Below are 72,089 nucleotides of genomic sequence, written 5' to 3' on the forward strand. Positions count from 1 at the left end.
CATATAGAGGCAAGTACAGTCAGAGACTGACGCATGTCCACACACAAGCAGTTCAACACACACACACACACACACACACACACACACACACACACACACTCACACTCACACACATTCACAGGCACAAGCACACACACACATGGACACAGGCAAACAAATGGGGAAAGAAAGGCAGGAAGGCCCACAGAGGCAGGGATGCAGAAAGCCAGACAGAAATAATAACAAACACAGACCGATGCAGGAAAACTCATCGACAAATACATGTCAGACTGGGGATAGAAACAGGGACACGGATGGACAGATGCATGTGATCACTTCAGTGAACACCTCTCAGCTGTATTCACTGTGGTGAAGGATGTTGTGGTTGGAGAATCCAGGGAAGGGGAAACTAGAATTCTGTTTCAAATTACTGCCACAAAGGTGGAAGTGCTGGATGTTCTTGAGGGATTAAAGGTGGATACATATCCGAGGCTTTATTAGATATACCCCAGGCAGCTATGGGAGGCATAGGAGGAGATTGCCAGGGTCTGACAGAAAAGCTCAGGCCATCTCTGAAAAAGTGCCAGATGACTGGATGACATCAGATGTAGCGCCTTTTCTCAAGAAGGGCAGCAGGAACAAACCAGGTCATTACAGGCTGCTGAATTTTACATCAATGGTAGGAAAGGAATTGGACAGCTTTTGATGGGCAATCTACACTTGTGCAGACAGCAATTCTTCGGGATATACTGCGTGTTTTGATCAAGTGAACCCAGTCCGAATAATTTGTTTAATTTTTGAGGAGTTAATCAGCAGTGTTAATGAGGGCAGTGCAGTTCCTCTACTCTGAAAGTACTTCATTGAGGCCTTGGATGAGCTCTCACATGGGAAAATGGTTTATAAAATAAAGAGGGGGCATGGGATTCATGGCAATTTGTCAAATTTCTTCAAAAAGAGGCGTGGTGAATGTTGGCAGAAAGTGAGGGTGAGGGTGAGGGTCGTGTCGTGTGTGGAAGTGTGTGGTCCATGCTTTAACACGGGAATCTGTGCTGGGCCCTTGATGCCTGTGACACAGTTATGACCTGGATTTCAATCTGGCATGAATGATTCAGTTCTCAGATGGCATGAAAGTTGATGGTGGTGCTGGTGACGAGGGCAAAGTTGTTTAATACTCAATAAAATAAAAGAGCTGGATTGTCAGAGGCAGGAGGCAGGAACATGGACAGGTAGGGGGAAAAGAATACACAGGGAAGGAGGCAGAGACACTCGGAGACAAGTTGAGATGCAGTTTCTCCGTCGCAGGAGCAACAACAGTGAGACAGACACATAATAGGCACACTATGCTCAGAGATTTGGGTAAGGGCACTTACAGGTAAGGTCAGGACTACAAATATACGAGACCAGTGCACACGTATACAGAGAGTTGTGGGTGAATAGAGAAAGAGACAGGCACACTGTCAAGCTGGTGTGCACACAGTGTAGTGGGGAAACATAGAGAGCTGGGCACGGTGACAGAAAGAAAGAGAAGCGGTGGCAGAAGCACACAGACAGAGGCAGTTACAGTCACAGAAAGAGTGTGGAATTTCCTCAGAGACAGAGCCAGGCAGTGCTGGTTACCCTTCCAAATAACACACACACATCTGCACATGGACACACTCAGGGACAGTGGCATGCACACTGATAGACTGAGGGAGGAAACTGAATGGACAGGGTCAGTTGCACTCAAATTTTACGGCAGGTTAGCACCGTTAGAGAGACTGATACAGAACCATAACACAGTCAGAGAGAAGAGAGAGGCTTGCACACTCACAGGCAGATGCAGGAATTCACAAATAGGGTGACTGGTGCACACAGTGACTGGGCAAATTACACACTGACAGACAGGCACACACATGGAGGCGGAAGCTAGTACGTGGTCAAAAAGAGTTGGGCATAAACAGAGAAATAGAGACATTCACAGAGAGGAGCAGGTGTCCTCAAGTGAAGTGGGAGGTTACTGCACCTGCAGAGATTGGCACATGATCGGAAATGGACAGATATGCAAGACCAAGAGAGTGAAAGAGAGGGAATGTGTGAGAGGAAGAGAGAGATATGCAGGAACAGATGGAAAAGGGGACAAGTGCACTCAAAGACAGGACAGTCATGCGCAGGAACAGAGGCAGGTACACACTCACACAGACAACATAACAAGCATGGGTAGGCACACGGAAAGAGAGATGCAAGCACAAACATTTTCAGAGGCAGGAGCCCTCACTGTTTGCAACTGTGACACTTATCAGCATGGTCAGACAGGGAGGACATGCATGGCAACTCTCAGACAACTGCAGTGCACACACTGCCAGAGGCAGGAAGAAATAGATATCAACAGGCACACTGGCAGATCGATTCAGGGACCTTCATACACTGTGCAACAACACTCTGTGAGAAGCAGCTGACACACGTGCAGATACTGACGTACTGACAGACACAGACAGTCACACTGACAGATAGGTGGGAACAATCATAAAAAAAGAGGCAAGAACAGTTTCAACCAGAATCAGGCTTACTACGTGTTGGTTTATTCAAATACGGAAGCAGTCACACTCAGTGAAAGGTACACGCACAGGGGTCGGTGAATGCACACACAAAGTACACGTATAGACAGGAGCAAGGGCACTAATTAACTGAAGCATATACCCTCACACAGATTGAGCCAGGAGGAATGCAAACGCAACAATGCACACACAAAGGGAGAGGCAGACACAAATAATCCATAGGCAGCTGCACTCCGTGTCAGAGGCTGTCACACTTCAAGACAGGGTGAGGGAAATCAGAAACACATGCAGATACTCACTGAAAGGCAGCACAGGACTTGTATGTTGAGCCTATGATCATTGGTCCCCCACAGACCAACAATGCACTGGGAATTGTAGTTCAAATCACGGTGGATTTAGAAGCGACAGGCGACACTGTGAGACTGGAGGTAAGAATGGCTCAGCTTTCACAAACTCACCCATCCCAAAGCGACCCACAACCAATGAAAGAATCGTTACCTGCAGCCACGAGAGAGGGAGTTGCAGCAGGCAGTTATGAAACCCTTGGAATTAACAATGTGATTAAAGTTGTCTGCAGATGTCTCTGATTTGAACTTCTTTACAAACATTATTTAAAATGGTTTATTCATTGTTGTCAGGGCGGGCCAGCTTTCTGCACACCATTTAATTTAACTGTTTGTTTCGCCTGCATGTTTTCTTTCAGTCACTGACACATTGACACCCAGCTCCCTTTGTACGTCAACATTTCGCAATCTATCACTGATCAAATAACATGCTGCCTTCCTGATTTCCCTTCCACTGTGGTAGCTTTACATCTATCTGTGTTATACTCTGGCTGTCATGTATCTGTCCGTTCACCTGCATTGTTGAATTGCCTTGGAGCCTCTTTGCATCCTCCTCATAACCCACAATCCCACTCAGATTCGTGTCGTCGGCAGAAGTCGCCCAGTCAAATGTAATCTTTCCGCAAAGAAACTCTGTGCATGCGGGTGGAGTCGGGTGCAGAAGACGTTGCTGAGGTTACTTGTTGTGTGTTGGCGGGGAAGAGGGGACATTTGCCACAGTAATACTGCGCCAACTACTTCAACGTGCTCCTCTACTGATTTCGGGTCAGTGAGAGAAGGTTCACCAGGGTCAGGTGCAGTGCTGATGTCTGAGGGCCACACTTTGAGGTGACGTCACAGCGGAGTCCTTCCTTTTCCCCGCCCTCTCCTGGGGCAGCGCGGCCTCTCTCTGCATTGGCGGAGCAGTTTCTCTGCCGCGGTGCATCATGGGCAACCGCAGATGCTATTAGGCAGGATTATTTACTCTGGATTTTCTCCACTTCAACGAAATCACTCCGCTATTCAACCAATTACCACTCTTAAATCTTTCCAGACCGCTTTTTCCTGTCAACCCCAATGCTTAAATGCAATCCCTTTCCCCGATGCTCCTACTTTTTCCATCCTTCTCTATCACATGACCCTTGTCCTTTCCCTTCAGTACCCACTCGCTGAAATACTTCCCCACTGTTGAACCTGTTCCCCGCCACTGACAGCGAGAGCCCTCCTAATAAACCTTTCTGCCGTAACCCCTTGAACACAGTATCTCCCGTGCATCACTGACAGATTTTGCACTCGTCAGCCGAACCTATTTGATTCCTGATACAATTCGCCTCTTGATCTGCCACATACCGCGAACTTCCAAACCAAAATTCCTTCCCGTCGTGAGTCCTTTGTTAACCGCATCCTCTCTTCAGCACCTTGTTCCCACAACATCTTAAGGAGATCACGGACACAGAAAGAGAGATATATCTCTCTCCGTCTCCACTCATTCTCCCCTCCCCTCTTCCCACACTCTCCCTCTCTGTCGCTCAATCCCTCTTCACTGTCACTCACTCTCCCTCCCCTCTCTCTCCCAGTACACCCTCTCAGTCTCTCAACCTTCTCTCTTTCTCTCTCTCCCACTTTCATCCCTCTCTCTCGCTTTCCCTCCGCTCACTCTCCTCTTCCACCCTCTCCACTTTCTCTCGCACTTCTTGCTCTCGCCATTTCTACGCCGCCTCTCTGCCACTCCCCTCTCATGCAGTAAGGTACGGCAGACGGGGGCAGCGTTCAGCTAACACCATGGCAGCGCCAGCGACACGGGTTCAATTCCCGCCGCTGTCTGTAAGGAGTTTGTACGTTCTCGGCGTGGCTCCGTGGGTTTGCTCCGGGTGCTCCGGTTTCCACTCACATTGCAAAGACCAACGGGTTAGGAAGTGGTGGGCTTGATATGTTGGCGCAGAAAACGTGGCGGCACTTGCGGTCTGCCCCCAGTACACTCCACGTAAGATGCATTTCCCTGTGTGTTTCGATGAACATGTGACCAGTAAAGAAATATTATCTTATCACTCCGTTTTCTCTCCCCAACTGTCTCGCTCCCCTCCTCTCATTCTTTCCCTCTATCCAAACGCCCTCTCTTCCTCTCTCTTTCCTCTCTACGCTCTCTCTCCCCTCTCACCATACTCTCACTCTCTCTCTCGCATCCCCTCTATCACCCCCTCCTCACACAGCTCTCTCTCTCTCACACATCCTATCTCTCTTTCTCATCCTCTGTCTCTCTCACCCCTCACAAAATCCCCTCTCACTCTCTCCGGCAACTCGCTGTCCCCCGCAAGACCTTCTCCCGACCCGTAATGGGGTCCCTTTGGTAGCGTTTGGGCAGTGTCGGTGAAATACTTGGCATGAGAACGTAGGAGATTAATTTGGGACAATAGAATGTTGATGACCGTGTTCGGGGAGGTTGAGATGAGACCGACGCAGGGGGTGATCCTGCGGGACATGTGGAACAGGCACAAGAATCCCACGGGACGAGACGGTTGATGACTCGAACAACCTATCGTTTCCCTTCTCTTCTTCTCCTCACCCCAAAAATCCCCTTCCAGCACTAATTTCCACCACGTCCACATCCTCAATCCCCATCCTCATTTCCCTCTCGCCCTCCCCTCCCCACAGAGTCTGCTCAACTGCAGTGTCCCTCTAGCAGCGTACGTGTTGCTGGAAAATTCTGAAGTGATTTCAGAGGTGAGTGGGGACAGTGAGGGAGGGAGGTGGGGCGAGTAGGTCGAACCTGGCAGTGGGATGGAGAGTGTGTGATAGAAATGAGTGGGAATGAGGTGGGTGTGAGGGAGTCAGTGGGAGGGCAGGAGAGAGTGTGACGGAGAGTTCTAGGAGTCGGTGGGTTCTGGGAGGGAGGAGGAGGGATGGACAGGGGAGAGGGGCAGTTAGGAGGAGGTGGAGGGAATTGGTTGTATGGAGGAAGGAGTGGAGTGAGGAGGGAGGAGTGAGAAAGAGTTGCTGGGGAAGGAGGTGGTTAGAGGGTTTTTGGGGGTTTCGACACCTCGTCCCTCTTATTCTCCTCCTCTCCGCATCTTTACTTTCTCGAACACTCTCCACTTTCTCACCGCCTGAATCTCTGTCCCTCTCTCTCTATTATATATTTTACTCCCCTCTGTTTCTCTCCTTTCTCCCAATTTCGCTCCTTTTGATTCCTTCTGCCGTATTCCTCTCTACCTCTCCCATCCACCCTCATCGGCTTCGGCCCTCCCACTTTCTCCCTCTCCCACTCCCAGGTGAGGGATGCCGCAGAGACCTGCAAGGATGGGAAGCAGACAGAATGAGCGGTATGGGCAGGGTGGGAGGAAGGGAAGGGTGAGTAATAGAGGAGGGAAAGATGGTGGAGAGTATGGATGGAATGAAGAGAAGGGAGGGGAATAAGTGAGGGTGGGGAGAGGAAGGATGGAGAGATAGAAGGAGGAGAAGGAAGGAAAGATGGAGGGAGAGAGGGGGGAGATGGAGGGAGGGGGGATGGAGGGAAGGTGAGAAGAAGGATGTGGGAGGAAAGTGAGGGCAGGGTAGAGAGAGGAGTAAGAGGGAAGAGAAGAGGAGGGAGAGAGAGAAGGTGAATGGGGAGCGAGAGGAGTTGGGAGATTAGTGGAAAGGGGAGGGAAGTATTGACAGAGGGGAGGGGAGAGGGAGGAAGTGGAGGGTACAAAGGGTAGAAGAAGGAAGCGTGAGGGAGAAAGAGGAAAAAAGAGAGAAAAGTCGCAGTTGACTTGTTGCAGAATGCACATGTCTGCACAGGCGCAATGAAAATCTCACTTGCAGTCGCATCACAAGCACATCGCATCTGACACAACACTCACCAGAAAAAAAAAACTCACTTAAACATAATTCAGACACATATTATCGAATAAAGAACACAATTCCAACAAAGAAGCGGAAAGTTAATTTTCGTGCAAAGCGGTCGTTGTGTTGTGTACTGAGGTTGCGATTGTCATTGTGCCGGTTAGTTCAAGAAGCGAATTGTTGAAGTTCAGCAGCTGGGAGGGAAAGATGTGCAGAGTGCGCGCATTCCAACCCCTGTCAATAACTCGCTGTCAGGAAGGTATTTAAAATTTAACCACCACTGCTCAGAGGGCGCAATGATTGGGGGAGAGGTGGGGAGAGTCCACTGTCAGTGACCACTGGGGAATTGCACCCATCGCCGCTGATCAACACCATCGCCACCCTGGACAGCGAGATAAGTCGAGACCCAAGGGTGCAGAGACACGCTGTGTCCGTGCAGAGCATCCAGAGTAAGTACGGAGAACGCACTGTCAGAGAATGTGTGGGGGTGTGGGAGGGAGAAGGACGGAGTGGATGAGATCGCGAGTGCGCAGGGAAGCAGAGGAGTTTAGGATAGGGGAGAGGGAGGTAGGGAATGAGGGAGGGAGGGCGGAAGGAGGGCAAGACATAGCGAGGCGGAGTAGGTAGGGGAGTGAGTTGATGGGGTGGATGAAGAGGTGGGATTTGTTGGGAGGGAGGGTTGGGATGGTGTTGGTAGGGAGGGAGGAGGTGTGGGAGTTAGTGTGGCGGTAGGACGGAAGGGAGTTCGTGAGGAGTGAGAGCGTTGGTCAGAGATTCAGTCTCTCGTCCCTCTTACTCCTCTCCCCCAATGCTTCATCACCCCCTCTACTTCCCTCTTTCTCTGCCCTCTCTCCCGATTTCTTTCTCTGGCCCTCCCTCTGCTCCTTTACACCATATGTTTATTTCCCCTTCTCCCTTGCTCTCTCGTCCTCGCCGGCTCTCCCACTTCCTCCCTCTCTATTTCAGGTGAGTGACACCGCAGAGACCTGGAAGGAGGGGCAGCAGAGGGAGGGAGTGAGGGGATGAAGGGGAAGGGAGAGGGCGTGTGTCGGGGAGGATTGAGTAAAGGAGATGGGGAGGATGGTGGGAAGGGAAGGAAAGTTGGAGGGAAGGGAGTGGAAGGAGAGGTAGGGAGGGGAAGGGGAAGGAGGGAGGGGAGGTAGAGAAAGGAAGGAGAGAAGGGAGTGGAAGAAGGAGGGAGAGATGGAGGGAGAATGAGTGGGTAGAAGGGGAAGGGAGGGAGTGAGAGAAGAAGCGTGAGAAACGGAGCTACAGAGAGATGGAGGGAGAGGGAGCGAGGGAGGGAGAAAAGGAAGGAGAGAGGAAGAGGTATGGGTAGGGAGGTGAGGAAGGGAGAGCGGGAAGGGACTGGAGGGAAGAGGGAGAGGGAAGAAGGAAGAGGAAGGGAGAGAAAAGAGATAGAATTTGCAGTCTAGTTTATTGTCATCTGCACATGTGTCCACCGGTGCAATGAAACACTCACTTGCAGTCGCATCACAGGCGCAGAGGCTTTGCAGCGTGAGTGCGGAGGTCGAACTGCCGGAGAATATGTGGGGAGGAGAGGAGAGAGAGTAAGAGGGAGAAGGAGGTGGAGGAGGGGAGTGGGTGTGTGAAAGGACATGTAGTGGGTAGTGGATGAGTGAGGGGAGGCAGTTGGTGGGGAGGCAGCTGGGGAGGGAGTTGATAGCGATGGAGGAGGAGGAGGGAGGTAGTGGCGAGGGTGAAAGGGGAGGGAGCTGCTGGGCAGCGAGGAGATAGAGAGAATTAGTGGGGAAATTCCACCCCTCGTCCCTCATATTCACCCTCCACCACCTCTACTTTCTCCACCTCTCTACTTTCTCCGCCCTCACTCTCTGTTCCTCTCCCATTTTCCTTCTTTTACTTCCCTCGTTCTCTCCCTTCCCTCGCTATTTCTTTCTCTCTCCCTCTATCTGCTCCCTTTCGCAATATTTCTATCTCCATTCTCACTCTTTCCCTCTCCTCCGCTCCTGCTCTTCCACTCTCTCCCTCTCTGTCCCAGGTCAGGGACGCAGCAGAGACCTGGAAGAAGCGGAAGCTGAGGGAAGGAGGTCAAGGAGGGAAGGGAGAGATGGGGAGGGGATGGAAGGAGTGATTGAAGCAGAGAGGTTGGGTGAGAGGGAGGAAAGGGAGGAGGACGACGGAGCGAGGGGACGGAGAAAGGGAGAAAGTGAGGGAGGGGACATGAGGTCGAAAGGGAGGGAGGGAGGGAGAATATGACGGAAAGGATGGAAGGGGAATGAGAAGCGGAGAGAGGGGGAAGAGGAGAGAAGGAAGCTCGGAGAGAGGGTGAGGAGAGGTAGGAAGGGTAAGTGGAGGGAAGGGAAGGGGAGGGAGAGGAAAAATGAAAGAAAAATCGCAGTGCAATTTAAAAATTACAGTCATATCACAGGCATCGGAGACACAACATACCCCAGTAAAAAAAAAATCAATATAAACATAAATTGGACACTTTTTTTTTACAAGAAAACACAATTAAAACAAAAAAAGTCAATTTTACTGCAAAATGGTCATTGAGTTGCTCTCCTGAGGCAGTGATTTAGGTTGTCCCGGTTGGTTCAGGAAACAAATGGTTGAAGGGAGGCAGTAGTTCTTGAATCTGGCGGTGTGGGACTTCAGGCTTCTGTACCTCTTGCCCATTGGTAGCTGTGAGAAGATCGCATGGCAAGTATGGTGGGGATCTTTGATGATAGATGTCACCTTCTGGAGGGAGCGCCTCCTGTAGGTGCTACCGATGGGGGGAGGGATGTGCCCGTGATGCATTGCGCCGTCCACCGCTCTCTGCAGGTTACTACTTGTCCACGCATTGGAATTACTGCATCAGACCGTGATGCAATCAGTCAGTATTGTTCCAATACGGAGGAGAAGGGGAAGGGGAAGATGTACAAAGTATCCATATTCCAACCCCTGTCAATGACCTGGTATTATGGAGATTGAGGCGACCAGTTTAATATTTAGCCACCACTGCCCAGCCGGCACAGTGATTGGGGAAGCAATGAGGAGGGTCTACAGTCAGTGACTACTGGGTCAGTGGCTCCATACCGGTTGATCTATACGATCCCCACACGGGACAGAGAAAAGACACTGTACCCAGGGGTGCAGAGACACTCTGCCCGCGCAGCACTTCGAGAGTGAGTACGGAGACAACTGCCGATGTAAACTGCCAGAAAATGTGCAGGGGAGTGGAAGGGAGGAGGAAGGACGTTTGGAGGGGGAGAATGGTTGTGGATGAGAGGGAGAGGGAGGAGCGAGGAATTTGGGGCTGGTGGGAGAGGAGGAAGGGAGGGTGGGGGAAGGGAGGGAGGAAGAGAGCGAGGGGGTAGCGAGGTTTGGAGGGAGAGGGATTGAGTGGGTCGGGAGGGAGGAGTATTGAGGCGAGAGAGAGTGAGGAAGATAGGGTTGGGCAATCGGGGATGGAGAAAGTGAGGGAGTAAAATTGGGAGAGATAGAGAAAGGATAATACGGAGAGAATGGGAGAGAGAGGAGGAAAAGAGAGGGGATCGAGAGCGCGGCTCGAAATAGAAGGGAGTGAGAGAGACTGGAGGGAGAGAGTGAGGGGAAAGGGAGGTCAAGAGAGTGTGGAGAGAGATGTGGAGGTAGAGGGAGATGCAGTTTCATCACTGGTATCTACTGCTGATGAAAATGACTTATCAGCATCAGGTTATTTGAGCGCAGGATGGAAGCATACAATGGCTTTCAGTTTCTCAAATGCTTCTTGACAAGAATCTGTCGAAACAAACTTTACTCCCTTTTTCAGAATATTAGTTAGGGGAAGAGCAACATCAGCACATTTTTTTTTTACAAGATCTTCGATAATATCCAACTATTCCCAGAAATCTTCTAACAGTTCTCGTACCTGTGGGAAGAGGGAACTCACACATTGCTTGAACTTTTGCCTGAAGAAGAGCTGACTTACCTTGACCGAAAATATAACCAAGATACGTCACAGTGGCATGGCCAAATTCGCTTTTAGCCAAGTTAATGTAAGGTTAGCTTCATAAAGTCTTTCAAACAAACTTTCTAAAGCAGAGATGTGATCCTCCCATGTATCATTCCCTGTCACTAATTCGTCAATGTAGGCATCTGTATGTTTTAACCCATGAATCACCGAATTGATCATTCGTTGAAATGTTGCCGGAGCATTTTTCATTCCAAATGGCAAAACATTATATTCATACAATCCAGAAGGGGTTACAAAGGCAGAAATTTCCCTTCCTCTATCTGTTAATAGAACACACCACTACCCTTTTAATAAGTTAATCTTTGTAAGAAATTTTGCCTTTCTCACTCTGTCTATGCAATCATCCACCCTAGGAATAGGGTAAGCATCTGACTTCGTTACAGCATTCGCTTTCCTGTAAACTGTGAAAAATAGAACAGTTCCATCAGGTTTAGGTACAATAACATAGGGTGAACTCCAGTTTGAAGTAGAATGTCTAATAATATCATGTTCTATCATGTACTCAATCTCCTGGTCAACAAGTTTACTTTTTTTCACACTCATTCGATATGGGTGTTGTTTGATTGGTTTTGCATCCCCAACATCAACATCATGAGTAATTATCGACGTTCGCCCTGGAACATCTTGGAACAGATTTTTAAATTTTAAAATTAATTCTCTCATCTGTTGTTTTTATGGAACTTGTAAATGGTCGAACTTCCTTTCAAGGATCTCCAGGATTTTTTTTTAGTTTCGATGAAACAATATTTGGTCTAAATTGGCCTTCCTCAATATCAACATCAGGCATTCTAGAAACAACCTTCATATCATCCACCATGGCCACAACTGGATCTGTCTCATAATAAGGCTTCAGCATGTTTACATGACAGAGTTGTGTTTTCTTGCGACTATCTGGTATGTTGATTATATATGTCAAATCAGTTACTCGGGATTCAATAATATATGGTCCAGAAAAACGAGATTGTAATGGATTATTTTGGCTAGGGAAATTGACTAACACCTTTTGTCCCACTGCAAATGTCCTCGGCCGAGCACGTCTGTCAAAACACGTCTTCATTCTTATCTGGCTGGTTTTCATATTCTTTCTCGCCAGCTGGCAGACTCTTTCCAACCGAGTTTTAAATTTTTGGACATAGTCCAACAGACTCAAATGCACACAAATGCAGACTCAAATTAACCCATTGTTCTCCTAACAATTCTAAAGGTCCTCTCACCCGATGTCCAAATACAATCTCAAACGGACTAAATCCTAATGACTCCTGTATTGATTATCTAATGGCAACAAAAGTGAATGAACTCCCTCGCCCTAATCATTCGTGCTTTCAAAGCAATCAGTCTTCAGCATATTTTTGAGAGTAGAATGAAATCTCTCCAGAGCTCCTGGAGATTCTCGGTGATATGCAGATGATACAATCTGCTTTGCTCCCAGCTCATAGACTAGTTGTTGGAATAAATTAGATACAAAATTATTGCCTTGATCAGATTGGATTTCTTTTGGCAAACCAGCCAAAGTAAAAAAAAAAGAGCCTTTGACACAGTCTTCGCCTTAATATTTCTAAGGGGTATTGCCTCTGGAAATCTAGAAGTTGCACACATGATAATTAACAAATACTGATTTCCAGCCTTAGACTTTGGCAATAGGCCAAGACAGTCCACAATCACCTTCGAAAGACGTTCACCAAAAGCAGGAATTGGCTTCAACGGAGCCACAGGGGTTTTTTGATTTGGTTTACCTACCATCTGACATGTGTGACAGGTTCGACAAAACATCACCTCATCTTTTCTCAAACCAGGCCAACAGAATAGTATCAAGATCTTCCCTACAGTTTTATTTACATCAAAATGACCACTGAAAGGCATACTGTGGGCCACATTTAAAATGTCATTCCTATAAACTTTTGGAACCACAACATGATGAATAACTTCCTATTCCTCATTATCAGGGACATGAGGAGGTCTCCATTTCCTCATTAACACTCCATTTTTGACATAATATCCAATTGGCACTTTTTCAATCTCATCACCTTATAGTGCTTTTTCTCTTAATTCTGTAAGCTCAGGGTCCTTCGTCTGTTCCACCATAATTTTTTTTCCTCGACAAAGGCAAATCTTTAAATTCACGCTCACTACAAGGATGTTGATCCTCCAGTGAAGAGAGAAAAGTCTCAGACAAGGCATCATAATTTTCTTCCTGTTTAGGGCTGTCACAGGGACCCACATCAGGCTGCACAGGACTGTCGGCCTTGGCTAATTCTTTAGCTCAAGCTCGAGTCACAGCACTGGATGGGTAAACATCTGGATCATTCTCAGACTCATCAACCCTTGGTTTGGTCGTTAACCGTACCACAGGGACAAATTCTCCATCCGCAAGTCCCCAATAACAAAGAAACCCCTTCCACTGGTAAACTAGGTCGTATCCCTATCTCGCCAGGTCCTTCTACGAACTTTGACTTTAAAATCACCTTGTGGAAAGGGACAGACATGGTATCACCTGTAACGCCTCGCACTAGATTTACATCACCAGTGTCAGTTTCTTCACCAAAATTTAAAACACTGTCCAGCAAGAGAGATTGGAAAGCCCCAGTATCTCTAAGGATTTTCACTGGCACCTGGAGTGACCCATCATTCACTGAAAGAAACACTCTTATACATAAGAATGGAATTCCTTTCTCAGCTCCTCCAACTTTTCAGCTTTCACCTTTGGCAAGGACTGATCTTTAACAACATCTCCTAAATATTTTTGATTTTTAATTACCTGAAAGCAAACAGTGGGCACGGCTCCCTTCCTTTTCTTCAAAAGGGCACAATTAGCGATTACATGGCCAGGTTTCTTACAGTAATAACAATTACGCTCAACAGGTTTCTCCAGCACTGGCTTCTTTTCATCCTTCCCTTTTTTATTACCTCCCAATTTAATCTCCCGGTTTACTTGGATTGTCCCTATAACTCTTTTGAAAGGTTTTAGGTGGTCCCCATTTCAATTTATGGTTTAAAACATAATCATCTGCCAACCTAGCAGTTTCTTGTAAAGTTTTCACCTCCTTTTCATTTAAATATTTTGTTATTTCAGCTGGGACACATCTTTTAAAGTCTTCCACTAACATCAATTCTTTCAATTTCTCATAATCCCCATCTACATTTAGCCATGCACCATCGTTCAAAACATATTCTCTTTCCATTGGCAAATTCCATGTACGTCTGATCTGCAGATTTCTTCAAGTCTCTAACTTTTTGTCTGTAAGCTTCAAGTACCAATTCATAGGCCTTTAGCACAGCTTGATTTACCTATGTATAATCAGCTGCATCCTCAATGGACAAAGCAGAATAAGCTTTTTGAGCTTTACCTTTAATTACACTCTGTAACATAAGAGCCTTCCTTTGGCCAGTTTGAACTCACAGCAACCTTTCAAAATGTTGGAAATACTGATCAACCTGATCTTCCTCAAAAGGAGGGAGTAATCGAACCTTCCTGCTGGCTAAAAGATCATCATAAAAATCTGATTTCAAACTCTTTCGCTTCATTTTTAACTCATGCTCCCGCTGTTTTTCCTTCTCCTCTCTATCCAGCTCCATCCTCCTCAATTCCATCTCAGCTTTCCTTTCCTCTGCCTCAGCCTCAAAATTCAACCGAATTAGTTCCCGTTCCTGTTCAGCCTCTAAATCTACGTTCGTTCGTTCGGCCTCTATCTTTGCCAGCTGCACCTGTGCCTCAGAAATCGCTGGTTCACTGCCAGGAAACTGTTTTAACACCTCCTCCTCAAACGCCTTCTTCTCCACATAATGGCCAGCTATCAGTCTATGAATACCTGCTTTTTTCATAGACCGCGTTACTGCCTCAAGATGTAGCTCTGCAGCAATCTTTACCAATCAGGCTTTCTAATCCCCTGCAATCCTCCAGGGTTTTTTTTTTCAAAAATATATCCATTGTTGCTGGTTTCCACACACACAAGTCAATCAAAAAAAAATTATCAGACCGACCACAATCAGTCGTCCACTAAGACCCCAATTTGTTCAGACTCAGATCTCCCTCGTCAATCTTTGGATTGGATCCTGGACGATCCCCCAATTTTGTCACGAACCAGCAACAAAAGAAACACACTGAGTCATGATTCAGTGTTAAAACTACTTTATTAATAACTACTTACGATAATAAGAAAAATAAAAGTAAAAATTTCAGTATGTTGGAAGTAAAAATGTTAAACATTGAACATTAACCCCAAAACTAAACTCTTCGCGTGTGTGTGGCAAAGTCCCAAACAGCCAAGTCCAGGAATGGTTCTTAAAGTTCAATTCAGCAAGCCGTAAGGTGAAACATGAGGAAAGGCTTCTTCAACAACCACCGTTGTCTGAAGATAAGACGTAGATGTAGAGAACATAGAGAGTAATTACTAAATCTAGATGTTCCACGATGGAACCAAAATAACACCTCAGTGTTTACTCGGTAATGACTTCCTCACCCCGAAAAGCATCTGACTCGTGGTCGTCCACACAAATACCTGTTTCCTTCTACAGGTCAGAAACAAAGTGAACTCCACCAGATTACTTACAATTTCCATACGTGGATTGCAGTGACAGACACAGTTATTGTTTCTCATCCATCGATAGAGAAACTAGCAGGCTGGTGTCTCTCTCTTTCTCCTCTGACTGACTTCGACTGACCGCTTCAACAACGTCTTTACGTACTTAATCTTTTGTTGGCGTAAGCACGCCACACACACACACACACACACACACACACACACACACACACACACACACACACTCACACACACACACACACACACACACACACACACACACACACACACACACACTACTAACTCTATCTTAAAAGGACATTCACCGAGTCCGTAACAATGGGATAGAATTGTGTATCCTCTCCTCCCGTCTCTGACAGTCACATTGCCTCTCCCACCACCTCATCCGTTGCCTTCCTTTCTCTCTCCTCCCTCCCCGTCTCCTTTCCAGGCGGCATCTTCCTCCCTCTCTCCGGCTCCTCCGCCTGCACCCACCACGTCACCCCGTCTCCTTCAAATTCAGACACACCTGGGTTACCAGGCAGTTTCTAGGTTGTATTCCATTCTACAGCAATGGAAGTTAGTGCTCGAGGGTAGAGCGGCGGAATCAGATCAGCGGGACCGCGCTGCAGACAGCCGGCAATGGGGAGAATGGACTCCTTCAGTACTGTTTACTCACGGAGGCCTTGACTCTCCTCTTTCTTGTAATATGCCAAGAATCCTGAGTTAAACTATCTTACAGTGTGTTTCATTTTATAAATACATCTAGTGGCCAACTAGAGATCAGGAAACCATAGACACGTAGCTCCTCTCTTCACCCTTTGAGCAGTGATGTGTGCAGTCACCAGCAGAAATCCAATCATGATCACCAGCGCCTTCATCGTGTTGCACCGAGCTCCTCAGAGTCAGGATCAGGAGGCTGTAGCAGAAATGTTCTGTGAGTCACACGGGGAAGGACAGTGAATTAACCCTCCGGAAAGGCGTCTCCTCCTTGTGTGATGTGATCATTTGGCTGGTTTCGGCGCAGGAGGAAGGTCTGTGAACCACGGATCAGGCTTGTGTGGTTCAGCCACATCTCGGGACGCAACACAGCAGGTCATCAATAATCATGTGTCAGGTACTCACCGCCAACTCCCACCGAGCTGCCCAGCAACACCACCGAGGCAACTTTTGCCAATCAACAAGTTTGCTGTGGTTCAGGACACGGCAATCGCAATCTCATTGATATTGTCAGGTTTTCACAGGAGGGGCAATTCGGCCATCGGCTGGCTGCCGTCTCGTCCTCCATTTTACTGGAATTTGAGTGCAGAGCAGCCCTCTCTGCATTAACGCCGGGACTATTGGTGGGTTTTGTTGTTCTTGAAGCCAGAGCCATACAAAGGCACAGTTTAACAAATCGAGCGCTGGGTCTCGAGTGAATCTAAATGTTGGCATCAAATGTGAGAGCTGGCTGATGGTGATCTGGTGAATCAGTACAGAGCTGAAAAGCAATTTCTGGAATTCTGCTTATCTTGCCATGAAACGCATCACATCAGCAAACTAATTCCAGCGTTTTCTCTGCTCGTGTTCAGATTTGCAGCATCTGCCGCACTTTGAGTGCTGGTCAGATGGGTGTTGTTTGATTTTAACCTCTTCAAAGGCTACACTTTAATGACCTTGCAAAACCCGATTTTGCGCAACATTTGCACCTATTGAAAATACCGAAGAAATGTTGCTCAGACCCTCGCGCTTTGCCTCAATTGGCCCAATTGAGACATGTGCCTTTTCGGTCACTTACTGGGACCTTTCCATTCCCCGCGAACCCTCTCCTTTGCCGAACAGTTATTTCCTTTCGATCTGCAAATACTCCACCGTTCTGGTGAAAATATGCACGTTGAAAATGCTGTCATTGTTCAGCGGGCCAGGGGGTGGCATTCATCGACTTTTCAAAGGGAACAATAATGTAAAGGTGGACTGAATGCAGAACTTCAGCTCCTTCCTTCCACTGACGCTGCTTGACCTACTGAGTGTTTCCAGAATATTCTTTTTTTTTTCTTTCAGATTTCCAGGATCCGCAGAGTTTTCAATAAGAAGATTTTTTTTTACACTTATGCAAAACATCAACATTTCATTGCTGAACTTTGCCAAAGATGAGAAATAACTGAGCATCTGCCAGTGTCCACTGACGGAAAGAAGTACTGAGCGAACTTGCCGCAGACACTGTTGTGACAAAACTGACACAGCGATTGTGACCCTGACGTGATTCGGACACGCAGCCTTCTGATCTGGAGTCAGACGCGCTACCATTGCTCCACGAGGTCTGACGGAAATCTTTATGTCATGTAAGAAATGTCGATGATCCGTCGTGGGAGAGACGCTCCAGCCAGAGAGCACTGATAATTGCACAGCATTCCCGCTCTGTCACGCAGCTGCTGCCGGCGGAGCGCTGCCAATCCCTGCCTGAGCCGTGCCCAGCAGCCGCTTTCCCTTCATTGACCCAGTTCAACCCCATATGGCGGGCACACAGTCTCCTGACAGCTTGTCTCATGTTTTGGCATCGTAGATTCTTTGAGAGGAATTTAAATCAACCCTCCCTTGCCTCCGCTCCACCCTCTCAGTGCTTTATTTACACTGATGCTCGGGGCTCTGGTTAACAGGTGGCGGCTGTTTACATTTCCCGGGCCTGGCTTCCAGAACTTCAGCCGCCGGCATCATGGGTTCAAGATGATTCCCATTTCGCACTGAGAATACACTGCGCTGCTCTAATCCGCTCCTTCATGAAACCGTCAGCACCAGGCCGGATTCTCTGGTGCGGCGGTGAATAAGTTCGCCAGAAATTGACTGCCTGAAACCCATGGAAACACGTTGACGCCTTGTCCAAGAGTCTTCTTCCTCGCCCAACTGACTGATTTCCTTCATTTACATCCTGTCATTTCCTGGTTAACGTCCTGTTGGTTTCTCTGTTCCCCTTTAACTGGTTCATCAGTTTCAGTACTGTAGCGGTTATCATGTTCGTCTCACACGCTGAAGGTCCCCAGTTCGACCCTGGGAAGAAATATATTCTTGGTTCCTGCTCCAGTTTTTTTTCAAGGGAGTGCATTTTCTGTCCTTTCCCATTCACCTTGCCAATTGCTGTCCTTGACAAATCATGGAATGATCTTGCAGTTTGCAGACACCCGATCAAACTTCTGTGCCCACCGGCAACGAGATGAAGCACAGGACCAGTTTATTACCGAGAATTGGCATGAAACACAATCACCTCCATCGCGTTCTCGCTGTGACTCACTGGACGCCGTTATTGTTAATTTCTATACCTTGCTGTTTCTTCTTTGCCTTTCAGATTTAAAACTCCGCCTCCCTCACACAGAATGGAGGTTTGCAGACCACACACTGACTGTGAAATATGTGGTGCAGTTCGAACCCCTGGCCTTGATTCATCCAGAGGCACTTTCAATTGCGGCGGGATGACCATAAATGTTGCGGCAGCTGAACTGTTCCTCAGTGGGTTCAATCTTTTCTTCATACCGGGAGCCATTTTCTTTTCGATATTTCAGCCGTTAGTCTCGTGCGCCAGAACCAATCAACCACATGGCAAAGTGGGTTGAAAATTGGGCTATTCGGAACTGCTGTTGCGGGCCATACGAGGCAGCGAGAAAAGTTTCTGTAGTGTAGTGGTTATCACGTTCGCCTCACACGCGAAAAGTCCCTGGTTCAAAACCAGCCAGAAACATTCTGAAAACATTTTGTTGAAATCAAGTAACGGGTAAGGGACGCAAACCAGACATTTATTCAAGAAATGCAGCTGTTGTTCCTTTCATAACCCAGAGCAGTCCTTCATCTACTGCCCGCCGGTTGACTGCACGCATCATGAGACATTACCGTATCCCACATTATCCTGAACATGGGAACCCCCCTTTGCATTACCTCTGCCGCCCTCTTTGTTCCCGGTGTACGCTTCATGGCTTCATGGCTTCATGGTGTACGCTTCATGGCTTCATGGCGGCCTCTACAGCACGGTGCTCTGTTCTCCGCTCACTCTCTGACTCGTTCTATGCTTTCATGCAGGCGGAACGTTGAAGAGTAAAACGTCCCTTGTGCTCCGGCCGTTCCTACGTGGTCTGCAATTCCATCTTCATTTGTTCCTGATGAGCCCTTCCACTGACGTGGTGTCCGGAATGAAGAGAAGTGAGGAGGGCGTGGGAGCCGGGAGACAGGGTGTGATGTCGGAGACACTGCCGGACCAACTGAGAGGTATGGAGAGTCATCCTGAAGAGACAGGTCGGACCCAGGGAGACGTGGATCTTTGTACATCCCTACTTCATTTACACATCACTGTGTGTATTCCCCTGCGGAAAGACGGCCGGATGATCAGCCAGTGTTTACCGCTTGGGCAGCAGACGTTGTATTTCATGGACAGGCAGAAGCCGCCTGGCAGTGGAAAGGGGAGTGAGGACGTAGCCGGCGTGTTCCAGTGACCCTTGACGCGGTTTCTGCTGTGTAGCGGGTGTCGGGTCCGCTTCACACGCTGATGTTCCGCCACTTCGATCTTGCGCATAAATAATGTTCCAGCTTTGGCTCCGGGCTGTGAGAAGATTGTGATTCCGGTCGGTCCCATGAAGCTTTACAACAGCTGCTAAATATCCTTGGTGCAAACATCAACACCATTATTGCAGCTTGAAAACAGCTGATTCCGCTCATATTCCCAGAAGGGTAGTCACAAGTATGTGGCCGAACGATTTAGTTCCGACTCGCATTTCACCCAAATATCCCCGTCATTCTGTGGCTGTAACTGCGGTTCTTTCGCCGTGTCTCTGACGAACTCTTTCACATCTTTACTACCTGTCCGCTGCTCAGTGTTCGTTTCTCTCTCCTTGTAATTCACTGTTGTTCTCCCTCAACCCTCTCTTTAACCAACTGTCTGTTGAACCCTGTCCCTCTCAATCAGCGACAGTGCTTATACCTGACATTCGATATTTGGGGAGTCATCTGGTGGGAGGGGAAATGGCGAAATGCCAAAATCTTGTTGAAGGACGGATCAGACACGTGGCACAGAATGGCCGATCTCTGTTTATTTCATTTTGTTCCCTGAACGTTCCCGTCGTTTTACTCTGTTTCCAGACCATGTCGCCCGGTGTGATTCTGCCTTCTCCCCCCCCCCCCCATACAGCTCCCCTCTCTGCCCTCTTGTGGTGCCTATCTTCCCCCTTTCTCTCCCTCATCTCTTCCACTCTCTCCATCTTTCTTTCCCCTCCCTCTCTTTCTGTCCATCTCTTTCCACTTCCCCCTTTTACTCTCTCTGCCCAGCCATATCTATATCTCTATATCTCTCCTGCTCCCCGACCTTTATCCAATCCCGACTCTCTGTCTTTCTAACCCTGAGTGTCTCTCTCTCTCTCTATTCCTCTCTCTCTAACTGACTGCCTCGCTAATCCCGACTCTCTCTCTCTTGAGGACACGGCGATTCTCTCGAACTCTCACACACTGACTCACAACCACTAACCCATATTTCCACTCTCTCTCACTCCGACTCCCTTTCCTTCGCTAAGCACGACTCTGTCTACCCCCAACATGCTCCTCTAACCCCTCTTTTCTCTCACTCTCTTTTCCCGACCGTCTCTCTCTCTGTCTCTCTCCCCCTCTATCTATCTATCTATCTATCTATCTATCTATCTATCTATCTATCTATCTATCTATCTATCTATCTATCTATCTATCTATCTATCTATCTATCTATCTATCTATCTATCTATCTATCTATCTATCTATCTATCTATCTATCTATCTATCTATCTATCTATCTATCTATCTATCTATCTATCTATCTATCTATCTATCTATCTATCTATCTATCTATCTATCTATCTATCTATCTCCGACTCCCCTTCTCTAACCCCGACTTTCTCTTTCCCTCTCTTTCTCCGCGTCTCCTTCTCTCCCTCTTTATCCCATCTCTACTCTCTCCCTCTCCCAGTTTGCCCCTTCTCTCCTCCCACCACTCTCCTCCCACCACCACCGATTTCCAGGACAGAGCGTTGGAAATCACACGATCTCCATGTGAGGGGAAGATCTGCGCTGTGCTGGGAATCTCACTCTCTATCGACACGACCTCAGTTGCGGACTTGGGACATTCAATAGTCACCCTTTGCCCTCTCCCTCTCACCAGGGCAGTGTGTAAGATAAGAGAGAGGGAGTCCGGATAGAGAGATAAAACAGATAGAGGGAGGGAGGGAGTCCGGATTAGATAAAACAATTGTCGGGGTCTGAGATAGAGAGAGTTGGAGCTAGAGAGATAAAGAGATAGAGAGAGAGAGAGAGAGGCCAACAGAGGCAGAGACAGTGAGAGTCGGAGTAAGAGACAGAGTGAGTCGGGATAGATAGAGACGAGGTAATTCAGAGAGAGGGAGAGAGATAGTCGGAGTTGCAGAGCGTCTGGCTTACAGAGGGAGTGAGTCAGGGTTAGAGAAAGACAGAGTCAGGGTTTGAGAGAGAGTCGGGATAAGGGAGGGGGAGACGGGGTTACAGAGAGAGGGCGTCAGAGATAGGGAGTCAGGGTTGGAGAGGGACAGTCTGATTAGGGGTTAGAAGGAGAGACGTGGACAGAGAGAGGAAGAGTAAAGGGGTTAGAGAGAGGGAGGTATTACAGCGAGAAAGAGAAGGATGAGTGAGATGGAGACGAGGTTAGTGAGAGAGAGCGAGAGTCGGAGACAGAGAGGGAAACAGAGAGACGGTGTTACAGAGAGAGGGCGGGTTAGTATTGGACGGAGACATACATTCCAGGTTATAGGATGCAGGAGAGCTGGCATTAGAGGACACGATCAAGGATCAGAGGGACGGCGAGGAGGCAGTGCGAGGGCCAGGACCGGGCTCACGGAGTCGGCTGGAAAGAGAGTTTCCACAGTCTGGGAACAGACGCTGTTGTCCGGTGTGAGCTGAGTCTCCCGTCTCTCTCCCTGTCTGTCTCTGGCTCTCCCACCCTCCCAAACTTTCCCTCCCTTCCCCCTCCATCCGCGTCTCCATCCCGACAGCTGCGTGTGACTCTTTCCTCGCTTTTCTCGTTCTCCAGCTCTCTATCATCATCCATCTCTTCCTCTCCATATTTATCTCTGCCCTTCTCCCGCTCACCTCTCTCATTCACTCTTTCTCTTTCTCATTTCTATCATTCTCTCCCTCCATCCATTTTTCACGCTCTATCTCTCTCCCAATCATCTCTCCTGTCTATATCTCCCCATTCCCTCCCTATCTCCCTCATTTTCTCTCCTATTTCTCCCAACCTCCTCTCTCCCTCTTTCTCTCATTCTCCCTGTCGTTCCTCACACTCTCCTCCTTTCTCTCCCCGTCTCTTTCCAGAACTCCCTGCAAACTCCCTCTCCCACACAGCTTCTCTGCATTCCCCTCTCTATATTTCGCTCCTACCACCCCCACCCTTGTCTCCCCGTTTTCTCTCCCCACTCCTTGTTTACTAGGACAAAGAGTTAGAACTCCCGGGGTCTCTATGTGATTGGGAAGGTCTGGGATTGTCTGGGGATCTCTCTCTCTGTCGGCACAGTCTCAGAACGGAATACTGAATACCAAGGAAACACCCTTTGATCTCTCCCTATCAGAGTGGCGCAAAGGAGTCGGGGTCGGGGTTAGAGACAGAGAGAGAGAAGGGGAGTTTGGAGACAGAGAGAGAGAGTTGGGGTTAAAGGCATGGAGAGATTTTGGTTTAGAGAAAGAGAGAGACGTTTTTGAGGGTGAGGGAGAATGCACCTTCTGAACACGCTGGAAAAAGGGTTGAAGAGATGGAGAGATCTTGGTGAGAGAGAGAGAGACAGACAGACAGACAGAGAGACGGGTTCCGTGGCTAGGGAGAGAGAGCGGGAGTCAAGTTTGCATATATAGAAAGAGTGGAGGATAGAGAGTGAGAGAGAGTCAGGATTCGAAAAAGAAATAGGGGATAGACAGAGAGAGAGAGAGAGAGAGAGAGAGAGAGAGAGAGAGAGAGAGAGAGAGAGAGAGAGAGAGAGTCGGGCTTAGACTGTGGAAGCTCTTTACACCTGACTCCATGTTCCCGGTCCTAACCTTCCTACTCCCCCTCGCTCTGGAACCTGACTGTGTCCTCAAATCCCTGCTCTCCCGTAACCTCGAACCCAGAATATTTATCTGTCCCATCCCGTCTCCTTCTCTCCCTCTCTTTCTCTCTCTCTCTACCCATCTATAACTCAGCACACTCCCTCTCTCTTCCCTCTCTCCGTTTTCCTCTCTCCTTCTCTCGGCCTCCTTCTCTCGCTGTCGCACTCTTTCTTACCCCTCTTTGCACCACCCTCTCTCTCTCACTCCCAGTCTCCTTCACCCGTCTGTCACGCCCATTCCCACTCTTCTCCGCCCTGGTTCCCAGAACAGACGGTTGGAACTCCCCGTGTCTATGTGTGAGGTGGAAGGTCTGGGCTGTGCTGAGTATCGTTCTCTCTGTCGACACTGCCAGAGAAACGGAGCCTGGACACCAATCAGACACACTTTAGCCTCTCCCTATCTTCAGGGCATTGTGCGACAGAGCGGTGCAACACTTCACAAACAGAAATAAAGAGCGGGGGCCTGGATCGGGGGAGGGTGGGTTAGGGAAAGCGGCTGCGTTGGAGAGAGAGAGAGAGGGACAGTCTGGCTGGGACAGATATTCTGGGTGAGAGGGCGCGGGGGAGCTGTGATTCGAGGACACGGTCAGCGTTCAGAGCGGAGTGAGGAGGCAGTGGCGGGGGTGGTCAGGACCGGGATCAGAAGTTCAGATGTAAAGAGGTTTTCCACAGTGTTGAGTCCAGACGCTGTCGTCCGGTGTAAGGTGAGTCTCCCGTCTCCCCCACGCCCAGTGTCTCCCTTCCTCCCCTTCTCGCTTGTCCTGTTCTCTGTCTCCGCCCCTCCCTCTCTCTCCCCATCATTCCCTCCCCTCCCTCCACTCTTTCTCCTTTACTTCTTTTTCTCACTCCCGCTCACTCTCTCTATCCCCTCAATTCCTAATCCCTTCTTCTCTCTTTGTCGCTCGAACCCGGTCTTGCTCCCTAACCCTGTCTATCGCCCACTAACACTTGCTCCCCTTCCCACTAACCCCAGCCCTCTCTCCATATCTAACCCCGACTCTCTCTCCCTTTCTCCCCGTCTCCCTCTGTCCTTCTCTCTTCCACTCCTCCCATTACTGTCTCTCCCCAAATCGCTCTCTCCCTCCCTATATTACCATGGTAGAGTTTTGGAACTCTCTGTGTGAGGGGATTGTGTGTGCTGTGTTGTGATCGCTCTGCCAGTCGACACTGCCTCAGGAGCGGAGTCGGGACATCAGGGAGACACCATGTGCCCTCTCGTTATCAGAAGAGCATTGTTTATCTGTCGTACAGATAGGAGCAACACTTCACAAACAGAGATAGAGGGAGACAGTTGGGGTTAGAGAGAGTCGTGGTTAGCGAGAGAGATTGAATCGGGGTGAGAACGAACCATTGATTCTGGGTTAGAAAGAGAGAGAGAGTCCAGTTTACAGAGAGAGAGAGAGTGAGAGAGAGAGAGAGAGAGAGAGAGAGAGAGAGAGAGAGAGAGAGAGAGAGAGAGAGAGAGAGAGAGAGAGAGAGAGAATCGGGGTTAGAGAGAGAGAGAGAGATAGAGAGAGAAAGGGAGAGAGAGAGAGTCGAGGTTAGGGAGAGAGTGAATCGAGGATAGAGAGAAAAAGAAACAGGGTTATTCAGACAGAGGGAGAAAGTTGGTGGGAGAAAGCCTCCGGGATATCGAAAGAGAGAGTCCTGGTTAGAGACGGTTTGTCGGGGTTGGAGAGAGAGAGGCGGTGTTAGGGAGGTGCGGGGTGAGAGAGAAAGAGACTGGGTTAGAGAGAGTGTTGGTGTTGGACAGAGAGAAACATTCCAGGTTAGAGGGTGCAGGAGAACTGGGATTCGAGGCACAGTCCAAGTTCAGACGAGGGAGAAGAGAGTTTAGGAGGGTCAGGGCCAGGAACAGCGAGACAGGTGGAGAAATATTTTCAACAGTCTGAGAACAAATGCTGTCGTCCGGTTTGAGTTGAGTCTTATGTCTCTCGCCCTCTCTACCTCACAAACTCTCCCTCCCTCCCTTTCTCCATCCGCGTGTCCATTGCCACCCTCTCTGTGTGACTCTCCCTTTACATTTCTCCTTCGCTACCTGTGGTGCAGCACTTCGCAAACGGAGATAGAGAGAGCGAGTCAGGGTTAGACAGTGAGGGAGATCGTGTGAGAGAGACGGGGGGGGGGGAGAGAGCGAGAGAGAGAGACTGGGGTTGGATAGTGCGAGTTTAAAGGGATGGAGAGATTCAGGGTCGGAGAGAAAGGGGGAGTTGAGTTCAAAGGAAGAGGGAAGGGTATGCGCGGGAGAATCTTGGTTGGACAGAGAGAGAGAGAGAGAATGCTCGAGTCGATGTCAGTGAGAGAGCCTCTGAGTTAAAGAGATAGAGAGATCCTGGTTGGAGAGAGGGGGGCAGAGAGGGAGACAGAGAGAGAGAAAGAGAAAGAGAGAGACGGGGTTAGACAGTGGAAACTCCATGTACACCCGACAACCTTCTCCCGACCCTAACCCTCTCACTGCCTCCTCCCTCTCGCTCTGAGCCCTGACTATGCCCCGAATTCCAGCTGTCCCGCAACCTGTAACCCCGACCCCCAAAATTAACCTCACTCTTACTCTCTATTCCGCTCTCTCCCACATTCTGACCCTCTCTGTCCCCACTCCCTCCCTCCTTTTCTCGTCTCTCCTCTCCCTCTCACTCACTTTCTCTTCCCCCACTTTGCACCACCGTCCCTCCCTCATTCCCCTTGTTCCTCCCCATCTCTGACCCCCACTCCCTCTCTCTCGCACACCAGCGCAGAATTTATCTGTGGTGCAGCACTTCAGAGAGAGAGAGAGAGAGAAGGGGGGTGTCATTGTTAGAGAGAGAGAGAGAGAGAGAGAGGGAGAGGGAGAGAGAGAGAGAGAGAGAGAGAGAGAGAGGAGTGTCTGGGTGGGGCAGAGAAATATTCTGGGTAACAGAGCGTGGGAAAGCTGGAATTCGAGAACACGGTCAGAGTTCAGAGCGAGGGGGAGGAGGCAGTGGGAGGATCAGGACCTGGAACAGGGAGTTGGGTGTAAAGAGGGTTTCCACAGTCTGAATCCAGACACCGTCGTCCGGTGACAGGTCAGCCTCTCGTCCTCCTCCACACCCACCCACCTTGCTTCACCACCTCTCTCTCTCTTTATGTCTCTCTGACTCTCTCTCTGACGCGACTCTCCCTACCTCTAACCCTGACTCTCACGCTCTAGCCACGAACCATTCTCTCTCTCTGTCCAACTTTCTCTCCGCCTCACCTTTCACCACTCTCTGCCCCCCTCTCATTCTCTCGATCCCCGCTGGTAAACAAGGCAGAGGGTTGGAAATAGTGGTGTCTCTGTGTGAGTTGGAAGGTCTGCGCTGTGCTTGGGATCTCTCTCTCTCTCTTTCTCTCTCTCTCTCTCTCTCTCTCTCTCTCTTTCTGTCTCTCCCTTTCTCTCTCAGGGCCGACGATCTATCAGCAGCGGACCCTGGACACCAAGTAGACACACTTTGCCTTCTCCCTTTCACCAGGGCAGTGTTTATCTGTAGTACAGAGTGGTGCAATACTTCACAAACAGAGATAGAGCGAGGGAGTCGCGGTGAGAGAGAGAAAGAGAGAGAGTCTGGGTGGGACAGAGGTATTCTGGGTAAGAAGGCGCGGGACTGCTGAAATTCGGGGACAGGGTCAAAGTTCAGAGCGAGGGCGATAGTCAGGACCGGGAGTAGGGAGTAGGGTGTAAACAGTGTTTCCACAGTCTGAGTCCAGACGTTGTCGTCCGGTGTGAGGTGAGTCTCCCGTATCCCTCCCCACGGCACCTTCCCTGTCTATCTCCCCACACTCGTCTGTCGATCCTCTCTCTCTCCCACCTCTCTCCCACTCTTTTCATCTTTGTTTCTCCTTCATCATCCACTGCTGCGCTCTCTTTCACCTTTCCCTCCTTTTCTCTCTCTACCCCGTTCCATTTCCCTCCATGTCTCTCTCTCTCCCCCTCCCTGTTTCACCCTGACTCTTCTCTCTCTGACTCTCAAACCCTGAGTATTTCTCTGTGAGCCCGACTGACTGTCTCACCCCGTCTCTCTAAGGTAACCGCGACACTCTCTGCCTCTTTTTCGCTCTCTCCTTCTGCTTCTCGCTCCTTCTCCCGCTTTCTCTCCGCCTCTTCTTCCACCACTCTCTGTCCCGCTGGTAACCCCGGCAAGGGGTTGGAAATAGCGGGGTTTCTGTGTGAGATCAAAGGTCTGCGCTGTGCTGTGGATCTGTCTCTCGATCGATGCCGTCTCAACAGCAGACCGTGGACACCAAGCAGACACCCTTTGCCCTCTACCTATCAGGCGGACTGTTTATCTGTGGTCCAGTGTGGTGCAGCACTTCACAAACAGAGACAGAGAGGGGTAGTCGGTGTTTGAGAGAGAGAGAGAGAGAGAGAGAGAGAGAGAGAGAGAGAGAGAGAGAGAGAGAGAGAGAGAGAGAGAGAGAATCCGGGTGAACAGTGTGTCCGCAGTAAAGAGGCTCTCCACATTCTGAATCCAGACGCTGTCGTCAAATGTGAGGTGAATGTCCCGTCTGCCCCTCCCTATGTATCTCTCCACTCTCGCGGCTCCTGTCCCCTCTCCCACCTCTCTCCCAACCATCTTTCTCTCCATTCCCTCTCTATATCCTCCTCTTTTGCCCTTTCCCTCATTTTCTCTGTGTCTTCCCCGGTTCACCTCCTTCCCGCTCTCTGTTCGTCGCGTCCTTTCTCTGTCTAACCCTGAATCTTGTGTCTCACTCTAATCTTCGCTCCCTCTCTGAATCCCCGTCTCCCTCCCTCCTCTTCAACTCCGAATCTCGCTGCCACTTTCGAACCCAGATTCCCTCTCTCGAACCCCGACTCTCTCTCCCAAACCCCGATGCATCTCTCCCTCTCCAACCACCACTCTTTCGCCCCTCTCTCTCTGAGCCCGACATCCTCTCACCTTCTTTCTCAATTTTTTAATTAATTTTCAAATTAATGCAGATTAATACATATAACAAAGGTAATTATCCATGTAATACAAAGAGATTGGGAGGACAATCATGACATATATAATCATAAAGAATAAAAACTATATTCTAGAACCCACGGTGTCTTAGTAAGTTAATACAATACAAAAAAACAACGTGAAAAAAGAACCCCCAAAATAAAAAAAATATAAGTAATAAATCGAAACAAACTAAAAAACATCAAAAGGAAAATAACTGGACTGATATTTCAAGATGAACAAAGAGCATCATTATGTCGTCAACTCCGCTCCTCTGACATCCTCTCTCTAATCCCGAGTTTTCTTTTACCCCGATTCTCTTTCTCCGCCCTCACCCCTATACATTCTCTCGCCTCTCTCTATCTCCATAAACCCAACTCCCCCCTTTCCCTCTCTGTTTGTGAGGTGTTGCACCACTCTGAACCACAGATAAACATTTACCTGGAGATAGGCAGAGGGACGGGTGAGTCCTTAGTGTCCAGTGTCCTCTCCTGAGGCAGTGTCGACAGAGCTAGAGAGATCCCCAGACTAGCCCTGACCTTCCCACTGACCCAGCGACACCGAGTGTTCCAACCCTCAGTCCTGGCAATAAAGGCAGGGAATGGGGTTGGGAGTTCCAGGCGGAAAGATAGAGAAGGGGAGAGAGAGAATGGGCGAGAGAGTAAATGATAGAGAGGGAGACGGAGAAGGGGAGAACGAGTTTCACAGTTAGAGAGAGGAGGGAGACAGAAGAAGGATAGAGGGAGGAAGAGATTGAGGGAGAGGTGAGACAGGGAGAGAAAGGAAGACAATAGGGAGAGACGGTGGGATAGAGAGGGGAGAAAGTGGACAGAGGGAGGGGAGAATGAGAAAGAGAAGAAACACGCGGGATCCCCTGAGCAAATCTCACTCTCTCTTACCCTTCCTCTCTCCCCTATACCCTGGCGACACAGTTGGAACACCCTCACAAACGCCAACACATTGAACTTCTCCCATGTCGTATGCAGGAAAAACACCTGGGACACCCTCACTAACTCCCACCCATTCTTACCCTCCCTCTCCCCATTACTCTGTACACAGGAGAAACACCGGGGGCACGCTCAGCTCCTTCCACCACCTCCCACCCTCCGGCTCCCTCATACTTAGGAGACATGCACGGAACCCCCACTCACTACTACCCAATCTAACATTCCCTTCCCCGTACCCAGGTATTACGCCAGAAATCATTAATTCCCACGTCCTCTGAACCTCCCGCTAATCCCTGTGCCCAGGGCCCCCAGAACCCCACACAAACTTCCACCCCATCTAACCTTACCCTCCTCCACCCTCTGACCCAGGAGATATAACTGGTACCAACCTCACCACCACCCCTCCAACCCCCTCTCTCTCTCCCCTGTATCCATTAAACACACAGGACACACACATTAATTCCACCCCCAATAAACGTTCCTCTCCCTCTCCGCGACGAGACACACCAGGTACCCTCTCACTACCACACCCGTTAACCCGTCTTCTTCCCTGTAACCAGGACACAAACCGAAGACCCCCTCGCTAACACCTCCCCCCTCTGAACCTCTCGCTATCCCCTGTAACCAGAAGACACACTCTGTACCCCTCACAAACTAACACCACCTCGAGCCCACCCTCCATCTTTCCACTCCCCGTACCTCGGAGACACACCCGGGAACCCACACAGGACCTCTAACCATCCCCATCACTAACAACACCCACCCGCTCTAACCCTCCCTGCCCCTCTAACGCTCAGTCCCCCGAGACCCAGGAGACAAACCCCTATCCTCCTCGCTGACACATCCCCTCTAAGCCTACGTCCTCCACTCTACAGAGACCACGGACCATGGAGCCCATCACGGACACCTCCCACCTCCTGCCGCCCTCTTCACCACGCCGTCTGGCGCACCAGTGGCTGTTGGAGGACTGGCTCCAGCTGGATTGGGCGGTGGCTGTGGTGGGTGAGCGCCCGGTATGGGCCTCCCTCCTCCTCAAGTCTTCCGGAGTTCTAGCCTGCTCCCCTTTCGTCCAGGCGGTCGTCCGGGAGGCCGGCTGCCGGGCCGTTGGCTGAGGCGGGACGGGGAAGACCTGGAGCCCGTCTACACAGTGGCCCGTGTCTGGGGACCGGCCCGGGACCTGCTGCTGGCCGAAAGGTCCGCCCTCAACGTTCTGGCCCGGGCTAGCGGGGTGGCCACATCCTGCCGTTCCGCTCAAGAGCTGGCCCGCTCCCTGGGCTGGAGCGGGCGGCGGGCGGCCACCCGCAAGACCACCCGGCTGGTGTAAAAGTACGCCATGGTTGTGGGTGGGGTGGAGACCCATCGATACGGCCTCGGCGATCTGCTCATGCTCAAGGACAATCACCTGATGGTGGTCGGCGATATCGCGAAGGTACCCGGTGCTGGAGGTGTTATTGGCTTTGTAACAGGAATCTGGGTCGTTGGTTTCGGAGTAAACGGTGTCGGAACGCTACTGTTTCCCTGATAACTGGGAATTGCGTGGTTGTTTACCTAAAAAAAATGCAAGGTGGGTCTGAGGTTTCCCTGGTTATTCGGGATGAGGTGTGTGGTTGCCTGGTTAACCAGGAACAGGTGGTATTGTTTCCTTGGTAACTGTAGACAAGGAGGTTGGTTGGCTGGGTGATTTGGAGAATGGCATCTTGATTCCTTGGTAACTGGGGTACCAGCCGGGTAGTTGCCTTGCGAACCGGGAAGCGGGAGGTGCTGTTTCCCTGGTCACTGGGGTCTTGGCCGGTTGCTGCTTTGGTAACCGTGAGGCGCAGTTCTCGTTCCCTTGTTGCTCAGAAGAAGGTGGCTGGTTGCCCTCGTGGTCGGGGTATTGTTGTTGCTCTGGTAAATGGGGACTAAGTTGTTGGTGTCCTGGGTAACTGCAGGCGTGGTCTATTGTTACCATGGTTACTGAGGTCGAGGCGGGTGGTTTCCTGAATAACTGGGAGGCAGAGGTGTTATTTTCCTCGTAACTGAGGATCAATTGATTGATTGTCTGGGTTACGGAGAGGCAGTGGGTGTTCTTTCCCAGATAACTGGGACTGGACGGGCAGTTTCCTGAGTGACTGGGACGGGGGAGTTGTTTGCCCTGTAACTGGGGACGAGTTAGTTAGTTTTCTGGGTAACCAGGGTCGGGTGGGATCGTTTCATCCGTAACTGGAATGTGGCTGGGCTGTTGCTTGGGTAACCAGAGCTGGGTGATGCTTCCCTCATAACTCTGGACTAGGTGGATCGTTGCCTCCGAAACCTGGAGGTAGGTGTTGTTATTTCCCCTGGTAACTGGGATCGAGGCAAGTAATTCCCTCAAAAACCGGTAGCCAGGGCTAGTTCTTTAACTGTGAACAGGAACGATGGGCAGCTGCTTGCCTGGGTAACCGGCAGCACGGTCTGTTGTTTTCCAGGTAACTAGGTCTCGGCGGTTGGTTCCCTGAGTAACCGGCAGTGGGGATTGTAGTATCCCAGTAACTGGGAACGAGGCGGGTGGTTGCCTGGGAAACTGAGAGGCAGTTGATGTTGTTTCCCTGGGACCTGGGTACTTGGGTGACTGGGAGGTCGTGAAGTCTCGTTTGCCAGGATAACCAGGGGTGATGCCTTGTCGTTGTCTTGGTATCCAAGAGCGGAGATGTCGTTACTCTGGTAACTGGAAGGCAACGTGTCATTATCTGGTAACATGTACAGGGGGGCATTTCTGGGGTAATCTGACAGGATTACCAGGGTTACCGAGGCAGCAATGGGGGAGGAAGGGGGAGTGAAGGGGCCAATGACCGGATCCCTGGGCAAGGGGGCGCCATTCTCTGCCTGGGAAACTGAGGGCAGAGGTCACTCGTCATCTGGGTTACCAGGGTAGGCAGCATCTTGTGTTGCCAAGGTAACCAGGGCCAGGGGCTGGTAGACATTTTGCCTGGGTAACCTGTTAGAGGATGTGGTTTGTAACCTGGATAACCATGCAAGGGCGTAGGTGTTGCTCTCCGTTAACCTGATATCCAGGGGCAGGGTATATCCCCGTAACTCAGGGAACCAAGCAAAAGTGATCGTTGCTCAGGAGAGCGGACACAGGCGTGGGATGAAGAGTGTTAACCATGCAACGACATTTGTTTGACTCATTACCTGGTTAACCATGGAGTCATACAGCACGGAAACATGCCCTTCGGCCCAGGTTGTCCATGCCGACCACAGCATTCTCCCTGCAAGTCCCAGTTGCCCGCGTTAGGCCCATAAACCTCAAAGCCTCTCTTCTCCATGAACCTATCCAAATGCCTTTTAAATGTTGCATTTGTACCCGCATCGACCACTTGCTCATTCCATGTACTCACTACACTCTGTGGAATGGAGTTACCTCTCAGGTCTATTTTACATGCCTCCCTAATTTCTTGTATCTGTGCCCCATAGTTTTGCTCTCCCCAACCCTGGGGAAAAGACTATGACTGTCCACTTGATCCATACCCCTCATGATTTTATATACTGTGAGATCACCCCTCATTCTCATACGCTCCAAGGAATAAAGATTCAGCGTGGCCAACCTCTGTCTGTCACTTAGGCCCTCCAGTCATGGACACATCATCATAAACCTCTTCTGCACCCTCTCCGGCTTGACAATGTCTTCCCTCTTAGAAGGTGACCAAAACTGAACACCATACTCAAAGTGCGGCCTCAACATCGACTTACATAATGCCCCTACTACTAAAGTCGATGCCCTGACTGATGAAGACCAGCATGTCAAACGCCTTCTTCGCCAATCTGTCCACTTCTGCGGCCGCTTTCTGTGAACTGTGCACTTGTACTCCCAGGTCCTTCTGTTCCATAACGCACGTCAGTGCCCTGCCATTGTCTGTACAAGGGCTGCTCTGGTTTAAATGTCTAAAATGCTTCACCTCACACTTATCTTATTTGAAGACCATTTGCCATTCCTCAGACCATCTCCACAGCTGATGAAGATCTCTCTGCAGTTCACTGTAACCTGCTTCACTATCAACAAGGCCCCAGAATTTATTGTCATCAACAAACTTGAGAATCGTGCCATGTTTATTGATACTCGTACCATTGACATACATAATGAATAACAGAGGTCCCAGCACTGACCCCTGGGGCACCCCACTGGTCACATGCCTCCTTTTGGAAAATCGGACATCAACCATCACACTCTGCTTCCTATCATCGAGCCAATTCTGAATCCACCTCGCTCGCTACCCCTGAATCGCATGCGACCGGAAATTGCAGATCAGCCTGTCATGCGAGACCTTGTCAAAAGCCTTACTGGTCCACATAGAAAACCCCACTACCCTATCTTCATCTGTCCCCTCAGTTACCTCTTTCAAAAACTCCAAAGGTTCGTCAGACCAGGGTAATAGATAACCGTTAACCAGGTATAAAGGGGCCCATGTGCACGCATTACTGGGATAACAGGGATCGGACAGGGTAGTTACCTTGGTAACAAAGGCGGGTGGTTGCTGTGGAACTCGGAACCCAGATATCTGAGGCAAGGATGGGTAGTTTACAGGAGTTAAACTCGTCGATAACCAGTGGGAATGATCATTAATCAGGGCTCTAGGACCGGGAGTCAGACACACCGTCGTTTCTGCCTCTGGGACCGGAAAACAGACACACCGTCCTCTGCCTTTCCGGGACCAGACATCAGTAACACCGCCGTCTCCCCCTCTGACTGCGTCCCTGTTCCCAGGCGGTGCGGGAAGCCCGGATGATCGCGAGTGTCTATAACAAGATCGAGGTAGATTCATGCTCGCTGGAGGAGGTACGCCAGGCCGCTCTGGCAGGAGCCGATATCGTGATGCTGGACAACTTTACTCCCCAGGTAGGTGCGATCGGCGCTCGACTCTCTCTCTCTCCTCTCTCTCTCTGCGACTCTCTCGCTCCGTCTCTCACTCGCTGCTGTTCTTTCTCGCTCCCTCGCTTCTGACGGCCGCCTCTTCCTCTCCGAGATGCCGCGGACTGCTTTCCTGTCCGCGCGGATGGCGTGGTCTATGTTTTTTCCCCACTCACACAGACACAAGGTCCGTGCACCGGGTGGGCTGGTGAGTATGTTTGGATGCGTGGGGCAGTGCTGGTCGTGTCGTGTGTGTGCGTGTGTGGGGGGGGGGGGCGTGTGTGTGTGTGCGCGCGTGCGTCTGTGTATGTGTGTGTCAATGTGACTATGTGTGTGTGTGAGTCTGTTTGACTCAGTGTCCGTGTGTGTGTGAGTGTTTGTTTGTGACTATAGCTCTGTGTGTATGTGAGTTTGTGTTTTTCCATGTGAGTGACTGTGTGGGTGTGTGTGCGAGTGTGTGTATGTGTTTGTATGTGAGTCTGCGGCTGTGTGTGTCTGAGTCTGTCTGTGTGAGTGTGTGTGTATGTATGTGTGAGAGAATGAGATTGAACGAGACGGATTGTGTGATGGAAAGAAAGAGAAAGAGAGAGTGTGTGAGGGGGAGAGAGAGAGAGAGCTGTTCTAAGAGATAGGTTCTTTGGGTGTGCTGTAGAACAGATAGACCTCGAGGTTCAAGTACATAGTTCCCGGAGAGTGGATACACAGGCCGACAGGCTGGTGAAGAAGGCGTTCAGCACGCTGACCTTCATGAGAATGGGCACTGAGTACAGGAGTTGGGGCGTCACGTTACAGCTGCACAAGGAGTCGGTTTATCTTTTCTGCATCCTCTCCAGCTGCAGCAAGGATGTGATTAAGCTGGAGAGGGTGGAGAAAAGATTCACCAGGATGTTACCGGGACCGGAGGGTTGAAGTTATAAGGAGACATTGGAAAGGCCGGGACTGTTATCCCTGGAGCGAAGGAGGCTGAGGGAAGAACAGACAGAAGTTTACAAAATCAACTTAGGGGCAGAGATCAAGTGGATGGTCACAGTCTTTTCCCCCCAGGATAGCGGAGTCTAAAACTGAAGGGTGCAGGTTTAAGGTGTGGGGAAAGATTTAAAGAATCATGTTTTTCATTCAGAGGGTGCTGGGCATGTGGAAGATGCCAGAGGAAGTGGGAGGGGCAGGTTCATTTAACAAACACTTGAGTGGGACAAATATAGGAAAGGTTCAGAGGGACATAGGCCTAACGCGGGCAAATGGGACGGGTTCAGGATGGCACCTTTGGTGGGCACGGAGAGGTTGGGCGGAAGGAGAAACCCCTGCAATGTGCTGATACTCTTGCTCTCCCCCCAGGGAGTGCAGGAAGCCGCCAGGGCCCTGAATCAAGAGTTCCCGCGGCTGCTGATCGAAGCCAGCGGTGGGATCACGCAGGAGAACCTACCCCTCTACCTCAGCCCTCACGTCGACGTCATCTCGCTGGGATCCTTCACGCAGCAGCTGGCCGCTCTCGATTTCTCCATGAAGTTCCTTCCCGAGCTGGGCAGCGATCCCGAGTCTGGGTCCTCCCCAGCACCAGACCTGTCGCTGGGACCGAGCGACTTCGCCTTCTAGGGTACGGGTGGTGGAGGTGTGAGGCTGTGTGAGGAGACCGAAGTCTGCTCCCTTTCCCCCGGCCTGCGTTCAATAAACGGCGTATTGAAATGCTCTCACCCGCACGTCCGCGTACGTTTTGTTGCTGCGCATTGGTCCGGCAGATTGTACCGCGGGGCGAGCATAGACGGGACACACACACGCTTGCGCACACACACATACGCACACACACATATATAAACACACACCCACACACACATATATAAACACACATCCACATGAACACAAACACTAACACACAAACAATAGATACACACACACACACACACACACACACACACACACACACACACACACACACACTCTTACACATACAGATACACTTACACACAGGCTACACTACCACGCAGAAAAGGCTGCTTCTCCAGCACAGTTCACCATTCATTCTTCATCCACTCGTCTCCCCTCTCCTTCCCGCCCCGTCCCTCTTACCCCCAACCCCTCTCTCTCCTCTCATTCCATTCTCACCTCCTGCCTCTTCCTCTCTCCCTTCCTCCCTCCCACTCACGGTCGCCGTCACAATAAATTCTCCCTCTCACTCGTCCACCCTGCATGTAGCCCCGTCACCAGAAGCGATGCCAGTGTTTCGAGGAGGTTCTCACCCCCATCTACTCGAGGGAGCGATTAGGGATGGGTGCTAAGTGGTGGCAATCTCCCCCATCTGCCTGTGGGACAATTAGGCATGGGAAATAAACGCTGTCGCGCCCTCAATTTTCTGACGGGCATGAGGGATGGGCAATAAATGCTGTTACGAGAGCCGATTTGGATTGGGCAATACATGGTAGCGAACTACCCAGCTTCTTGAGAGTGTAATGAGGGATGTGAGAAAATGTTGGCAAGATCCCATTTCTCCAGAGCGAACAAGGTTTTCCTGTTGGCAATGAAGCCCGGACCTCCGGCAAACATCCGCACACAGGAGGCTCACTCCGACGCTCACTCTCGCACACCTCTGCTCGAACTGACAAACCACCCCGGTTAACCCGAAGATTGCGGTCCGCCACACTCCCTACCCTAAAGAGAGAGAGTCGGTTAGAGAGAGAGAGGGTGGAAGTCGAGGTTTGAGAGAGAGAGAGAGAGAGAGAGAGAGAGAGAGAGAGAGAGAGAGAGAGAGAGTGAGAGAGGTGGTGCAGAGAGCGAGGAGGAGCTTAAGAGAGAGAGTCCAGGCTGGACAAAGAGAGGTATTCTGTGTCAGAGGTTGCAGGAGAGCTAGAATTAAACACGGTCAGGGTTCAGAGTGAGGGGGAGGCAGTGGGAGGGTCAGGACCAGGAGTAGGGAGTCGGGTGCAAAGAGGATTTCCACAGTCTGAGAACAGACGCTGTCGTCCGGTGTGAGGTGAATCTCCCGTCTCTCTCCCTGTTTCTCTCCGGCTCCTTCTCCCTCCCAAACTCTACGTCCCTCCTTCGCTCCATTCGATACCCGGTCTGATCTTTGTGTGTGACTCTCTCTTTCCTCTTCTTGTCTAGATCTCTGTCACGAACCATCTCTTCTTCTCTGTCCTTCTCTCTCCCTCCAGCACCATCTCTCCTTCCCTCTCTTTTCTCCATCCTTCCCACCCTCCCTTCTGTCTCTGCCCCCTCCCTCTCTATCTCTCTCCCCGTCTCTCTTTCCCCTCGCTGTTCCCCGCTCTCTCTTTCTCCACCTCCTCTCCTTCCTTTTTTTATCTCCTCTCTTTCCCCTTTCTCTCCCTCTCCCTTTTCCTCTCTGTCTCTGTCTCTCCTTCTCGCTCTCCCTCTTTCTCTGTCTCCCTCTCCATTCCCTACCTTCCCCTCCCTGGTTTCCAGGACAGAGCTGGAACACCCTGGGTCTCTGTGTTAAAGGAAGTATTTGGTCTGGTCTGGAGATCTCTCCCTCTGTTGACACAGATTCAGAAGCTGACCCCGGACACCAAGGAGACACCATTTGCCCTCTCCCAATCACCAGTGCGGTGAGTAGCTGTTTATATGTTCATGGAATTGTACAAAGTGTCCGGAAATGTTTCCTCCGTACAGGGCGACGGGCTATGCGATTGGTACAGGGCCATTCTGTGCGATTGCTGAGCTCTCATTACCCGTGATCCCTGCATCACCGCTGGCTGAAGTCATGGGCTGCCTCAGAAATAATACACACTGCAGTTACCACAGGGTCACCTCCGTGTCTTGATTTTCTTCAGGTTTTCTGAGGCGGGTCAAGCGCTTGGGGTTAGAAGATCAGAGGAGACAACTACACGTGGAAGCCAAACATCCTGCACCAGGACAACTCACAGCAACCACACGTGCACCACAAATGGTTTATTGTGGAGGGAGGAACGAAATATACGGAGGCTGAGCAAGGGAAAGATTCAAACATTGGTATGTTGTGGGAACAAGGTGCTGACGAGAGGGTCTGGGTGATAAAGGAGTCGGGACGAGACGGAACTCTGGTTTGAAGGATCACGGTGTGTGAGAGTCCAAGGGGCGAATCGTACCAGTGATCAAGTGGTTCAGCTGAAAATCGTAGGGACCTTTCAGTGATTTACGGAAGGACGGGTGTTTAGGGTTTCGGGTAGAAGGGTTCATTGAGAGGGCTCTCATTGTCACTCATGGTTAACAGGTACATGGGCGGGGAAGTATTCCAGCGTTAGTATTGGAGGGGAAGGACAAGGGTCGTGGATCAGGCAAGAATGAAAGAATAAGGAGCATCGTGGAAAGGGATTGCATTGGAGAATCGGAATGGACGGGAAAAAAGGCGGTGGGGAAAGATTTCAGGTTGGTAATGCAATGAAGCCCGGAGTGATGCAGTGGAAGTGCAGCTAAGTCAGAGTTAATGAGACACTGTTATGGCATCTGCTGTTCCCCGTGATGCACTGCGTATGAGAAACCGCTTCACAGATGAAAGGAGAGTCTGCGCTGTCCTGGGGAGGGCGGGCAAAGGAGGGACTCCGCTGTGACGTCACCTGCAGGTGTGGAGCCAAGGCATCAGCGGCCCACCTGACCCTGGTCAACGTCCACTCGGTGAACTGAAATTAGCCGGGGCGTGTGTTGAAGCAGTTGGCTCAGTGTGAGTGTGGCAAATCTCCCCACCTCCCCGCCAACACGCGCAATTAACCTCAACTTCAACGTCTTCGCAACCGACACCACCCCATGCACAGAATTGATGTGCAGAAAGATTACGCTTGGAGGGGCAACTTTTGCAGACGACGCGAATCGGAGTGCGATTGTGGGTTGTGAGGAGAATGCATAGAGGCTCCATTGCAAGTCAGACAATGAGAGTAAGCGGACAGAAATATGACTGGCAGAGTATAACACGGATACACGTGAAGGAACCGCGGTGGCAGGGAAAACAGGAAGGCAGCATATTGTCTGAACAGTGATAGATTGGGAAAGGGAACTGGGTGTCATATGTCGGTGACTGAAAGAAAACGTGCAGGCGAAAAAAACAGTTAAAGTAAATTGTGTGCAGAAAGCCAGACCACCCTGAAACTGAAGAATAAACCATTTTAAGTAACGTTTGTAAGCAAGTGCAACACAGAGACATCTGCAGACAACTTTAATTACATTGTTAATTCGAAGGGTTTCACGACCGTCTGAGGTAGCTCCCTCTCTCGCGGATGCAGGGGAAGATTCCTTCATTGATTGTAGGTCGCTTTGGGATGGGTGAGCTTGTGAAAACTGAGCCATTCTTGTCTCCAGCATCTCAGCTTCACCTGTCTCATCCAACTCCACCTTGAACTACATTTCACAGTGCATCGTTGGTCTATGGACAACCAATGAGCAGAGGCTTAACACAGAGTTCCTGTGCTGCCTTTCGTTTAGTGTCTGCATGTGTTTCTGAGCTTCCTGTCCCTGTCTGTAAGTGTGGCGGCCTCTGTCACGGAGTGCAGCTGCCTCCTGATTATTTGAGCCTGCCTCTCTCTATGTCTGTGCATGGCTGTATTTTTAATCCTCCCTGGCTGAATCTGTGTGAGTGTATCTGCCTCTGTCCGTGAATGTGCTTTCTCCTGTCTGTCAGAGTAGTTTGTGTCTCCATGCATCTGCCCCATCTCTTGAGTGGACCTTTCACTGAGTATACTGCGGCTGTATTTGGATCCATCACCGAGTGTGTCTGATTCTGGCTGTTACTGTGCCTGCCTCTTTCTATGAGTGTCTGTGACTGTCTCTGTCAGTATCCCAGTCTCTGTGTGTGTTTGGAGCTGCCTCCTTGTAAGAGTGTTCTTGCACCATCCATGAAGGTCCCTGACTCCATTTGCTGGTGTGCCTGCCCAGATGTATTTGCCCCTGCCCCTGACACTGTGTGCACTGCAGTTGCTGTGAGTGTCCTTGCACGTCCTTCCTGGCTGACAATGCTGGTAAGTATGAGAGTCAGTGACACTGAGTGCACATGCCCCTGAAAATGCGTCTGCCTGCATCTCTCTGTGTGTCTACCCATGTATGTAATGTTGTCTGGTTGCCGGTTTGTGATTGTACCAGTCACTGTCCCTGTACATGCTTCTCCTGTCTCAGCGAGTACTTCCCTTTTCTCTGTCTGTTCCTGCATCTCTCTCTCTCTTTCTCTTGCTCTTGCAGAAATTACTATTTCTGATTCTGTTCCAATCTCTGTCGGTGCCTCAAATTGCCACTTCACTTGGGAACACCTGCTGTTTTCCGTGTATGTTCCTATTTCTCTTTTTTGTCCAATTTTTGATCATGTACCTGATTCAGTGTCTGTGTATGTGTGCATGTAGTCTGTGTGTTATTCCCCCATCATTGTGTGCAACGGTCACCCTATTTGTGAGCTCCTGCTCCTGACTGTGAGTGTTCAGGCCTCTCTCTTCTCTCTGCTGTTGTGTATGGTCCTGTATCGGTCTCTGTGTATGAGTTAACTTGCCTTTATATTTGTGTGCACCTGGCTTTGTCCATTCAGTTGCCTCCCTCAGGATATCAGTGTGCATGCCACTGTCCTTGAGTGTGTCTGTCTGCATTTGAGTATGTGTTATTTGTTTGTGTACTCAGCACTGTCTGTGAGTGTACCTGGCTCTCTGTCTCTGAGGAAATTCCAGCCTCTGTCTGCCTGTACCTGCCTCTGTCTGTGTGCTCCTGCCACTGCTTCTCAATCTCGCTGTCACGGTGCCAAACGCTCAATGATTCCCCACTGTAACTGTGTGTAGACCAGCTTGTCAGTGTGTCTGTCTCTTTCCTTATTCACCCACATCCCTCTGTATACTTGTGCTCCAGTCTCTGTAATATATGTGGACCTGACAGACATTTGAGTGCCCTTGCCCAAGCCTCTGAGTGTCCAGTGTCTTTCTGCTGGTATGCCTGCCTGTGCGAATTTGCTCCTGCGTCTGATCAACAGCATCTCTGGTTGCTCCAAGTGTTCTTGCTGCTTGCTGTGACTGTTCTTGCCCCCTGCCTGTGAGTGTCCCTGTGCCATCCCTGTGTGTCTCTGTCTGTGAGTGTTGCTGACCCTCCCTATGAGTGTTCTTGCTCCCTCCCTGTCAGTATTCCTGCCCTCTCCCTGTGTATTTCTGCCCTCACCCGTGAGGGTTCCTGCCTCTTGCCTGTGCGAGACACTGCCCCCTTCCTGTGAGTGTCCCTACACCCGAACTGTGTGTCCCTGTCCCTGTCTGTGAATGTTCCTGACTCTGCCTGAGCGTTCCTGCCAATTCACTGTGTTCCAGCACTCTGTCTGTGAGTGTCCTTGCCCCCTCACTGTGAGGGTCCCTGCCCCTACCTGTATGTCCCTGCCCCATCCCTGTGAGTCCTTGCCCTCTCCTTGGGAGATACCTGTCCCTGCCTGTGTGTTCCTGTACCATGCCTTTGAGTGTTCCCACTCCATTCTTGTGTGTGTCTCTTCCCCTTGCCTGTGAGCAATCTTGTCCCCTCCCTGTGTGTCCCTGCCCCCTCCTTGTGAGTGTCCCTGACCCAGCCTGTGTGTTCCTACCTCCTGTCTGTGAGACTTCCTGTCTGATGCCTGTGAGTGTTCCTGCTCCATGCCTGTGTCCCTGCCCCCTGCCTGTGAACAATCCTATACTCCGTGTGCCACTGCCACCTCCCTGTGAGTGTCCTTGCACACTACCTCCATGTTCCTGTCCCGTCTGTGTGTCCCTTTCCCCTGACTGTGAGTGTCCCTGCCCCCTCACTGTGTGTCCCTGCCCCTCCCTGGGAGATACCTGCCCCTGCCTGTGTGTTCCTGTCCCATGCCTGTGAGTGTTCTCCTTCCATTCTTGTGTGTGTCCTTTCCCCTTGCCTGTGAGAAATATTGTCCCCTCCCTGTGTGTCCCTGCCCCCTCCTTGTAAGTGTCACTGACCCTGCCTGTCACTCCTTGAGAGGTCTCCTGCCCCTTGCCTGTGAGGGCCCCTGTCCCTGCATGTATGTTCCTGTCCCATGCCTGTGTGTGTCCCTGTCCCATGCTTGTGTGTGTCCCTTCCCCTTGCCTGCGAGCAATGCTGTCCCCTCCCTGTGTCCCTGCCCCTTGCTGTGAGTGCCCTGCCCCGCCTCTGTCCCTGCCCCTCCCTGTGTGTCCCTGCACCCTGCCTCTGTGTTCCTGTCCCATCTGAGTTCCTAGCCCTTGCCTGTGAGAGGCTCCGCCCCTTCCCTGTGAGTTACCTGCCTCTGCCTGTGTGTCCCTGCCCCCTGCCTGTGAGCAATCCTATCCCCTCAGGCTGTGTCCTTTCCACCTCCCTGTGCGCCCCTGCACTCCCCCTGTGTGTTCCTGCCCCATCTGTGAGAGTTCCTGCCCCCTGCCTGTGAGTGTCCCTGCACCTCCTTGTGTGTTCCAGTCCCTCCCTGTGATTGTCCCTGCCCCTGCCTGTGAGCAATCCTATCCCGTGTGCCCCTGCTACCTCCCTGTGAGTGTCCTTGCACCCTGTCTCTTGTGTTCCTGCCCTATCTGTGAGAGTTCCTGCTCCTGCCTGTGAGTGTCCCTGCCCCCTGCCTGAGAGACCCTGCCCTCTCCTTGCGAGGGCCGCTGTCCCCTCCCTGTGGTGGCCCCTGCCCCTGCCTATGTTTTCCTGTCCCATGCCTGTGTGTGTCCCTTTCCCTTGCCTGTGAGCAGTCCTGTCCCTTCCCTGTGTGTCCCTGCCCCTCCCTGTGAGTCCCTGCAACCTGCCTGTGTGTTCCTCCCCATCTGTGTGTTCCTGTCCCATGCTTGCGAGCATTCCTGCCACCTCCTGCGAGTGTTCCAATGTCTCGCTGTGAGTGCCCCTGCCCCATCACTGTGAGTGACCTGCCCCTACCTGTATGTTCCTGTCCTATGCCTGTGAGTGTTCCTGCTCCATGCCTGTTTGTCCCTGACCCCTGCCTGTGAGCAATCCTATCCCCCGTGTGCCCCTGCCACCTCCCTGTGAGTGTCCTTCCACCCTGCCTCTTTTTCCTGCCCCATCTGTGAGATTTCCTGCCCCTTCCCTGTGAGTGTCCCTGCCAGTTCCCTATGAGTGTCACTGGCCCTGCCTGTGTGTTCCTGTCCCATACCTGTGAGTGTTCCTGTTCCATTTTTCTGTGTGTCCTTTCCCCTTGCCTGTGAGCAATCTTGTCCCTTCCCTGTATGTCGCTGCGCCCTGCCTGTGAGAGTTCCTATCCCAAGCCTGTGTGTTCCTGCTCTATGCCTATGTCACTGTCCCCTGCCTGTGAGCAATCCTATCCCCCTTATGTCCCTGCCCCCTCCCTATGAGTGTCCTTGCACCCTGCCTCTGTTCCTGCCCCATCTGTGAGATTTCCTGTCCTCTGCCTGTGAGGGCCCTTGCCCCCTCCCCTGTGAGTTACCTGCCCCTGCCTGTGTGTCCCTGCCTGTGAGCAATCCAATCCCCCGTGCGCCCCTGCCACCTCCCTGTGAGTGTCCTTGCACCCTGCCTCTGTGTTCCTGCCCTGTCTGTGAGATTTTCTGCCCCCTACCTGTGTGTCCCTGCCCCCTCCCTGTGACTGTCCCTGTACCCTGCCTGTGTGTTCCTGCCCCCTGCTTGTGAATGACCTTGTCCTATGTCTGTGAGTGTTCCTGCCACAGTCTCTGACCACCCAGCTCTTTTAATTTATTGAGCATATAACAATTTCCAACAGGACCAACTTTCATGCCATCTGTGAACTTAATCATTCCTGCCAGCTTGAAATCCATGTCATAACTGTCTGTCACAGGCATCAAGGGCCCAGCACTGATTCCCATGTTAAAATGTGGACCACACACTTCCACTCACTGCACAATCCTCAACTTCTGCCAACATTCACCAGGCCTGCTTTGAATGAAATTTAACTAATTAACCCTCATCCCATGACCCCTCCTTAACTTTTAAACCATTACCCATCTGAGACCTCATCACAGGCCTCAACGAAATACTTGCAGAGTAGAGGAATCACATTGTCCCTATTAACATAGCTGGTTAACACTTCAAAAATTAAACAAATTAGTCAGACAAGGATTCACCTGATCAAAGCCATCCAGTCCATCCCTGAGCATTACTGTCTGTACAAGTGCATATTGAGCCTGTCTATCCAAAAAAACTCCAATCCTTTTTCTACCATTGATATAAAACTCAGCAGCCTGTGATGACCTGGTTTATTCCTGCTGCACTTCTTGAATAAAGGCACCACATTTGATGTGCTCCAATCATCTGGCACATTTTCAGAGTTGATTTTAGCATGTCTGTCAGTCCCTGACAATCTCCTCCTATGCCTCCCACAGCAGCCTGGGATCCATCTCATCACACCTGGGATATTCAGTCACCTTTAATCACTCTGCAACATCTGATGCCTCCTCCTTTGTGACATAAAGATGTACAAGAATTCCCTTTGCTCCGTCCCTGGATTCCCCAACAACAACGTCTTTCAATGCAGTGAACACAGCTGAGCAGTACTCACTGAAGTGGTCACCTGCTTCTGTACATTCATGTCCCTGCCTCTATTGACAGTTTGTCCTGCTTTTCTCAATGAATATTCCAGCATATTGCTCTGTTTGTTCAGGTCCTGTTTGTCTTTCTGCATCCTGCCTTTTTGGCTCTTCCCGGATTTCTTTCTCTGTGTGTTTGCCTACCTGCAGAAATATTTGTGTGTGTCTTCCATTACCTGTGTGCGTACATGCCTCATTTTGTAGCCAGTCAGTGAGAATGGATATTGGTCTGAGCGAGTGCCTTCCTTTTATCCATGCATAACTTTCTCTGTTGTTGTATACTTGTGTAACTGTGTCTGTGATTATGTACGTGTGCACCTGTCTCTGTGAATGTGTACGTGTACACCTGTCTCTGTGACGTGTACGTGTAGACCTGTGTCTGTGACTTGTATACGTGTGGACCTGTGTCTGTGATTGTGTACGTGTACACCTGTGTCTGTGATAGTGTATCTGTGTTACGGACTCAGTGAAAGTCACTTTAAGATAGGGAGTGTGTGTGTATGTGTGTGTGGGGCGTGCTTACGTCAAGAGAAGATAAAGGATGTAATGACGTTGTTGAAGAAAGAAGAAGGAGAGAGAGAGAGAGAGAGAAGGGAGAGAGACACCAGCCTGCTAATGTTCTCTATCGATGGATGAGAAAAAATAACTGTGTCTGCCATGTATGGAAGTTGGAAGTAATCCGGTGGAGTTCACTTTGTTGCTGACCTGTAGAAGGAAACAGGTATTTGTGTGGACGACCACGATTCGGATGCTTTTCGGGGTGAGGAAGTCACTACCGAGTAAACCCTGAAGTGTCGTTTGGGTTCCATCGTGGAACATTTGGATTTCGTATGTACTCTCTCTCTGTTTCTCTACGTCTACGTCTTATCTTCAGACAACGGTGGTTGCTGAAGAAGCCCTTGCTCATGTTTCACCTTATGGCTTGCGGAACTGAACTTTAAGAACCATTCCGGAACTGGGAGTTTGGGACTTTGCCACACACATACACGGAGTTTAGTTTTGGGGTTAACGTTCAAGGTTTAACATTTTTTAATTCTAACATACTAACATTTTTACTTCTATTTTACGTATTATCATAAGTAGTAATTAATAAAATAGTTTTTAACACTGAATCATGCTCAGTGTGCTTCTTTTGTTGCTGGTTCGTGACAAAATTGGGGGCTCGTCCGGGATCTAATCCAAAGATTAACGAGTGTTGTCTGGGATCGTTCCCCACATTGACGAGATTTGTTCGGGATTCAATCCAAAGATTTTTGAGGGAGGTCTGATAAATTCTTTTTAATTGGCTTGTTTGTGTGGAAACCAGCAACAATGGATATTAAGGCATTTTTGGAGTCACCAACCCTACAGGGATTGGAGGTGGCGAAAAAGGATGATTTGATAAAGATTGCTACAAAGCTAAACCTTACAGAAGTAAAGGAGTCTATGAGAAAAGCAGTTATTCATAGAATGATAGTTGACTATTATTTGGAGAAGGAAGTGTTAAAACAGTTTCCTGGCAGTGAAATAGCAATTTCTGAGGCACGGGTGCAGCTGGCAAAGATAGGGGCTGATCAAGCAATGAAGCAGATGGAATTGAAGAGGATGGAGCTGGATAGTGAGGAGAAGGAGAAACAGAGGCAGCATGATTTACAAATGAAGCGAAAGAGTTTGGAATCTGATTCTGATGATGGATTTTCAGCCAGCAGGGAGGTTCGAGTAGTCCCTCCTTTTGAGGAAGATCAGGTTGATCAGTATTTCCAACATTTTGAAAAGGTTGCTGTGAGTTCAAACTCGCCAAGGAAAGGATGGGCTCTTATGGTACAGAGTGTGATTAAAGGTAAAGCTCAAAAAGCTTATTCTGCTTTGGCTGCTGAGGATGCAGCTGATTATGCCAAGGTAAAACAAGCTATATTGAAGGCCTATGAATTGGTACCTGAAGCTTATAGACAGAAATTTAGAGACTTGAGGAAATCTGCAGATCAGACTTATATAGAATTTGCCAATGGAAAGAGAATATGTTTTGAACGATTGTACATGGCTAAAAATGTAGAAGGGGATTTTGATAAATTGAAAGAATTGATACTAGTGGAGGACTTTAAAAGATGTGTTCCAGCTGAATTAACAACATATTTCAATCAAAAGGCAGTGGAAACTTTACAAGAAACTGCTAGGTTGGCAGATGATTATGCTTTAACCCATAAATCCAAATGGGAACAACCTAAAACCTTTCAAAAGAGTTACAAGGACAATCCAGGTAAACCGTAGATTAAATTGGGAGGTAATCAAAAAGGAAAAGATGAAAAGAAGCCAGGGCTGGAGAAACCTGTTGAGCGTACCTGGCCATGTGATATCTAATTGTGTCCTTTTGAAGAAAAGGAAGGAAGCTGTGCCCAATGCTTGCTTTCAGGCAATTAAAAATCAAAAAGGTTTAGGAGATGCCGTTAAAGATCAGTCCTTGCAAGAGGGAAAAGCGGAAAAGTTGGAGGAGGTGAAAAAGGAATTCCGTTCTTATGTATCAGAGGGTTTTGTTTCACTGAATGATGAGTCACCCCAGGTGCCAGTGAAAATTCTTAGAGATACTGGGGCTTGACAATCTCTCTTGCTGGACAGTGTTTTAAATTTTGGTGAAGAAACTGACACTGGTGAGGTAAATCTAATACGAGGCGTTACAGATGACACCATGTCTGTCCCTCTACACAGGGTGATTTTAAAGTCAAAGTTCGTAGAAGGACCAATCGAGATAGGGATAAGACCTAGGTTACCAGTGGAAGGAGTTTCTTTGTTATTGGGAAATGACCTTGCGGGTGGAGAAATTGTTCCTGTGGTACGGTTAACAACCAAACCAAGGATTGATGAGTCTGAGAATGATCCAGATGTTTACCCATCATGTGCGGTGACTCGAGCTACAGCCAAAGAATTAGCCAAGACAGACAGTCCGGTGCAGTCTGATGTGGTTCCTTGTGACAATCCTAAACAGGAAGAAAATTATGATGCCTTATCTGAGAGTTTTCTGTCTTCACTGGAGGATCAACATCCTTATGGTGAGCCTGAATTTAAAGATTTGTCTTTGTCGAGGAAGGATTTTATGGTGGAACAGAAAAAGAACCCTGAGTTGACAGAATTGAAAGAAAAAGCACTCTCATGTGAGGAGATTGAAAAAGTGCCAATTGGATATTATGTCAAAAATGGAGTGTTAATGAGGAAATGGAGACCTCTTCATGTTCCTGTTACTGAGGAATGGGACGTTATTCATCAGGTTGTTGTTCCAAAAGATTATAGGGATGAAATTTTAAACCTGGCCCATAGTATGCCTTTGGGTGGTCAGTTTGGGTTGAATAAAGCTGTAGGGAAGATTTTGAAACAATTCTATTGGCCTGGTTTGAGAAAAGATGTGGTGATGTTTTGACGAACCTGTCACACATGTCAGATGGTAGGTAAACCAAATCAAAAACCCCCTGTGGCTCTTTTGAAGCCAATTCCTGCTTTTGGTGAACCCTTTTCGAAGGTGATTGTGGACTGTGTTGGCCCATTACCAAAGTCTAAGACTTTGTGGTAAGGTGGTACAGGAGGGTTTAAACTAGTTTGTGAGGGGGAAGGGAACCGGAGGAGTAGGTCATAGGAAGAAGGGAATGGGGAAAAGTTAGATCAAACAGGCAGAGAGGCTTTGGGGAAGGAGAAGCAGAATACAGGCTGTAAAGGTAGTAGGGTAGATGGACTGAAGTGTGTTTACTTAAATGCAAGAAGGGTCAGGAATAAGGGGGATGAACTGAGGGCTTGGATAAGTATGGGGGACTATGATATCGTGGCTATTACTGAGTCGTGGCTGACGTCAGGAGAGGAGTGGATATTGAATATTCCTGGTTTTCGATGTTTTAAGAGGGATAGAGAAGGGGGGAGAAGAGGTGGAGGGGTGGCGATACTGGTCAGTGACACTGTTACGGCTGTGGAAAAGATGGATGTTGTAGAAGGATCATCTCTAGAGTCCGTATGGGTGGAGTTAAGGAACAAGAAAGGAGCAGTTACTCTACCAGGAGTATTCTATAGGCCCCCCGGTAGCAGTGGAGATATAGAGGAGCAGATTGGCAGGCAGTGTTTGGAGAGAAGCAGAAATAACAGGGTTGTTATAATGGGAGACTTCAACTTCCCAAATATAGACTGGAACCTGCTTGGTGCCAAAGGTTTAGATGGGATAGAATTTGTTAAATTTGTCCAGGAGGGATTCCTGACGCAGTATGTTGACGGGCCGACTATATGGAATGCCATGTTAGATCTAGTTTTAGGAAATGAACCTGGACAGGTGAAGGATCTATTGGTGGGTGAGCATTTGAGGGACAGTGACCATTGCTCCATAACCTTTAAAATTGTCATGGACAGGGACAGGTGGAGAGGGGATAAGAGGTTTTTCAATTGGGGTAGGGCTAACTACGAGGCTATAAGGAGAGAACTTGGGAGTGTAAATTGGGATGTCCTTTTTGGAGGAAAATGTACCATGGGGATGTGGTCGATATTCAGGGATCTTATGCAGGATGTTAGGGATAAATATGTCCCGGTGAGGCAGAGAAGGAATGGCGTGGTGAAGGAACCGTGGGTGACGAGAGAGGTGGAACGACTTGTTAGGGAGAAGAAGGTAACATATGTGAGGTATAAGCAGCAAGGTTCAGACAGGGCCCGTGAGAAATATAAGGCAGCGAGGAAGGAACTTAAGAAAGGGCTGAGGAGAGCTAGAAGGGGACATGAAAAGGCTTTGGCTAGTAGGGTTAAGGAAAATCCCAAGGCCTTTTTCAAGTACGTGAAGGGTAGGAGGATGGTTAGGGTGAAGGTAGGTCCGATTAAGGACAAAGGTGGGAGAATTTTCCTGGAGGCGGCGGAAGTGGGAGAAGTTCTGAATGAGTACTTCTCTTCGGTATTCACCAGGGAGAGGGGTCTTGATGATGCGGAAGGGAGTGCTGGTAGGGGTAATGTTCTCGAGGTTGTTGATATCAAGAGAGAGGATGTGTTGAAGTTGTTAAATAATATTAAGACAGATAAATCTCCGGGGCCTGACGGGATTTTTCCCAGGCTGCTTCGAGAGGCTAGGGAGGAGATTGCTGAACCGCTGGTAAGGATCTTTGAGTCCTCGTTGTCTACGGGGGTGGTGCCGGAGGATTGGAGGATTGCGAATGTGGTCCCCTTGTTCAAAAAAGGTAATAGGGATAGGCCAGGGAATTATAGACCGGTGAGTCTCACGTCTGTGGTGGGTAAGCTGTTAGAAAGGATTCTAAGGGATAGGATTTATGAACACCTAGAGAATCATGGACTGATTAGGGACAGCCAGCATGGATTTGTGAAGGGAACATCTTGCCTCACAAGCCTGATAGAGTTCTTTGAGGAGGTGACCAGGAAGATTGATGAGAGCAGTGCGGTGGATGTGGTTTACATGGATTTTAGTAAGGTATTTGATAAGGTTCCTCATGGTAGGCTTCTTCAGAAGGTCAGAGGCCGAGGGATCCAAGGAAGCTTGGCTGTGTGGATTAGGAATTGGCTTGCATGTAGAAAGCAGAGTGTTGTGGTGGAAGGAGTGCCCTCGGATTGGAAGGCAGTGACTCGTGGTGTCCCGCAGGGATCGGTTCTGGGACCTCTACTTTTTGTGATATTTATAGATGACTTAGATGAGGGGGTGGAGGGCTGGGTTAGTAAGTTTGCGGACGACACTAAGATAGGCGGTGTTGTGGATAGTGTGGAGGGCTGTCGGAGCTTACAGAGGGATATTGATAGGATGCAGAGCTGGGCTGACAAGTGGCAGATGGAGTTCAATCCGGAGAAGTGTGAGGTGGTACACTTTGGAAAGACAAACTCCAGGGCAGAGTACAGGGTAAACGGCAAGGTACTTGGCAGTGTGGAGGAGCAGAGGGATCTGGGGGTTCATATTCACAGTTCGTTGAAAGTTGCCTCACAGGTGGAAAGAGCAGTTAAGAAGGCCAATGGGATGTTGGCTTTCATAAATCGCGGTATTGAGTTTAAGAGCCGCGAGGTGATGATGCAGCTTTACAAAACTCTAGTTAGGCCATATTTAGAGTACTGTGTTCAGTTCTGGTCGCCTCATTATAAGAAGGATGTGGAGGCATTGGAGAGGGTGCAGAGGAGATTTACCAGGATGCTTCCTGGATTGGAGGGTATTGAATATGAGGAGAGGCTTAAGGTGCTAGGGCTTTATTCACTGGAAACGAGGAGGATGAGAGGAGACATGATAGAGGTATATAAAATATTGAGAGGAATAGATAGAGTAGACAGTCAGCGCCTCCTTCCCAGGGCACCAATGCTGGAGACGAGAGGTCATGGCTTTACGGTTATGGGTGGGAGGTTCCGGGGAGATGTCAGAGGGAGGTTTTTCACCCAGAGAGTGGTTGGTGCATGGAATGCACTGCCTGGGGTGGTGGTGGAAGCAGATACTTTGAACAGGTTCAAGAGCTTGTTGGATAGGCATATGGAGGAACGTGAGATAGAGGGATATGCGAGAGGAAGGGGTTAGGTGGTGTGAGGGTGGTCTGATGGACGGCACGACACGGTGGGCCGAAGGGCCTGTTTTGTGCTGTATGGTTCTATGGTTCTATGGTTCTAAGACTGGACCGGTATTTGTTAACCATTATGTGTGCCACTTCTAGATTTCCAGAGGCAATACCCCTTAGAAATATTAAGGCCAAGACGGTGTCAAAGGCTCTTTTAAAATTTTTTACCTTGTTTGTTTTGCCAAAAGAAATCCAATCTGATCAAGGTAGTAATTTTATGTCAAATTTTTTTCAACGACTAGTCTATGAGCTGGGAGCAAAGCAGATTGTATCATTTGCATATCACCCAGAATCTCAAGGAGCTCTGGAGAGATTTAATTTTATTCTCAAAAATATGCTGAAGACCTATTGCTTTGATAACACAAAGGATTGGGACGAAGGTATTCATTTACTTTTGTTTGCCGTTAGAGAATCAATCAAAGAGTCAATAGGATTTAGTCCGTTTGAGCTTGTATTTGGACATAGGTTGAGAGGACCTTTGGAGTTGTTGAGAGGCAATGGGTTAATGAGGAAGTGCACTTGAGTCTGTTGGACTATGTCCAAAAATTTAAAACTCGGTTGGAGAGAGTCTGCCAGCTAGCGAGAGAGAATTTGAAAACCAGCCAGATAAAAATGAAGACGCTTTTATAGACGTGCTCGGCCTAGGACATTTGCAGTGGGGCAAAGAGTGTTGGTATTTTTCCCTAGCCAAAATAATCCATTGCAATCTCGTTTTTCTGGACCCTATGTTATTGAATCTCGACTGACTGATCTAACATATATAATCAAAACACCAGATAGACGCAAGAAAACATAACTCTGTCATGTAAACATGCTAAAACCGTATTATGAGAGGGATTCAGTTGTGGCCTTGGTGGATGATGTAAAGGTTGTTTCTAGAATGGCTGATGTTGATGTTGAGGAAGGCCAATTTAGACCAAATATTGTTCCATCGAAACTAAAAACCAAAATATCCTGGAGGACCTTGAAACGAAGTTCGACCATTTACAAGTTTCACAAAAACAACAGATGAGAGAATTAATTTTAAAATTTAAAAATCTGTTCCCAGATGTTCCAAACAGAACATCGATAATTACCCATGATGTTGCTGTTGGGGATGAAAAACCAATCAAACAACACCCATATCGAATGAATGTGGAAAAAAGTAAACTTGTTGATCAGGAAAAAAAATACATGTTGGAAAATGATATTATTAGACATTCTACTTCAAATTGGAGTTCGCCCTGTGTTATTGTACCTAAACCTGATGGAACTGTTAGATTTTGCACAGATTACAGGAAAGTGAATGCTTTAGCAAAGTCAGATGCTTACCCTATTCCTAGGGTGGATGATTGCATAGACAGAGTGGGAAAGGCAAAATTTCTTACAAAGATTGACCTATTAAAAGGGTACTGGTGTGTTCCATTAACAGATAGAGGAAGGGAGATTTCAGCCTTTGTAACCCCTTCTGGATTGTATGAATACAATGTTTTGCCATTTGGAATGAAAAATGCTCCGGCAACATTTCAAAGAATGATTAATTCGGTGATTCATGGGTTAAAACATACAGATGCCTACATTGACGACTTAGTGGCAGGGAATGATACATGGGAGGATCACATCTCTGCTTTAGAAATGTTGTTTGAAAGACTTTCCAAGGCTAACCTTACAGTTAACTTGGCTAATAGTGAATTTGGCCATGCCACTGTGTCGTATATTGGTTATGTTGTAGGTCAAGGCAAGCCAGCTCCTGTTCAGGCAAAAGTTCAAGCAATATCTGAGTTCCCTATTCCCACAGGTACGAGGACTGTTGGAAGATTTTTGTGAATACTTGGATATTATCGAAAATTTTGTAAAAATTTTGCTGATATTGCTCTTCCCCTAACTCATCTTCTGAAGGGAGTAAAGTTTGTTTGGACAGACTCTTGTCAAGAAGCATTTGAGAAGCTGAAGGCCATTTTATGCTACCATCCTGTGCTCAAAACACCTGACTTTGAAAAGCCATTTTCATTAGCAGTAGATGCCAGTGATGAAGCTGCAAGAGCTGTGTTGTTGCAGAAGGGTGACCTTGATGATATTGACCATCCTGTATTTTACTTTTCAAAGAAATTTAATGAGCATCAAGAGAATTATTCCACCATAGAGAAAGAATTACTGTCGCTTGTTTTAGCCTTACAACATTTCAGTGCATATGTTTGCACCGCTCAGAAACCATTGACTGTATATACAGATCATAACCCACTGGTGTTTCTGAGCCGAGTCCAAAACAAGAACAGAAGGCTGTTAAACTGGAGTTTAATTTTGCAAGAGTTTGATCTCATGATAACTCACATTAAAGGCAAAGATAATGTGATTGCTGATTGTCTTTCCCGATGTTAAATGGGAAACATGTATCTGTACTAATCTGATAGTCTGTAGTTGTGTAGCATGATAATTATTAACATTACTAACTGTATGCGCGGTTAAATTTTTCTTGGGAATTTTTTTTTAGGTGGGAGGTGTTACGGACTCAGTGAAAGTCCCTTTAAGATAGAGAGTGTGTGTGTATGTGTGTGTGGGGCGTGCTTACGTCGATAGAAGATAAGGGACCTAATGACGTTGTTGAAGAAAAAAGAAGTAGAAGGAGAGAGAGAGAGAGAAGGGAGAGAGACACCAGCCTGCTAGTGTTCTCTATCGATGGATGAGAAAAAATAACTGTGTCTGCCACTGAAATCCATGTATGGAAGTTGGAAGTAATCCGGTGGAGTTCACTTTGTTGCTGACCTGTAGAAGGAAACAGGTATTTCTGTGGACGATCACGATTTGGATGCTTTTCGGGGTGAGGAAGTCACTACCGAGTAAACACTGAAGTGTCGTTTGGGTTCCATCGTGGAACATTTGGATTTCGTATGTACTCTCTCTCTGTTTCTCTTCGTCTACGTCTTATCTTCAGACAACGGTGGTTGTTGAAGAAGCCCTTGCTCATGTTTCACCTTATGGCTTGAGGAACTGAACTTTAAGAAACATTCCGGAACTGGGAGTTTTGGACTTTGCCACACACACACACACACACACGAAGAGTTTAGCTTTGGGGTTAACGTTCGAGGTTTAACATTTTTGAATTCTAACATACTAACATTTTTACTTTTATTTTACGTATTATCATAAGTAGTAATTAATAAAATAGTTTTTAACACTGAATCATGCTCAGTGTGTTTCTTTTGTTGCTGGATCGTGACAATTTGCCTCCCCCCATCTCAAGTTTCTCTGTCTTTTCTGCTTTGTCTCTGAACCGACTGAAGGGTCTGGATACCTCTCTGAATGCACCTACCTGCCAGTGTGTGCCTGTCTCCATCTGTGCATTGACCTGCCTCTCTATTTGACTGCTCCTGTTCCTGTCACTGAGCGTTCCTGCCTCTATCTTGTGATGTTCCTGCCTGTGTGGAGTTCTGCCTGCCTCTGACTGTGTCTGCATCTGCAGCTGCCAGAATGTGTCTCTGAGTGGGCATGAACCTGATTTTAAGTGCTCCACATCTGACATAGAGAGTGCCAGCCTCATAATTTGATTGTGACATCCATCATTTGCAATTTTGACTGTCCAGCTGGGTGTAAGTGTAACTGTGGGGTGTTTCCCTGTTCCTGTCTCTGTGTATACATGTCCCTCAAATTGTTTGTGCTGTGCCCTGTGTCTTCCTGCATTTCTCTCTTTCTCTCTGCCTTTCATGTGTCTGCCTGTGCATGATTTCCTCTGTCAGTGAGCTGCCCTGCCTCTGTCTTGCAGAGTGCCTGTATGTGAGTCAATTTGTGCCTGGTTCTGATTGTGCCTGTATCTGCAGCTTCCTGAATATTCCTGAAGGTCTTTCTGAGTGGGTATGAACATGCCTTTAAGTGATCCCCCTCTGACATTGAATGTACCAGCCTCTGAATTCGTTTCTGACTGCCATAGGTTGCAATTATGTCTGTCCATCTGTATGTGAGCATACCTGCCTCTGTCCGTGGGGTGCATCCCCTACCCCGACTCTGCCTATACTTGTCCCTCAAATTGCGTGTGCCTGTGTCTGCCTGCCTTTCTCTCTCTCTTTCTCGCACATTCTTGTGCATGACTTCCTCTCTTTGGCAGTGTCCCTGTCTGTGTCAATGAGAGATTCTGTAGGAGACAATGAATGCCCCTGCCTCTGTCACTGAGTGTCCCTGCCTCTGTCACTGAGTCCCTGTCACTGAGTGTCCCTTTCTGTGAGTGTCCCTCACCCTGTCAATGACTGTCCCTGCCAGTGAATGTCCCTGCCACTGTTTATGAGCGTGATTGTCCCTGTTAGTGATTGTCACAACCTCAGTCAATGAGTGCCCCTGCCTCTAAAGAGTGTGTTTCTGCCTCTGTCTATGTGTGTCCCTGCATCTGCATGCACTGAATTTATCACAATCTCTCTCTCTCTCTCTCTCTCTCTGGTATCTTCTCTCCTCTGCATCTCATCCTAATTACCATTTAAACACATCCCATGTCCCGCACTTTCCCTGTAGCTTTCTGTGGCAGGTGCTCAAAGTCTCTCACAAAGTCGAAGGTGGGTTTATTGTCACATGCACAAATACATCTGTGCACAGGTGCAATGAAAACCATACTTGAAGTAGCATCACAGGTCATAGCATCATATCAGCAGCATTCACAAGCAATTCCCATCAACATACGAACTGCTTGCTGCAGGAGTACATGCTGTGTCCTTGCACCTGTCTCATCATGTATCTTACCGTCCCTTTGTCTTTTCCTGTATCTGACTGTCCCTCTCTCTGCTGTGCCCGCCTGTGTATGGTTGCCTCGGTCTGTGCATGGACCTGCCCTGTAATCAAACACCTCTTCCTTTTAATAGTAGTTTGACCAAGAACCCCACCACTCCTTCCCAAATAGTTCAGCTGCATTGTCCTTCATCATGGTGACTGCAGATGAGAAGTATTCATTTAAGCCGTCACCTGCATATGCCTTTGTGGGTTCCGTCCTCACCCTCTCAGTGTGTGGGTTCCGTCCTCACCCTATCAGTGTGTGTCCGCCTCTGCGATCCGCTGCACTCCATCCGCTCTCTCCCTGTGTATTCACGTCTTCGTGTGCCGCTCCAGCAGACGTGAGGATCCCCCTGCCCAGATTTCTTTGAGCAAGCGGCAGACTTAGTGCGCATGTCCCAGCATCCGGCAGTCCAGGGGGCGGAGCTTTGCTCACTGGACGGAAAGTTGCCCCGGGTGACGGATGTTGAGAAGCCCAGAACTTGCTAATGGGGAGCCGCAGTGTCGATACGGACGGGCGCAAGGACCCTGCGGCGGTAGGAGCGGGGCTGCTGCTCTCCGCGCTCCGAGGCGAGGCTTCCGCTGGCTCCGCTGCGCCGCTTCGCTCCCCGCGGGGCAGAGGGAAGCTCACAGGGGAGAATACACACCGCCGCTTCTTCTTCTCCTTGCACCGCTGGTGTGCAGGCGCGTCGGCAGGAGAACGATTCGCTGCGATAGAACAAACCACTTTTTTCTGGTACGCATGCGCAACGCTTGGCAGGTGTTGCTCTCTGGGAATTGTAGTCAATCTGTGCTGGAAGGGACAGGTCGATACTTCATCCAAATTAATGAAAGAAATGCATGAAATTCTTAGCAGGTCAAAAATCGCTCCACTTTATTTACCCTGACACTCGGAGTTCTGGTTTACAGGGTGCCAGTTGTTTATATTTCACGGGCCCGGCTTCCAGAACTTCAGCCGAAGACCTCCTGTGTTTAACTGATTCCCACCTGACTTTGATAATATTCTGTAAGTGTGGCGCTGCTCTGATGCGCTCCCTCACAACAGCGTCAGCGCCCATGCGGGATTCTGTGGTGTGACTGTAAACATGTTGGACCGACGTTCACTGTCCGGCACCGATGGAAACACGAGAAACCTTTCCCCAGTTTCAGCTTCCTCCCAGAATGGACCGACTTCACTGAACTCCCTGCCTCTGTTTTATTGTCAGCGTCCTGCAGATTCCATTTTCTATGTAAAGTGGCATCTCACATCGGCGTGGTTTCTGTAGTGTAGCGGTTATTACGTTCCTCTCACACGTGAAAGGTCCCCAGTTCGATCCTGGGCAGGAATATGATTTTGGATCCTGCTCGCCTCGCTGACCTCTGGGAATGCCAAGAAAACGAACTCGCCTCACCACGCCTCTTCTTTGCTCTGATGTCAGGAACACTTTATTCAGTGAAATTCCGCATACCTGCTGTGGAACCAAATTACATGCGTTATTTTTGCTCTCTCTCTCTTTCCCTCTCTCTCTCACTCACACCATCTCGCCATTCCCCAATCAACTCCATCATTCCTGGTCTGTTTGTCTCCCGCTCTCTGTTTTATTCTCTCACTTCCTGAAGGAGACGGTTATTTGGGACCGAAGGAAGGAGAAATATCTCGATTCAGGGGAATTCTACCATGAGAAAGCTGTGAAGACTCGGTCACTTACTGCGTTTAACACAGACAGATTTCGAATCCTTGAAATGGAAGGAATCAGGGAACAAGGGAAAAGGCAAAGAATTGTCTTGCAATTGAGCAAATCAGATGTCGTTGAATTGAGAAGCGCGCTCAACTGGCCGAATGACCTACTGGTACTCCAATTGAGTCGACTTTTTGGCACCTTCCAGTCTTTCTCTCACAAGCAAAATACCCATCTCTTCATTTACCCTCCTGTCTCTCCCTTTCTCCCTCTCGCTCTCTCTCTGTCTCTCTCTCTCTACCCCCCCCCCCCCTCTCTCTGTCGTTCCCTTTCCATCTCGGTCCCTCACTCACTTTTTCTGCTCCGTTTTCTTTTCTGTCTCTTGCACCCAGATGTGTTCTGGTATTCCGACCATTTTTACATTGCTCCCTACCCCCTTCTTTTTCTCCTTCGTTCGTTGTTAATCTCCCTGCCCCACTGATTCCTTCCTGTCTCTCAGATATGTCCCAATCTGTCTTTCTATTTCTCACCCGCAACAAGTGAGAATCAATATTGTCCCACACAATATCCAGATACATTCAAAACCTATCAATGACCAAATCTGCTCTTCCGTATGGAGTAAAGGTTGGAGGGCGAGGGGTGGGTGTGCCAGCTGATGCTGTGGAAAACTGGGCACCGGATGGCGATTACCTACATTTACTGGCCAGTAAACGGCACAAGCAGTTCTGAGGACAGACTGACCAGTACAGGGTCCAGCGCTCACAGTGTTGTCCATTAATTCAATTCTCACTGCTGTCCGATGTAAAGTAAAACAGTGCCACGAGGTCGATTCGATAAAACACGTTTACTAGCAGTGCACCGCTAAGGAGAGGTCTCTTCAGCACTCATCAAGAGTCGCTTACCTTGTTCTCCCGGTACAAACAGACAGAGAGATATTTATACAGGTATTGTCACGCACACTTAATGCATACGGCGCCGCGAGTTTCGTTCAACCCGAGGCAGACATCTCCCCTATTGTTTATTATAATCGAGTTATAATCAAGAAATTCAAAGGCAGGTATCACCCTTCATTGCTTTAGACCAAGCTTCCACCTCGATGTTTATTGCACCCAGTATCGTTACAGTCTAGCAGATCGGTACAGATCAATACCCGGAACAAAGTATTTAACACTCCGTCTAGTGAGTCAGCGGCTTGCTTGCTCTTGCTGGAGAGGTATTTTTTTTCTATCAGCTATAGGTATGGTCACAATTCTTAACTCTTAACCCTTGTCTTTGTCGGAAATGAGTCTTCTGGGGGTAGGGGACCGTAACCGGCCCGATCGTTCCCATTGCAAACTAGGCCGGCAGAGTGGGGGTGGCGGTGGTGTAAGTGCAATTAAAGAGCAACATATGCCCTTCCTTGGCCCGGTAACAGGTGACATTACCCGATTGCCGTGGACTGGGCATTTGAGAATACCAAGAGATTCCAGCAACATGTCTCTCATGCTCCCTTAGGTAATTCTCCCTGGTTAGCCATTCTAAAGAGATATTATACAATCTCACATGGATCCCGTTCCCTTCCTCACAAACCCAACGCTCTCCTGCAAATAACCTAACACACCTAGTGGCAGAGCACTCACACCTAAACCATCCCCCCTTAAACCCGCAATTCCTCTCCGTAAAGTAGTGGTGGCACATGCTATCGTGTGCTGTACGATCGCTATCCCACAACCCCATCCTCAACCGTTGAAGCAGCGAGAGAAGGACTGGTGGTGGGTTGTACTACTAGGACCTGTTACTGTTCTTTGTAAGCATTTACCCGGCAGAACCCTCCCATAAGTTCCCATCTGCCCAGTGTTCGTACATTGAGAGGGCCCTCGGGCTCCAGCTTGGTGTGGCTACAAAAAGACCTTCCACTGACTTTGCCAAGGTGTAGCAAACGGTGCAATTCCCATGTAGCTGCATATGTACTTTGTAAAACAAATTATCCTCTAACGTCCACACAAGAGTACTGGAAATGGTAAGGATTCCGAATTTAAGAAATATCATGTATCATCCGGCGGCCATCGTTTCCAGTCACTCAGATGAATCCAGCTTTCCTGGCCATTTACTTTCACGGCTGTTGAAGTTGTGGAGTAGTATCTGGAAGGGGTCCTTCCACCGAGGTCCCAGTTTAGGGCCCTCCCAATCTTGTATCAGTACTGAGTCTCCGATTTCCAGGTCAGCCAGTTCCACGTTCTGTCCTTCAAGTGGTTTAAAGGCGCTCTCCACCTGTGAATGAAGAAACTTTAGAGAGGACGTAAGTTGTCTGAAATACCTTTGTAGCTCATGCCCCATGATATTAAGGTCAACCTGCGTGGGCAGCTGTGTCAGCGTCTCATGGCCTTCTTACCGGACGTCCATAGATGCATAGATGAGTGTGGGGGGGGGGGTAATTCTCATGTGGTATAATGCCAAAAGGAGAACCTTCAGCCACTTTAGACCTGTTTCTGGCACTAATTTGGTTAGGTTATTCTTAAGGGTACCGTTAGCTTGTTCTACTACACCTGCTGATTGAAGGTTGTAGGTGCAGTGAAACTGCTGTTCATGATCAGTGCCTCTCACAATCCCTTATTTATTTTCCCTGTGAAGTGGGGGCCATTGTCTGAACTTATCCGTCGGCGTACCCCAAACCTTGGTATAACCTGTGTAAGCAATAACTTCACCACCGTTGAGGCCTTATTGTTGGTGGTTGGACAAGCTTCAATCCATCGACTGAATACATCAACAATAACGAGACAGCACTTGTAACAATGTACACGCGGTAATTCATTAAAGTCAAGTTGTATACATTCAAAAGGACCACCTGGCAAGGGGGTTTTGCCTGGGGTGCACCTTACCCCTTTCCCAGCATTGGTTTGTTGGCATATCAAACACGATCGTATTTTGCCTTGTGCTGCTTCCTCCAATCTGGGGTGCCACCGGGTACGCAGTAAAATGTTACTCATTCCCTCCTTGCCAAAGTGGGTGTCAGAGTGTAGGCAATCAATAAGCATTGGTAACAAAGAATCAGGTATACAAGACCGACTGGAGTGATCCAGAGGTCGTGTGGCGCAGAGTGCGTGCACCCGTGCGCCTTTCACATTTGTTTTTCGGAGTCAGGGGCGTGCCCCTGTAAGTGCTGCACAGTGACAATGTCTGGGGCGCTCTGCGTTGTTATCTTTGGCTTGCAAAGAACTGCCTGTTTGTCCGCAGTCGAAACCATTTTAGACCCCTGGTGTGCTGCCAATTTAGCCTCTGCGCCTGCTTTGTTATTGTCCTGTGTTACTAGGGAAGCGTCTGAAAGGTAATCCATGCATTTAATGATGGCCAATTTGCTAGGGAGAAGGATGGCCTGGAGGAGGTTTTTACATAAGCCGCATACTGTATGGGGCTACCTGTAGAGGTCAAAAATCCCCTGTGCGCCCAGAGTTGGCCAAAATCATGGGCAACTCCAAAAGCATAACGGGAGTCAGTGAAGATGTTCGCGACTTTGTCCTTGGCTAAAATACAAGCTCTGGTCAGGGCAAAGAGTTCTGTTGTTTGGGCAGAGACTGGGGGTTGTAAAGATGCAGACTCCACAACATGGGAGTCGTTTACTATGACATAGCCGCAAAGGCGGGTTCCCTGTTCGGAGACGTAGGAACTGCCGTCGACATGCAGGTTTAAGTCTGCTGACTGGATGGCCTTATCCGAAAGGTCCGGACGGGGTGCAGTCAAAAAGTGGTTATGCATTAAACAGTCATGTGGTGGATCTGCAAGATCCTCAGGTGGGGCCTCTAGGAAGGTGGCAGAATTAATGGTGGTGCAGTATGCAAAAGTGAGGATTGGGTTACTCAGGAGTGCTACCTCGTACCTGTTTAAGCGGGCTTGGGTAAGGTGTTGCGTCTGGTGAGAGATTAAGAATGCTGCTACGGTATGGGAGGATTAAATAACTACTGACTGTTGCAGGGTTATATTGGAGGCTTCTGTTACTCGGGAATAGATGGCTGGAAGCATTTGAGAGCATGGCGAAACCACCTTAGCCACTGGGTCCAGCCGGGTGTAGTAGTATGCCACCGGTATTTTCCTATGCCAATGGGTCTGAGTAAGGACGGCTATCGCGCAGTTCTCCAGGACATTTACGAAAAGCTGAAATGGGCGATGATATAGAGGGCGTCCCAGGGCCGGGGCGCTGGCAAGGGCCTGCTTGAGCTTATCAAAGGCCTCCTTTTGTTCTTTCGTAAGTTCGAAAGGTGCACGGACTGGCTTGAGGCCAGGGGTGAAAGGTGCATAATTAGGAGGGCTACGTTAGGTAGCCACTGCCTGCAGAAATTTACTAAACCTAAGAATGCACGCATACCATTCGGGATAGTGGGCGGTGGGGTGGCAATGATGGGCGGAATACGTTCAGGAGTGAGCCGCCGCTCAGTAGCACTTAAGAGGGTGCCCAGTAATTTCACCTGACGCTGGGTTCGTTTTACTTTCTGTGGAGGTATTACGTATCCCCAAGAGTGGAGTGTGTTAAGTCGTCAATTCGTGCCTGCGATGTTGGCGGGCACGGAGGGGCTTGCCAATAAAAGGTCGTCAACATACTGGACAACGGTGGATTTGTCATAAAGGTGCAACCCTTGGAGTTGTTTATGCAATACTTGGGAAAAAAATAGTCGGGAAGTGTATAAAACCTTGCGGGAGGCGCGTCAAGTGTATTTCTGACCTTGGAAGGTGAAAGCAAACAGGTACTGCGAATCGGGAGATAGGGGAATTGCAAAAAAATGCATGCTGCAGGTCCACAATAGTAAAAACACAGGAGTCGGCAGGGATGCTGCTGAGAATGGTGGCTGGATTCGGGACCATGGGATGTAGTGACTCCACTATCTCATTGACCTTACCCAGGTCTTGTACAATGCGCCATTCCGTCTGTCCGGATTTGGGGACAGGTAAAATGGGGGTGTTGCAAGGTGATTGGCAAGGAACCAGGATGCCCTGTTTGCAGAATGAATCTATTAAAAGGGTTATTCCGTCAACTGCCTCTCTCCGAATGGGGTACGTAAGGCAGTTGTGCCCCCGGTCTTACACGGATTTGGACTGGGGTCACTGGAGTGTATCCTACCTCAGACTTCGACGCGGCCCATAAATCGGAGGTGGGCTCATCCGAAGGGAGTCGGTGGGGCTGGTGGTGGTGTAAACGGCTCGTCACCGAGAAAGATATGAGGTAATAAGCCAGGGTCCCTTCTGGCAGAGTCTGAGGAACCCCGAAAAGGCTTTTGTCTGCCTGTACCTGAAGCCGGTGGGCGAGGAATCTCAGCTCCTTCGGTATATGTGCCTCGTTAACTGACAGTGTAATGTGAGGGGCCATCAAGCCTGACTGATTCCATAATTCATTAGGCACTTGGACTAAATGTGCTGTCCCTCCTTCCCCGTTACTTCCCCTAATATAGTGATAGTCACCGTGCTACCCAGAAAAGGGGCATACAGCTATTCTAGCTCCCTTGAAGCCCCTGTGGGGTCATAAGCTAGCGTCACATGCGGGTCAGAGGTATTCAAGGTTGGGTCAAAATCTTTATTCGTGAAATCCACCCTCCAATACTGACGAGGCTGGTGAATCGAGAGGGTCCTATGGGGTTTAGGGCCAGTAATGGTAATTCCTTCATTCAGGCATTGTATTTTGAGTCGGAGGGAGCAGAGCAGCTAGTCCGGCAGAAAACGGGTTGTTAGTTGAGAAAGGTTGTCGTCTACCGGGGGGGTTTAGTCTGCTGATGGCGGGAGTGAGGACAGTCCCGACGCCTATGGTCAGGTGCCCCACAAAGGTAGCATCCTGTCGACCTGGCGCTTGCCGGTGCGAGTTGTTGTGGTCTCCTGGGTCCTACGTAATTACGAGAGGGCGCTGGTGGCTCAAACAGGGGCCCGTATGACGGGGCTCGTAAGTCGTTGGGGTACAGTGGATATGCTTTACCGTTCCATTTGATAGCCCGCATTATCGGAGCAGGGAGGTCTGGGCCGAGGGGGTCTCTGGACCACTTCCTGATTGACTCTTGTGGCTTTCGAATATCGCCCGTTACTCCAGAAGTGGACTAGGGCCCTCCTCATGGCTTGTCGTGTGTGGTCAGGCCATTTCATGTTATTAGTGCAGATAGCTGACGCCACTCCCTCAGGGATGCATTGTAATAGGAGGGCGTTAAACTGGGGGGAGGCATTGCCTCTGTTGTAGGCGTCGTCCCCTGCATAGGTACTGTAAAGTGAACAGAAGCGGTCCCAAACATCCGGGCCGTCCTCACCTTGTTTCGGTCGGTATTTTAAAACCTTAGTTATGTCAATATGTTGTTGGAGGATTTCGTGAAGGGCAGTTCTAATGGTGGTTACCTGGTCCTGAGGTAGGACGGCCGCCTGAAAGGCTGTCCAGTCTGCATGGTTGCCCAGGTGTTCTTTCTACCTTTCTGCCTCATTTGTTGTAAGGGCCATGCAACAAAGGCTGGAAAGGTCCTGGGGGGTGGCTTGGTACATCTGAATTGTTCCGATCACATAATCTATGAACTCCTCTGTGTTGGTTTTACGGTTGGGCACCTGACTCATGATTAGGCACATCTCCTGAGTCTTCCAAGGGGTGTAGATTTGGAATGTAGGATGAGAACTCTCTTGGGTTGGATCGGGATGGGGAACACTCCTGTTGGGGCATTGTCTCTTCACCTTGGCTCCCTTAACCCCGTTCAACAAAGGTGGTGTGTTGGGATCTGTAGGGTCGCCATAATCAGACGCAGAATTGGAGTCATAATCGGTGTCTGTCTGAGAATCTACTGAAGGACTGTCCCCTACCAAAATGTTCCGTCGCTTGTCTGTGGCCTTAGAGCCGCTCGTATGTGGGCTTTCTCTTCGTCTACACTGACTCCTAGTTCGGTGCGCAATAGGACCATGGAATTGTCCTTTGTTTGGGACTTGGCTAGCAGTCGCTGGTGCTGAGGGCGGAACGGCTTGAGGACTAGTCGCATTATAGGGGGCGGCAGTGAAATGGGGGGTGTAGGTAGGGGTTGTGGGTCGGACCATCCAATCCTCCTCCCGTTCGTCCGTATCATTGCCTTGGAACAACAAGGGTACGCCAGACATGTCGGCAGGTACCTCCAGTTTATCCTTATTTCCTTTACTTTTAATCCTGCGTTTTTCCCTATTCTCCTCATCTACCCCTTCTATCTCCCTTCTGTTCCTTTCAAGCTGTGGAGATGGTAGAGCGAGGTACAATTACAGCGTTTCTGTAAGGTACAGGGACAGGTCAAGGATCGAACGATATGGGCCAAATGCAATAAAATGGGATTGAATTCTTTGCCTCCATGAGCGGATAGCACCGATGTATCAGGATGATCCTAGGACTGAATGTTGAATAGGAGTTATGTCTGCAATCATTGAACACAAATCAATAAGTTGCAATAAAATTGAGATTTTCAATGTAACCGAAGAATTTGATGGAAAACCAAAGAAAACGGATTTGCTCTAGTGATGGAGCCGGCGACAGGATCATGTTTGATTTGGTTTGGTTGGGGTTATTATTGTCACTTTTGCCGAGATACAGAGAAAACCTTGTCTTGCATACCGATCATACAGGTCAATTCATTACACAGTTCAGTCACATTGAGCTAGGACAGAGTCCATTGATGCAGTACAGGTAACATCAATAACAGGACAGAGTAAAGTGTCTCAGATACGGAGAAAATGCTGTGCAATAAGCTGCACGTTCACTGCAAGGTAGATCATGAGGTGTGATGTTGACGCTTGAACCAATGGCGATGGGCTTGGTGCTCTTTACTTCATGTGTTGGCTGAACAATCCCCGGGTCATGTCGGAGAATATTTCAAACGCCCGGGTTACCTGGGGCTGATTGTAATTACCAGGTAACCAATTGTAGCAGGTCTCAAAGAAATCTGGGTAACCACGACGATGAAACAGCGTCCTATCCACAGACGGAAACGGATATTGTCAAACACACATTAGGGCCTGGAAACGATCCGAAAGGTAAATTAAAAAAATAACAAAGCCTGAACACCCAATTATCCAGGTCCCATCATCAGAGTCCCGAACTGTATGACGAAGCAGTATCCGCGGGAAGACACCGTGCCGTGCTCCGAAACTATATTTTCATTGCATCAGAAACAAAAACATGCTGCCTGATCCGCTCAGTTTCTCCAAGAGCTCGTTTTTTCTACAGATTCCATCGGGCTCTTGTGTCTGCATGGTAGAACGGTCACGTGAGAAGATACACGGTCCGCAATGAACTTAGTCGGCAATGAGAAGCGATCTCTTGGAAATGTCCAAAGTTCCTAAAGGTCTCTGTAGGTAATATGTAGGCAGGACGTATCGTGTGACTGAGGATTCTTCTTCAGGGAGCACATTTTGGAAATCAGGGGCACACCGTTCATAACTGAGATGAGGACACACTTGTTCTCCAGGAGGGCGATAAGTTGGTGGAATGCTCTGCTACAGGAGGCTGTGGAGACCAAGTTTCTGAACCTATTTCAGAAGTGAGTAAACGGATTGCTGGATGAAAAAGTTATCAATCTGTATGTGGAGGGAGCTGGTTCATGCCACAGAGACCGAGGAATAACGGATGACATAGTTAATGGTGGAGCATGCTCTCATCTCCAAGTCCTCCTGTTATCCCTTGCGCATCTCTGCCTTCCAAACTATCTGCTCAATGGGGGATCATGATTAGTCAGCATGTAATTTTTCCTTTGGGTCAGCGGTCCTGAAGAGGGTCATTGGGAATCCACATTCTGACCTCATCGAGTTACACTTGCTTGCGAGCTTCAGTTCAACGTTCATATTCGGCTCCACTGACATCAGCATCAATGAAAGAAAGTCTACCACAAGTGCGGAGAACCTACCAAACGTTTCAGCAACCGATTGAATCGCACGGAAAAACCGGCTTTCTTTATTACAACGGGTTTTTTTTTGTTTTCGGTCCCCGAATCCTTCATAAATTCCTGAACCTGTTACGAACATAATATCCCATATCGAAGCGAATGCGTTTGCAACGTTGCGAGCCGAGCAAACAAGGTGGACAACTCTGTGAGCTGAATGGGCACATCAGCAGAATCGACCTGTTCGCAGTATAAGGGAAGGGCGGTTGCGTCTGTTTAATGTATAACGGAGATGCAGACAGGGGAACGAAGACTTGCATTTTCGACCAAAATGTATGGAGATGGGTTCAACATATGATTTCATTATTGAAGTTTTTTGTTTCACTTCAAAACGTTATTCACCATCGGTGGATATATATCGTGGATCAAAAACGTAAATGTAAAAGCTGTTGACGCGCTAATCAGATGAGTGGAAGTAATGTTAAAGCTTCGGGAATTTTTTTGCGGTCCCACGGGAACAATCTCGCTGACAGATATGAAGACTGTTTCTGCAATGCGCTGGCAGTTGGATTTCAGCACCGAACACCGAGTTTCTCCATCACTTCTCCGCCAGGATGGCAGTACTTCGTCTCTCCATACCATTTCCCGCGTTTTACAGACAGAAGCCATTTTCTGTCCCATTCTCGCAGCCGTTGGAATTCTAGGTATGTGATAAAATCCAATTCCGAAAGTTACGCATCGGAGCTTAATGTGTTTTCCTGCTCTTATCCCGGCAACTTTCCATTTTCTTCTGTTTTCCCTGCCCCCAGTCGATAGAAAAGGAGAAGCAGCAGTGGCTGTTTATTCAGGAACTCTCGTTCCGCCAATGGAATAATATTACTTTTAACGACAAGAAGCTTCGGATAATTTTGTTAATTTAACCGCTACTTAATTTGTTGCGTTTGACTGAAAATCCCTGCAGTCAATAAAGGTCACCTCATGGTTTACATGCAGCAACTCATCACTGCCGCCGTTCCGGTTAGTCTCAGTCAGAATATTTTGTTTCATTCTCTGGAATGCCCGGTTACCCCCGCTGCGGAGTGCAGCCATGGCACCAGCCGCTCGGTACCTGCACTCACACACCTGGGATTCTGAGTAGTCAGGAGGGCGACTGCTGTCCATTGGTTACTATTTTATTGTGATGTGCAGGATATTAATCCTGGTCCTCCCAAACCATGCCGATGGCGGATTTCAGCTTAGTGTAGAAATCCCGATTCGCAGTCTGATCACTTCAGACGAAGGATTAACATCTCTTTTCGTATTCGGCCTTCCAAGCGGTGGGAGGCAGCTGCCTTCTGCAACATCCCTACCTGCAGAGATACCGCCACTGCACGGATTCCATTGCACCGAGCGTGCGATTGTAGGAAGACACAGTCTCCCTGAGAAACGGCCCTGACGTTTTCACTCTCTGACGTGGCTCCCTCCAGCCTTTTCTGCTCTCGGCATGCCGCGGAATCTCGCTTTATTTCATACAAAGACAGTAATTATGTGATCACGTTTGCAGACTGATTCCCGACATACCGCGTCCTGTTGAACCACGGCTCCACGTAAATCACCTGAAGAAAAAGTTTTCGCCGACTTGTAAGAATGTTCTATTCGCGTTCAGAATCATAATCAGGTTCATTATCACTGCCGAATTTGTTGTGAAATTTGATGTTTTGGGGCAACCTTACAGTTCAAAGATACAAAATTACCATAAATTACAAACCAAAACATACTTTTAAAATGGAATAACGAGGTGGTGTTCAAGGTTTCATGGACTCTTCAGAAATCTGCGGCTGGAAGGGAAGGAGCTACATCTAAACCGTTCAGTTTGGTCTTCAGTCTCCCGTCCCTCCTCCTCTGTGGCAGTAATGAGAAAGTTACTAGCATGGAAGTACGATCGTATCATTCACCGGCCTTCCCCAGTGACTCCTCACCTCCTCTTCCAACACGAGTCTCTCAAATAACCTAGATCTTATCAATTTCGCCCATCACCGCGAACGGATGGACCCTCTCTCCCTTCTTGAACAGACTTCTATCGGTCTTTGTTCCACTGTCTTCTGTTCAGTCCTTTCAATGTTGGCAACAGCTGTATCTGTTGCATCCTTTTCTTTCCCTTACTCCTGGATTTTCATAACGTTAAACCCTCCGAATGCTCTTTGAGTCTTTGAATTGTTATGGGAGCAGAGGGCGGTTTCCCAAGGGCGACTCCATGTCGAGGGGACAACAGAAATGAATAATTGCAGGATTGGTGTGCCACTGGTGGGTGCCGGCTTTGACCAACGTTAATGTTTCCATGTTGTGTGGCTCTACTTCAGTCTCCGTTACTGTGCATGTATGAAGCGTTATCTCCTGTCTGGGCCATGAACTAATCAAAACAATTTCACTCGCTTCGCCTGTCCAATCCTGACATGACCACGTGACTCAGAATATTCTTCACCACGTTGTGAGCAGGTCAGTCAGCCCACTTTATTCCAGACTAACCTTCAGCTTAAAGCATCTTTCACGAAGACAGCCCTGTAAATATTTATTGGTGAGTTCTTCAGCTACTGCATATAGCATTCAATATATTGTCAACGTATTTGATGCAACAGTACACTTGTGATTTAATCCTTATCTTTTTTAAAACGCACCGCAATTCCTCCAGACTGCTCCGCCATTTCTCAATCCTAGGATCACCCATGTTTTGCTACGTCCGCTCTCGATGTTATTCAGACACAGTAACCGATGTGTGAACATGTACTCCCAGCTGACCCGGCACCTGCTCCCAATTTAAACTCTTATTTAGTTTGTGTTTTCTCTCCTCAATTCACTTCCGCTCACATACTTCCACCATTTCTCCGCCCATTCTGACACAAGCTCCTTCTGTGCGGTTGTTCCTTTCCTCAGGGGTGACCACATCTGTATATCTCTGCATTCCTCGATATACTATTTTTGACAGTTGCACACCTCCCTCCGAAATAGTAACATGTGTGGAAAATATTTTGTTCGAAGGTCTGCCAGCTGGGGACTTTTCACACTCCAATCCCAGGAAATAATCTCCTTGTTTACGCGGCACATCATGTCGTCTCCTTGGTCCAACCTGGTGTTTATATCATCTCTGTATCACTCAATCCATTCTTTCCCTTTGCCAAAACAATTATGTATGTAAGCTTCAATCAAGCATTTGGATTTAAATGCCCCAGTTGACGACCAGTGCTCACCTTTCATCAGACTCCCTTAGCTGAACACAATTTACCAGGTCAGTCAGACAGGATTTGTAGAAAGCAAATCAGCTTTCTCTTTATAAAATCAAACTACCTGCGCTTATTACAATTTACTTCATTATTAATTGCTGTCGTTCCTCCGTCCACAGGATCAAACTTACCAAGAATACAAGCCGAGTGTTTCTCAACACACGGTCATGCACAGGATTTCCACGTTTCACAGACTTCAGTACTTTCAGAATTTCAGTAGAACATGTAGGAATTGAAGATTACAATCTTACGATCATGTACAGAGCAATACACAAAAAGTGCTGGAGGAACTGAACAGGTCAGGCAGCATCCATGGATGGAAATAAACAGTCGACGTTTCGGGCTGAGACCCTACATAGCCTGGACGCCACTGTGTGACGGCTGCGTAGGTTCACCCTCACATTCAGAGATTCACTTTGGTCATTGGTGATTTAAACTAATTTATCTTTTTTACTTGAAACACTTGCAACATTTCAGCACAATGAAACCCTGCCAGTTTAATTTCAAGAGAAGTTTTGTAAATAGGCGCAAGTATCAGTTTCTCGCCAGATTATTTTGAAGCTCGATAAAATCACCAGAAAGAGAAAAACAGAGGGAAGTGATATTGCTGCGTGTCTACCTGTTTCATCTTAATCTCATTTTCAATACTAACTATTAATTATGCCGAGAATTGCGCTCTTTACGAGTAAATGTTGTTTTCAGAATGTATCTTTTGATCTGCGAATTTGTGGAGGTGTACAAAGTCACGGGTCAACTGAAGCTCAATATTCAAAAATATTCATCTACGTCAAACTCGCCCAACTCAGTTTTCACACACAGTGAATGGCTCCTGCACTCCTTCACTGAGCACACCCTAGTTCCACAAACATCCAGTTGCATTCCTACTCACCAACCAGTCGGGGCTAATCCGCCAGTTACACTTTGGATCTTTCATTTGTTTGCATTTCCGGAGGGGGTGCAAGTTGGACTCCAGACTCCGTGCGTTTACCGTGATTTACATATTTGTCCATTGCATGGGCATGCACTGACAATTGATTTGAAATTCGCGATTCTTCCATCCCACACCTCGTATCAACCTTCCACTGCCACTGACGGATTGAAATCCGTGTTCACCCTTCTGCTCCCCCAACAGATTTTTAGTGCACTGATTTAAAATATCTACTGTATTATTGACCTGTATTGATCTGCAGTTAAGCAGAGGTGCAGTCCACCAACAAAGCAAGTCCCAGGAGGAAGCCCTTCATTCATTCTTTTCGCTTTGATTCATTTATCAATGTGTTATTTGGAAGTAAGTTTAGGTATTAACTATTTGCTTCAGCGAGAAGCTACACTGCGTGTCAAGTCATGGAGGCACAGATTTATAAGGCACGAAAACGGGCCCTTCGGTCAACTCTTCTATGCTGACCAACTTGACGACCTCATATCGCCCCACTTGGCTGCACCTGAAGCATATCCCTCGAAAACGTTTGTATCTATTAAAATATCTAAATGTCATTTAAACAATGAGGTTGTGCTCGGCTCAAACACTTCCTCCGTCAGTTCATTCCAGATACCCACGACTTGCTGTGTGAGGAAGTTGGCAATCAGGTCTCCTTTAATCTTTTCTCTCTCACCTGAAGTCAAGGCTCTCCTTTTTTTAGACTCCTCTGCCCTGGGGAGAAGACTGTGAGGATTCACTTTATCAGTGCCGCTCATGACTTCATATACCTCCAAAAAGTCACCTCTCAGCCTCCTGGGTTTCAGGGGGAAAAGCAGCCTCTCCCTGTCCTGTCTCTGCTCGTGTCGATGCTGATTTCCGATCTCAGAATGAAGTCAAAGATTGAATCACATACTGCGTCGCTGGCCCTGGAAAGGGAATTTGAAGGTGAATCTTTGTTTCTGATTCTTTCCCTATCACAGCGAATTTGTTGGCGATTGTGATCCTGTCCCGGGGAAAGTGCGGCCTCTCCAGTTGTGCCTCTCGCTACCTTGTGGCCATGGCGGCGGCAGATCTGTTGGTCGTAGTCATTGACATGACACTGTTACGGATTAATTTTTTATATGTCCTAACAAGATTCCTTTATATTACTCAAGTGTGCTCAGTCCATAGGGCCCTCAATCATGCAGCCACAGACATTTCCGTGTGGTTGACACTTTCTTTCACATTTGATCGATATGTGAGGATCTGTTGTCAGAAGTTTAGGGCGAAATATTGCACCGGGAAAACTGCAGCCAGGGTTATTGGAACCGTGATCCTGCTGTTCTGTTGCAAAAACGTCCCCTGGTACTTTTTTGCAACAGAATCCTTCCGTTACAGTGCAGTGGGGCTGTGCTGTAAAACAGGAGGCTTATACTGAACCCAAATGGGTGGCATTCACCTGGATTCACCGTTGCTTCACCCCTCTGCTTCCAATTTTCCTGATATCACTGCTGAATGAGCTAACCGTGGGACACATTTTCGCTGCCAGCAGAGTCCTCAAGAGGCTGAGAGGCAGCAAGAATGATGCGAATCGCAATGATGTCGAGATGGAAAACAGAAGGAAGTCCATCATCTTACTCTTTGCCATATCCGGCAACTTCATACTGCTTTGGATGAAGTATTTTGTATTTCTTCTCTGGGGGCAAATTACTAAATGCTATTTTTATACTGGTTTCTATGACCCGGTATTTATCGC

At 48.7% G+C, this 72,089-nt stretch overlaps 1 non-coding gene and 1 pseudogene across 1 annotated transcript; both read left to right on the top strand.

The window, feature by feature from the left end:
• The first annotated feature begins 18,793 nt into the window (after positions 1-18,793).
• On the top strand, positions 18,794-18,866 carry trnav-cac (transfer RNA valine (anticodon CAC)). The gene has a single exon. It is a non-coding gene; the product is annotated as a tRNA-Val (tRNA).
• An 11,152-nt stretch (positions 18,867-30,018) lies between these two features.
• Positions 30,019-35,591, top strand: LOC127585156 (nicotinate-nucleotide pyrophosphorylase [carboxylating]-like; annotated as a pseudogene).
• Positions 35,592-72,089: the final 36,498 nt, after the last annotated feature.

The sequence above is a fragment of the Pristis pectinata genome, chromosome 32 (assembly GCF_009764475.1).
Source record: "Pristis pectinata isolate sPriPec2 chromosome 32, sPriPec2.1.pri, whole genome shotgun sequence".
Classification (NCBI taxonomy): domain Eukaryota; kingdom Metazoa; phylum Chordata; class Chondrichthyes; order Rhinopristiformes; family Pristidae; genus Pristis; species Pristis pectinata.